Genomic DNA, 56,317 nt, shown 5'->3' with positions numbered 1-56,317 from the left:
TGTATATATATATATATATGTATATATATATATATATGTATATATATATATATATGTATATATATATATATATGTATATATATATATATATGTATATATATATATATATATGTATATATATATATATATGTATATATATATATATATATATATATATATATATATATATATATATATATATATATATATATATATATATATATATATATATATATATATATATATATATATATATATATATATATATATATATATATATATATATACGGGTGGAATCCAATAAGAAGGATGTTTAAAATAAAATAAAAAAATATTATACATTCTTAATTTCAATAAGATAAAAGAATCTAAGTCATAATTGAGTTAGAATTACTTAATTGTAAAAGTTACTATATATTCCTAAATACTGAAAAATATTTTTAATTTATATTATAGTATGTTTTGTACATATAGTGACCAAAATAAATCTTTTTTATCCTTCTTATTATATATATATATATATATATATATATATATATATATATATATATATATATATATATATATATATATATATATATATATATATATATATATATATATATATATATATATATATATATATCCCACGCTAGAATGACAATGCAATTCAAGTCAATTAAGACTTGAAAAACTACTATCCATTTCTTCAGAATGTGTGGGGATAGCTTGGCCTTTAATCATCTGAAATATCCCACGCTTTCTTCTTTCCATAAGTGTAATAAAGATATATCTTTACAATAATGCAATTAAAGTCATAAATAAATCATAAGAGAGAAACATTTATTTTTCCTCTTGAAATTACTTGCAGAAAAGGGTACCAAATATTTTACCTATTTTAGAGTGAATGTATAATATTTTACCTAGAAGCGAATCTAAAGATGTTAAGGTGCTCGATCGCACTTGACCCCCAGAAAATATAGCATCATATTCTAAATGGTCATTTCATAACGAAACTCTTGATATTCTTTTTATTTCTATAAACTCCCGCTTAAACATATTCGTTACTAGGTATTTTTTAGAAAAAATTACTTAGACTAATTTAAAATTTTCATGATTTTACTATAAATCATTCCATCTATGGATTAATCATAAATAATTTCAACTTTATGAGGTATTTGTTAATATTAAACTCTGGTAACCAGATTAACTGCTATAGTAGGTAATTTATCCAAAAAAATAAATTGAAAATTAATATAAAATAAGAGAATAATTTTGAAATTTACATAAAAAATTTCGAATGATAAAAAAATCAGAAAAAGTTTTTACATTTTTTTCGACATTTTTTTCGATATTTTATTTTATTTTATCTTTTTAAAAAAATAAAACTTGCTATAGCAAGTCATCTAATTTCAGGTTTACTCTAGGCAAATACCCCCTAAAGTTTGGATTATTCATGGTTGCAGGTGAGATTATTGTAGGAAAATCATAAAAAATTTGGATTATTCTCCTGCTCTGATAACAATTGAATGAAAGTTTTATGAGCGTATATCAATGAAAAACAAAATGAGAAATGCAAACAAAAACAACGAAACAATGGCACAATGACTTTATGAGGTATCTTGGATACGTCTACCTCAACAATAGTTTATTTATAATGATTTAACAATACAATATAAATAACCCTTCCTATATTGAGAACAATCTCTCAAGATCACAAACACCAAAACAAAAGTAAGAAACTATTTTGGTAAACACCCTAACTCTCACTTGTGTATTTAGCCCTTTCTACAGTATGTGCTGTTTGTGGTGATTTGATTTCATGAATGATGTATCCTTTTATAGACACTACAACATAATATACATTGTGTGGGATATATTTAGTGGCATTTAATTTATATGTCACTACTTTAACTTTCTAATGGTATACATATAGTGGATTTATTGAAATTTATTAAGACACTTTAGAAGCATAATAAAAAATCATACTAAAGCTTTTTCGCAACATACGATATAGTGACATTTCTCATATATGCCACTATATATAGGCTATAGTAACAATTACATATGTGACTACAAGCCAAATAAAGTGTCATTAAATCACTTTATAGTGTAATTTAATATATTAAACAACAATTATTACACTAAAAATATAAATCAACGATATTTTTTAATGTCACTAAATCTTATGTTGCGAAATTTTAATTTTATTGTAGTGGGAAGAGGAATACAACATTCTAGAACTTTCTCATAACTCACCACTCAATGCACATTAACAACATACAATTAATATAGCATTAAACAAGAATTAAGCAACTTTTCAATGCCATACACGAACAAGAATTAAGCACACTGCTCGGACGAGCCACAATACTGCTCAAACGAGCAACCTTCAATCTGAGCTTCTGCTTAATTCTTCACATACTACTCGAACGAGCACATCACTCGGGCAACCCTTTCCCATGTTGCCTTCCTTGAGCAACCACTACGCATGCCTTCCCTCGTTCAAGGCATGGTTCCACATCTTTTAGTGAAGCGTCAACACCCCACATCGATCACCTCACTAATCAGTTCCAAACACTGATTCACTACCACTCGACACATTCTCAAAGTCCTTCTCCAATGTACAAGTTAAGGCATGTTCGATTAAGTGATGAAATTCATTGTTATTGTTAAGAGTATTGGCACTTTTTAGAATAACATCCTTTAATTAATATTTGGTTATGTGAAATATATTTATATATATATATATATATATATATTATATATATATATATATATATATATATATATATATATATATATATATATATATTATATATATATATATATATATTAAAGACGAAACAATAATTCCAATCTCTTAGTGATTTGGTTATGTGAAATATATTTATTGGCAATTGAACCTCTTATGTAGCATTCTTTAATTACTAGGAGTATTTTGTTTGAGTACAATTATGACTTAAATAAGAATTAAATATTAATTGAAATGAAATATGGCATTATGCATTTCCATTTATTAATAATTGACATATAAAAGAACTTAATAAATCCTGCTAATAGTTATTATCTACTATAATTTAGAGTACAAATGGCAAATACACTGAATAAAAATGTGGAGAAAAAATCGTTTGTATATTGTCAATATATTCAAACCATATAAGTATTATAGAAAGACTAAAGCTAACGAACGATCTTTAGACATTTAGTAACAAGAGTAATAATATATTTAAAGGGTATTTTAGGAGATAAAATTAAATATAAAAATAGTACTCCTAAAATCAAAATATTTTGATCATTGATTTTGTGATAAATTTTAAACTTTATGATATACTTCCTTATTTTTTGAATGATGCTCATACACTTGAATAATAAAATACTATTCATCAAGTTGTCTTGTTTTACGATTTTTCGAAATGTATGAAAGACTTAACAAAGTTTAATCTTTTTTGATTTGTCATAATATATATTTTCGTTATGTCAACTAGTTATAATTTTATATTATACATTCTTAAAAATAATTAATGTTAAAATCATATATTAAATAGCGTGAAATTTGAAAGTGCAGTCATTAAAAAACATAAGAATTACCTGTATTAGCTATATCTATATAAGAATGTCATACTAATTGGGAGTATATTTAAATACTTTCTCTTTTTTTAATGACTATATTTTCAGTTTTTAGACTATTTAATGTGTTATTTTAATATTAAATATCTTTAAATATACATAATAAAAATTTTGAAAATTTGATGTAATAATGAAAATATATCTTAAGACAAATCAATTAAAATCTTAATTGATTATGTTTTTCTTTATTCATTTGAAAAAAAATGTAAAAGAAGATTTTTAGATTAATAGTGATTACTATTAAGTGTAGTTATTATTCAATTGTAATAAATAGTGTTACTATTTAATTGTAAAACAAAATTGATTGATTAGTAGTGTTAAAATTAAAGCAAGTGGTTAAGGTGGAAGTGTCATATCATGGATCACTAGATTGATTCTCGACATGGGTGATTTAACATACATTATTCAATTCATGTGGATAAGTATGAATAACAGTTAGATCACTGGAACAGCTTCATTTCTTTTCCATGGCTATTATGTTGGGACATAATTTTTAGGTGAGACTTTGTTATGAAGTAATAAGGAGTCATATACTATTAACTCATATTTAAATTGCGTCTTATAAAGAAATCGTTTTATTTAAAAATTTATGTATACTTACAATAGTATTTATATCAAAATATTTCACTCAATTTTCAATTATACTCTGGTTGTTCGTTATTTTGAATTTGCTTTTATAATTTATTCTTATTTTATATGAGAATGTTTTTTTAGGAAAAATTGTCCTAAATAATTCGCGACCTATTGCCCCTTTGCTGTGAATAATTTCAACTATTGATTATTTCCAAATAATCCAACCTTTATATATTTTTTGCTGACAGTACCATTTACCACATTTTAACCGACTATTGTAGGTTCTTATTGACTGTTACGCTCATTTTTTCTTCCTTCTTATGCTTTTTTGTTGGTCTACCCCAACTCCTCTTTGGTGGTAAGTAGCGATAGTAGTCGGTTAAAATGTGGAAAGGGGTGCTGTGAGAAAAAAAAATTCAAAGGTCGAATTATTTGAAAATAATCAATAGTAAGGATTATTTACAGAAAATTGACAATATGTCGAATTATTGAAGACAATTTTTTTTATTAAATTAGATAAACTTTACGTGAAAACTTGCTTCAATCATATTATTCAATGTGATTTCATTTTTTTTTTGTCTATTCATTAATATTCCATCAATGGAGTAGTACTTTCTATTATTTTGACCAAATGTCTTTTTTTTGTTTTTCATACTTAGAAAATATTTTTACAATTTTAAATATCTTTAATCATGATTGGATAAAATAATCAAAAGTTAATATTAATAAAATTTACATCAAAATTAATTAAAAAGAATTTCATTTAATATGATTTAATTTACATATTAAAAATTCTAGACACGTTTGAAATTATTAACAGCTCAAGACTCTCAAAGAATAAATAAAAGAGCTCTACTTACACTTATTTTAATTATTACTTTTTTAATGTCTTAAATTTTTTGAAATAAATATTTAAAATACTTCAATTTAATGATGGAAACATGACAGAAGAAAAAAGAATGCAGGAGTACCATTCAGGTGCCAGATGTGAAGCACCTTTGTCTATTGACATCAATTTGTATTACTTCCTCAATCTCACGAAAATTGCCTCATCAACAAAAATGCGTATAGTGATAGTCTATGAAAAGTGAGAAAATAAGTTAATCACATTAAAATGTAAGTTAAATATATAGATAAAAATTATAAAAAAAAGTGTAAATTATGATAAAATTAATACTTAAGCAAATTTAATATAATAAATTAAAAGAAAAAATGAGATAAATTTCATAGGACAGAATAAATTCATTTTCATTTTCCATTTTGTATAATATATATAAAAGGAACAACTTAAATTAAGAATTATTATAGCTTAAATTAAGGGTTAAATACTTTTTTCTCCTAACAACTATAATAGGATTTATTAATTCTCACCTTTCATCACTTACATACGAGGCCTAATTGCTCTCTCTTACCTATAGAGAAAATTTTCTTATTATGAAATAAAAAAAACTATTTACATTAAAATAATTCAAATATTTGATAGATATTTTATTTGATCTTATTTTTTTTAAATATATTATACTCCCTCCATCTCTCAAGCTACATTACCTTATATAGAATTAGTTCCTAATGTTTTATTTAAAACTCATTTATACATTTCTTCTCTTTTACTATCATTTAGAATTCAATTTTTAATAATCAACTAAACCTTAATCTTAGTTAAATTCCTCGGTAATAAACTCAAGAATTTTATCTATTCTTAAAGAATAGTCTCAAGTACAAATTAATCAAGGATAAAAAATCTGTCAAATTATAAAAAAAGTATTATAGGAAAATGAGAAAATTGTGTGGATGAGACGAAAAGATAAGTTAAATGTATAGATAAATTTTTTTCATTAGTTCACAACAACAAATTTAACTTTTTGAGTCCTAGAATTTAGTTGCCTTACAAAAATGCCACTGATTTAAATTTTTGGTGTAATAATTATTAGTTTTTATTTCAAGTTTCACTATAAAGTGATTTAGGGACACTTTATTTGGCCTTTAGTGCAATATCTAATTGTTTCTATAGTCTATAGTAACATTTATGAGAAATATCATTAGATTTTATATCCCAAAATACTTTAGTATGATTTTTTATAATGCTGCTAAAGGGTCTAATAATTGACTCTAAATCCACTATATATACTATTAGAAATTTAAAGTAGTGACATATAAATTAAATATTGCTAACATATATTCCACCAAAAGCAAATTATATTGTAGTAATCATAGATTATAACCAAAAATCAAAAATAAAAATTAAACAAATTTAATAAAATAGATTAAAATTGAGATAATTTCTTTGAGACAGAGAGAGTATTAAATTCAATTTAATACTTCGACGTAAGACAGGTGAGTTCAATCAATCCAAATCACAAAGAATATATACCAAAATAGGATGATAAATAAGGAAAATGAAAAGATATTGCAGGTAATAGAAACAAGGTGGATGGCAGGTGTTGGCACTGGCAGGGAGTATAGAAATTACCTACTCCTAATGACTGTCACTACCACAAATAACGGTATTGCACTTTCTTCTTTGCAGATTGGTCAAAGTCAAACCTAAGCTTTTTTATATTTCTTCTTACTTTTTTTATAATAACTTTTTTCTTAAATTTGATTGCTCTTTTGTTTCTCGAGATTATTGTTGATAGTAATATTTTATTTTACAAAAATGTTATTGTCAGAAGCAATCTAAACAACATAGTGAACATTTCAATTTATTATTTTTGCTTTATTTTATTATTTTTAATATTATTATTACTTTGTTGTTTTGCATTAGCATTAGAGAAAAACTGTGAAACTTACTTGGCTTGTTCATACATTAAACTTTTTTGGAAAAATGTTGTTCAATCCTAACTATTATTTGAGTCGAGTGGGTTAAGTCTGATCAATGACCAACAAAAATTTTCAACTCTAACTTTAAACTATATGTCAAGGAATGACAAAAACAAATGAATTTTATTTTTAGCTCAAAAGGTCATAATACAGATGTTGTAAAGCTAGACAGAGAAGAGATCTCTCCAAGTGAGATGTGATCAAAATACATAGACACAACTCGATAACAACAATTGCTCAAATCGATTTATTTTTACCTTATATGTACGAGAAAATTCAATTTAAATTAGGAGTTTCTACCAATTCATATATGAATATAAAAATATATAAATTCCAACAAATCCCATCCTTGTTGGCCTCTATAAGTTGGCACACAAGATGCATGATGAAGACTAATTATTATGAGATCAAATTATAGTGTCTCACATTTACAAATCACATAGCATCATCCTCAATGTACTATCTACTTATCTTTTCATGACATGATCACATCCTACTACAAAATTCTAAGAAATACCTTTATTATATCTAGGTCTTTGCATGATTATGATGAGACAAAGAAAACAATATTTGGGGGCATAATTAATTAGCTAAGCATAGCATTACTAGTTGTACTTGAGATTTTAGTTACCATTATGAGCGCCACAATATTTACTACAAGTACATATTTTGAAAATACTAAGTAAATAAGAAAAATACTTTAAGATATATGTTTATGGGAAAGTAAAAAAATAATATGTATGAGATAAAAAAATCAATTTAAACATCTGGATGAGAAATATAAAAAGAATGTGAATTATATAATTAAACATAAAAATATAACAAATTGTACGAGACCGAACAAAAAGAAAAATATAGCAAAATGTATTAGGCAAAGGGAGTACTAATAGATGTTTTATAAACCAACTCCTGACATTATGATTTATTTATGATAATTAATATATATATATATATATATATATATATATATATATATATATATATATATATATATATATATATATATATAGTCCTATGTAATATATGCTCTTCTTTTCATGATTTCTCTCTTTTTAAAATGCGCATGCATCCATAAAAAGGATATTGTTTGTGGGTATTGAAAGAGCATTAATGTAAATAATGTACTGAAAAGTAACACCAAAGATTCAATAATATACCAGGGATGTAATCATATACTTGTATCAGCTTAGGTATATACTCCTGTTTTTGAACTTATATACCTTTGATTTTTGAGTTTTTAGTTGAACAGAAAACGGTTAGTCAGTTAATTAAAGATAATTATAGTTATAGCAATCATTTCTCTTTCATTAAGACTAAGTGGGTGCATCAGTGAATGCATTATTTTTATCATGAAGTCTTATGTTGATCACATTCAAGTTTTCAGAGGCGAATCAGAAAATTATAATTAAGAGAGCTGAAAATATATCAAGCTGTATTATCAATATATAAATGAAAAATCTAGAGAGGTCAAACTAAAAAATAGTCCGTGAGATGAGAATAGATAGGTTTCTCCTTATAAGACAAACTCCCGTCAAGGTCTAAAGGTTCATGATCTAGTATATGAATCTATCGAAAACGTATCTCATTAATTTGCGAGTTTTGAAATACATAATGCATCTTACCCAACTTATTAGGCATTGCGAGTCTATAAGCAACTTTTCAAACCCTCAGTGACTTCATATGAGCATCTCATAACTCCTTTCATCGACAAAACCCTCAATAGTTCATATTGTGCCGCATCAAACTCATTCTATCATCTCTTTAGATCTACATAAGACTTTTGTCGATTATGGACTGCCTCAAGCTTTTAACGAATCATTTTCACATATTCGGTCATCTCCGATACAATAATCAGACCGTGATAAACTCGATAAAATCATTTCAAAACACATGGGGCTGCGACATCTACAACAATTTTTAACCTCTAAAATTGACATTTATATACTTGCTTCGTAACCGTTATTATAAGAGGTTTACAAATTACCAAAGAATCTAACATCGTGTAAGGTGTATGAATTAGACAACCAGGTTTTCCTTTGGTTATTACAAATTCATGTATTAATAAATAATTTACGGCTAATTTTATATGAGATCGTCTCGCCGTGAGATGGGTCCAAACAAATAGCCCAAAGTTACATTTACACAGCAATTGACTGAATAAAATATGTTTTTTATTCAAATTTTAATAAATTAAAAATTAGGCCAACCTATATTAAGTTATCGCACGGTGAGATGGTCTTCAGAAGAATTTATCTTAAATTTATGGTCAATCAAATAATAAAGTTTTTTGTAAAAATAAAAAGGGAAATAACTTTTCATAAAAAGGAATTTAGAATTAATATTGATTTTAATCACAAAGATTAGAGGATATATATTTTGAATTTTAGTTATGTTGCATGCTTTATTAGGGTTTTGGATGAATGTTTTGCGATAGTGACCGTGTCCAATCGTTCAATTGACTTTGACGATGTGATGCATACCAAGAATGATTCCAATTTCCAACTGATACAGGTCACAACTTTTGGAACCTTCCTCTTGTCCTGCCATGATATATATGACAATTTGTTTTCTTATGCTCCTAGGGGTATAATTTTAAATAATTACTAGTATAATTTAATAAAATTATTAGAAAAATTTTAATGTTTTACTCACAAAGCCCCTTCAATTAGAATAATTTCATTCGTTGATGTTGACTTACGTAATAAATGAAAATTACCAGGCTGTCATTTACTCATAGTCATCATCATCTTACCCGGTGTATTCCACTCATAGAAAACTATGGACAGAATCTGGGGAGGGAAGGATGGCGGCAATTCATACCCATAAAGAAGAGCACGGCCAAAAGAATCGCCCGACTTAAGAAAGATAAAGAGACGCAACTACAAGGGGAAAGATAAATTAAATGCTTATAAATAAAATAAATAAGTAGAACCAACTAAAAAAAAGAAACTACCATTTTAAAAAGGAAATGGTTTTAATTTATTTCATATCAAAAATCTACCATTTTTAAAAACTAAAAATTAAATATTTTAAAACAATCAATCAGCCAGAAATTTCAGTTACTTAGAATGATTTAAATAAGGTAAAAAAGAATTTGAGTTAATCACATTTATTAGAATTTACTAAACATAAGAATAGATTGGTTTATTATATAATTCAATAATTCTTAAATGAGACAGTTTCACGATGAGACCGTCTTTATTGGGCTGACCCAATATACACTTAATGTCTCAAAGTGATCACATATAACGTTAAAAGTGATTACTTACAAGTTACAATTATAATATAATCAGTTTTTATAGTCTTAGAGTGATTTCTTATATCGTTAACACGATCACTAACGGTCTTATAATAATCAATTAAAGAAATTTGCTAATTATATTGTTCTGTCTCATAGTGAGACGATCTCATACAAAAAAAGCTATAATTAATTTGAAATTTAAAATGGGCATTTATTAGTTAATTATTTTGATTTAAGGAGGTTACTAATTAGTTAAATATTTTTATTAGATTTTTTATGTTGTAAATTTAAATTATTTCACATAATGTTTTAATAACATAAATATTAAAAGCTAATCCTACCATTTTTCAAGGATAAACTGATCATGGTGACTACTCCAATTTCACCGTCAATTCTCTTTTTACAAGTAACATGTTTATATATATTATATGTTAATATTAAAAACATGGTATATTATACGAGTTTTGATATTAGTATAAATATAAGTATAAGTATCTAATTCATTTTGAGTGTTCAGGATCCAATACAAAATCTAAGGCAAAATAAAGAGGCTTAGTTACAACTTACAAGTAGTGATGTCAAGGAACCAACTCAACCAAAAGCTTAAGCTGATGGTTGAGGCCTCAGGATATGTTATATACTCTAACACGCCCCCTCACACGAGATCCCATTGGGCTAGAAGTGTGGATGCGCATAGGCGCTGAGTATTCCACTTTAAATAAGGGGTGGTTGAGATTCGAACCCGTGACCTCTCACGTTGGCTCTGATACCAAAAGCTTAAGCTGATGGTTGAGGCCCCAGGATATGTTATATACTCTAACAAGTGATAGTCTGCGATGCGATTTGGATGATTTCTGGTTTTGGCTCTACTAAAGAGTTGAAGTATTTTGAACTGATCCCATTCAGTGTCGATTCGTTCATCCTTAATGGAACCAATTGGGGTTATTAGTTCATATTTTTGTTCTTCTTCAATTTTCAACTTAAGTTGTACTTCCAATCAAACACATTTTTTACAAGAATGTAAACTTTTTTTGTTTGTTATTTAAAGATCTTGAAGAATAATTTGAGAAATTTAAAAAGAAATTAAGAGACTTATTTCGTTATTTTTTTGTTCTTCCCTTTTATTTTTTACGCAGTTTTTAAAAATTTCAAGTTTCAACATCTCTAAATATAAATCATTAAAAATATAGAAAATATATGATAATAAAATATACATTAAAACGAATCTAAAAAGATCTCATATGAATATATTATATCTATCAAAAATCGTAGTCAGACTTCTCTCTTCTTAAGGTTAAAAAATTCAAAATAAGAAAAACATTAGAGAACCGAGTTAGTAATTAATTATAGACCAATTATAGAGAGTTATAAGAGACTAACTGGTGAGAGAAGTTAAGGGAGTAAGAGATGAATGCTTTGGTGTGGGAATGGATGAACAAAGTTAGTTCAAAGGCAAGTTTTGAGATTCCAACGACTATTTTACATGATTCCAAAGTAATGTGTAGTTTGAATTACCCTATCTACGGGGTTACACTACAACATAATATACTTATAATGGGATATATTTAGTAACATTTAATTAAAATATTACTATTTTGAATTTCTAATGATATATATAGTAAATTTAGTAATATTTATTAGACATTTAGCAGTATAATAAAAAATCATATTTATACTTTTAGCGATATAGAATCTTGTGACATTTCTAATAAATGGTACTATAAATTACTGTAACAATTATATATATCACTAAAGGCCAAATAGAATGTCACGAAATTACTTTATAGTGGAGTTTAAAATAAAAATCAATAATTATTAGACTATAAATATAAATTAGTAACATTTTTTTAATATCGCAAAAGTTTATTTTGTTGTAGTGTTAATTTGGATGGTTTGATTTACTTAATTCGTTTGGTTTTGATCCGATTCTCTTGCCAATTCTACGGTTTAGGTGATCTCTTTCGAACCACATGTAACCCACGGTTCGAACTAATTTCAGACAATTTCTTGTATAAAATGAATTATGTACAAATGTATAAAATTATAGTTCATCAGGATTAAAGATAACGTTGGATGGGGCAAACCTTAATAAAAAATGACTTTACCTACTTGATTAAGACAATTAAAAGATCTGTAGAATAAAAAGATATTCGTGATATTTAATATATAACTTGCAATTTAAACAATTGAAATGAAATTCTTGTCCGATCCCCTTATTTACCAATCATTTATTGGTTCATGTTATCAAATATTTCTTAACAAATCGTTATGTAGTTAGTTAATTAGTGATACGATAATATCAACTATCAATAATCCTCCAATTGTCAAACAACATTATAAATTATAATACATTTTAAATATGTATAATTTAATTAATCTTTTAATTTTAACTTAAAAGAAATATATTTATTATGTGATTAAGTAAACCTTGAGTGAAATAAGAAATTTCATATCTCATGCAACTCAACGAATTTTATAAAATAAATAATTAACAATTTAAACTTATTTATAGTTGTTCTGATGTGAAATTATAAAATCAATATCTCTTACGATACAAATGGTCCTCAAAATCAAAACACACATACTCTAGATTATATATATATATATATATATATATATATATATATATATATATATATATATATATATATATATATATATATATATATATATATATATATATATATATATATATATATATATATATATATATATATATATATATATATATATATATATATATATATATATATATATATATATATATATATATATATATGCACAAGTTGCGAAGCTACATGCCGTAAAAATATAACAAAAATTACTAATATATGATATATAGTTTAAATAGTATGAAAAAATCAGCACCTCTTTTGAGAAACCGTCTTTATAAGAGACGACTCTCCAGGACCAGGCCCAACATTTGAAAAAAAGCCTAAAAACTGACGCGCGCGTTTGACCCTATTTGGAGTTGGTGTTATAATCTATTCAAATTGGTGTTATAACCTATTAAAGTTGGTATTTGGAGTTGGTGTTATAACCTATTAAAGTTGGTATTATAACCTATTTGGAGATACCAACTTTAATAGGTTATAATACCAATTTTAACAGGTTATAATACCAACTTCAATAAGTTATAACGCCAACTTTAAATAAGATTACACAACGCGCGTTTTTTTCTAGTTGTTTTTCTAAGTAATAATGGGCCGGCCCATTTGAGACGCGTCTCTTATAAAGACAGTCTCAAGTAAGAATTTATGTAAAAACACATCAAAATTACTGTAGCTTAATGGTTGGAGTGATACATTTGTAATCGAAGGTTAAAAGATCAAATCCTAATGTAAACAATTATATATTTAATAAACTAATAAATTTTTATCATAATGTCATTACTTTTTATCTTATATAATTTTACATTTATCCTTTTTAGTGTGTGAGTTTATATTTTTGTTATCTTATTTTCAATAGTATGTTTTTTGGAGATTTACAACGCAAATAATAGAGTTAAAAACACTTGAATTTTTTCAAAAGAGATAATTATACGCAAGCTTTAACTTATATAAGTTAAATATATTTTTTTTCTTATGATTCAAGTTTATTTTAACCTATAATTTACTAATATATCAATTATTTAACTCCTAATTCAAAATCTTAATTGGTCATGTATATATATTTTGATGTATACGAGATTAATAGGAAAAAGGGTAAATTTGGGATAATTGATAGAGTGAGAAGTAATGATCCACATGCGCGACTGGAAAGGGAGAGAAGAGAAGGAAAAAAAAAAAGAAAGAGAAAGCACGCCCCCACAATGACACAACTCAGAGGCAATCACAGACACAGGTGCGCCAGCAGGTTTGCACATGCACTTTGCCAGTTTCCCCAATCCCTTTTTTTACTACTCCATTTTTCTTCGCTTAATTACCTTTTCATTCTTTTATTAATTATTTTAATAACCTCATTTATTTCTTCTCTCTTTTGACCATTTTCAGTTTTGACCAATTCTTTGATCTGTAAATTGTAATTGCTTTGCTTTCCTTGATTTGGTTTGCAGTCGGAGTCTTAGGTGTTCAAAATAAATTCATTTGATATTTATCCCATATTATATAATTGAATTTTCTTTTAATCTAACATAAGAAATTGATTTGTAGTGATGTAAAAATTAATGTGTAACAAGACTCAATTGTAACCCTGTTTGAAATCGAGCTTTTGACAGGAATGAACATCTGTAGTTGCAACTTGGATGCAAGCATTTATGCTTTCTCTGTAGTATTTAATTTGCATATTTTAAAAGAGGTGTAAATATTAATTCGAATAATACAAAAAGTAAAGGAAAAAGTATCAAAAAGTACATAATAATTTTTTTTTCCAAAAAGTACCTAATAAAAACAGTTGTCAAAAAATACTTAATAAAATTTTTTCATTTCCAAAGAGTACCAATTAACGTTTTCTTTAGTTGACCGTTAAATATAACGGTTGACTGGTCAACATAAAAAATTCTTCTTCCTCATGTTCAATTTCTTTTCCAATTCAATTTCTTTACTATCTACTTTCGCTATTTTTTACTCAAAATCGAAATTAAATTGGAAAAGAAATTGAAATGAGGAAGAAGAATTTTTGATTTTCACCAGTCAACCGTTATATTTGACGGTCGATTGAAGGAAAATGTTAATTGGTACTCTTTGAAAAGGAAAAAATTTTATTAGGTATTTTTTAGCAAAACTTTTTTATTACGTATTTTTTAACAATTTTCCAAAAAGTAAATGTGGTGAAAAACTTAGATAATGAAATTAAAACAGAAAATAAGTTTGTATATAATATTATTAATATTATTAGATTATCAACAAAATAAAAAATTTTGCAAAACGAGTGAGTCTAGCTAACTCTGAATAAAATTAAATTGTGTGCAAATTAAGCAGGATGGAGGTTGAAGAAAGTATGCCTTGTACTTTTTTGTTTCTTTTATAGTTTTTGGGGTTAAATTATACTGACCCAAATAGAGTGTCGTTTGGAATGCACATGATATAAAAGCTGAATAAACGTCAAGCAGATTAAATACGTTTGAAGGTGGTAAGTTAAATTTGTTGATGCACAACCTGAACCGCGCAATAACATATCACAACATTTTATTACATGACTTATCCTAACATCATTAAATAGCTTTTATTTATATGGATTTGGGGTAGGATATAAGACCTCGACCATTAACTTAGGTTTTTTATCATGTTGATAATAGAGTATATAACATATCATCAGACTTCAATCACTAGTTTATATTTTTGGTCAAGTTGAGTTTTTGACATATTATTAAAAGCCATGTTAAAATATATTGATATTTCAACCATCAGTATAAATTTTTGGTTAAATTGATTTCTTAATAGAATGTGAGCTATCTTAGTCAGATAGTGACTTTGACAAAATATGGTGAGTCTTCCGATGCTTGATGGACTTGTTTTATGACCACAACATTTATAATTATAAGCAAATACTGCAAATGCTTTGCTTCGACAATACATTGTATTATTAATTTGCTTTTTATGTGTGTATGGGGAGGATATATCATATACGGACTATGGTGGGGTGGGAACTATATCACCTTTTTTTTTATCAACCTTGCATGGTCGTGTAACCATGTTCTGTCCACGCCAATCAGGGAGGTATGTCCCCCGTCATGCAATCAACTAATTTTGTACAACAAGTCTTGTTTTAGGCTATATTATTATGTGACTAGGGTTACAAGTGATCACTTTAAGGTTATAAATAATTACTCTAAGATTAGGATTGATCATGGGCGGGTTTGAAGCGGGTCCAACCAGACCTGGACTTAAACCCATTAGTTTTTAATGGATTTAGAACCAGATCCGGATCTAAGGGTCTGAAATTTTCAAACTCATACCCAGACGGCCAGACCTACCATATTTGATTGGTTTAGGGTTCGTAATGGGTCTAAAAAGGGTCTCTTGACATGTAAAATTTGACAATAAGTGATTACTTTAACTCAAATTCTTGTGAGAGACCATCTCTAATTGAGTTGGCCCAAAAAATAAAATATAGAGTAAATTTTTCGGTAAGCATTAAGAATATTGTAAGTATGCATTTAGAATATTGTACACACTTAAGTACTTACTCGGTGGTATATTGTAAGTAGGCATTTAAAATATTGTAAGCACTTAAGTACTTACTCATTATTCGCATTAAGTATATTGCAAGTAGATATTAAAGATATGGTAAGTAGGCATTTTGAGTACATTTTTGGTGGACATTAAGTATATTGTAAATAGGCATTAAGGATACACTAAGTGGACATTAAGGTTTAGACGGTCTCTCAGGAGATTGACTATTACTTTAAAAATATAAGTGATTACTTTAAGGTTATAAACAATTATTTTAAGACTGTAAGTGATTACTTCAAGATAAAAATGATCATTTTATTTAGGGCAACAAAAAAATATAAAAAATTCATACAATAGTAAACTTTGCAAAATAATTCCCAAGATAAGCAGTTTTTTTCCAAAGTTGTAGTTTAGGGTTGTTCGCTGTTAGTAACAGCAAACTGATGCGAGCTAAAAACAACAGATCTCCTATTTGACCAGGTTTTAGCTTTGTTCTCTGTTAGTAATAGCGAACAGACCCTTTGCTTTTTTTAACCCTCTGATTTTGTTCGCTGTTATTAAGTGCGAACAACCCCAAACCTCAAGTCTAGCAAAAAAACAACTTATCTTGGAAAATAATTTTAAAAGTTAGCTACAATGTGATTTTTTTATATATATATTTTTGCTTATTTATTTCAAATTTTCGGCATAATTAGGCCTTTTTATTTTGGGCTTTGTTTAAAGCCCATCCTCGCATTCGTCATCTTCAACAAATTAATTTTCCACTGTAAAACCCTAATCAATTCAAACCCAGAGATCCTATCTTCATTTTTCAGTTCTGCCCTCCATTTTCAGACCTTAAATTAATCTGTAAAAAATCATTAAAATGCGTTCAGTAATTTCATCAAAAATCCCATTAAAGTATTTTCAAAAATATTACCTTCCATTAATCTCCATATCCTCCAATTCCCAATATTTTTCAACATCAACAGAAACAAAAACCCAGAAATTAGATAGAATTGCAAATGAATTACTTTCCCTGAATCCAGTTGAACTTCACGATTATTCAATCTTGTTTAGATTAAAGATGGGCTTGAAGAATGCTGGGGCTGCTTCACTTTCATCTGGGCCAACCTCATCTGGGTCAGCCCAGCCCACTGCTGAAGCTGAGTCTAAAGAGAAGACTATGTTTGATGTGAAGCTGGAAAAGTTTGATGCATCTTCAAAGATAAAGATCATTAAGGAAGTGAGGACTTTTACTGATTTGGGTTTGAAAGAAGCAAAAGATTTAGTGGAAAAGACTCCATCTTTGATTAAGAAAGGTGTTACTAAAGAAGAAGGTGAAGCTATTATTGAGAAATTAAAGGCTCTCGGTGCAACTGTGGTATTGGAATGATTTTTCTTTATTAGTTTTTGTTTTTAATTTGTAGAATTGATTTGCTAGTTTTATGATAAGATCATGATGGAATTTGTCGTGTTGAATGGAAAGAATGAACATCAACTTAATTCACTTTATAGATAATCAGTTGAAGATTTGTGATTTTGTGTTGAATATCTGTTTTGGCTTGTAGAAAGGTGTTATTAAATAAATTGATTGTATTTTGAGTCTTGAGATTAGTGGAAAGAAAGAAACATTTGTTCATCTTAAATGATGGTGTGAGAATGTTACTTTTTGTAATGTGTAGATGGGCATGTGAAATTGTTGAGTTTTTGTTTGTTTGTTTGTTTAAATTTTGTGTTGGATCATGCTATGTATTGTTGTTAGGTTAGGTGAAAGTGTTTTGTGATGTACATTGTGAATTGAAGCTAGCTATTAGAAGAGATTGGGAATAATTATAGCGGCGTGTTATTATTTGTTGAGTTGATATAGACTTTCTGTCAGTGAGACAACCTCAAAATAAGAAGCCCATGTGCTAATAATTATGTTAGTTGAGTTATTCAGCCCATAGATAAGGAACGTCTCACGATGAGACCGTCTCACACAAGAATGTGTGTTATGTGTTTTGCTGCCTTTTATATGGTGTATAGGCAATAGCTTGAACTTAGGATTAGTGATATGAGATCAAGATTGGGTGTTGGAACTTATAATTAGTGAGACGAGGCTCATAGTCACTAATATGACTTAGGTTTGATGTCCTTTGTAGGTGCATAGACAATAGTTTAGTGGTGAATGTTGGTAAGGAATTGATGATTAATTTTAAGGTCGAAGATTAGATTCTGTTAGGATTTAGGGGTTGTAAAGAATTTGGAGTAAAATTATCAAAGGTTTTGTACAAAATTAGGGCATCACATTGCTCCCAGATATGGGGTTTTGGATGATATTTCTTAAGCTTGTGATTGGGATGCCCAAGCACTCTTAATCACATATATATACACCACATTTTACCTCGATCCAGCCTCTCTAAATGATTCCTTACAATTTGATTAGATAAATAACGAGATCGAACATCTACAAGGCCATTTCTCTTGCACTAGTTCAACAACAACATTGCCAAACCCAAAAGATTTGGGTCGGCTACATGAACCAATAGATCTTTTCTAGTGGTTGTCTACATGGATTCTTCTTCTCCATTCATTCGATTTTCTATTATCTCTACCTATAAGTCTCAATTCTTTATATCTCTTTCCACCAAGTTTTTACACCTAAAATTGTACTTCATTTATTATCTTGCGTTCTTACAAACCATCCATGTAAACATCTTGTATGTTTTTGCGTGGGGGAGAGGGTTAAAACAGGGTGATTTGGATTGTTGAGTGTGAAGCTATGTTTCTTGGTTTTGAATATGATGATCGACTGCGCAATTCATATCACAGAGTTCGGGTTACTCGATTTCAGATTTAATGCGTTCTAGTGCTATATGCATACGAACCGTTAAAGTTAGAGTCCTTACTAACGCCGGTTTAGCCATTAGGAACAAAGCATTCGAGTTGTTTGTATCTAACTAGTTTTACAATCTTTCCTCACTATCTTGTTGATCATCGGTTCCAATTGTTGTGCTTAAAGATTGTCAATTGAGGATCCCATTTCTGTTCGAATATGAAACAGATTCATTGCATATGATTGAGTTTGCCCTTTGCGATCGGGTTTTAAGGTTTTTTCAAATGCCACAGAATCTTAGCAAGTACCAACTGCTTTAGAAACTCGAGTCTTATTGGTTTGACAAAGATTCATAGCTTTTCTATCGAAATTTTTGTTAATGTAACAGCTTACAGTCAATACTTTGTTGAGATGATCTTTTGTGAAATTGGTGCTTGCGCTTCTCGAATCCAGACTTTAGGTAAATCTGTTGTTGTAGAGACATTCTCTATCAGAACTGCTATGTAGACCCATCACCCAAGGCAAGTTTGAGATGATCTGTTGTAGTACGATTGCGATATTCCTATATTTGTTAACTTCCTATAGCTTCATAACATTCTTTAAATCCGTCACTACCACCACCACCACCACCACCATCATCATACGGGGTATATCCCGCTCAACATGCTTTATAGCCGTAGAATACTTACTAAGTCGCAATCCGGAGAAAACTTGAAATATTCTATTACCTTTCCTGCTGATACTTTTGTCGTTTTAGAAGTTCGACATATCTTGTTAGGTTATAAGAGCTCTTTTATTGCTTATCAGATTTCGTGTAAATCGATGATGTTTGTTTAGTACCCTAGCTTCTCGTCTGTTGCTGGGTTCTTTCGCACACATTATGATATGAATGTGGACTAATGCATATATATGTAAGTCTTCCTCAGCCATCCATCCTTCAAATTCTTTTTTGATGTCCGACTAAAAACATTCTGAGTTTGGATTGATTTGTTGAGATTCTAATGGCAATGCTTTTGCCGGACAGCGTAGTCTTTTGGTCACTTTCATGACTGTTGAGTGTTGATTGTTGATTGTCTTACTATCAATCATTGACAATTTATAATGTAAAAGTATTTCCAAAGATGAACCTACTTTACTAATTACTACCCACCCTTTTTTCCTTGCCTTTCTTAATGATGTAGGAACTTTGGATTTTGGTTGCGACGTCTTGTCTAAGAAGAGTCTATAGAGTAGTATTGCTGCATGAGACAAGCTTTCACAGGGTAAAGATAGTAATGGGTCCAAGACCTTATTGGTCCAACCCTAAAATTAAGGGTTTGAGTCTAATGTTTTGAGTATATAGTCTTTTAGGAGACCGTCTCTTTGAGAGACGTATCTCAAGCCCAATTCATTAAAGATTAATACCTGCTTGCTGTATTTTTAATGCCTATTTACTTTATCCTTAATGCTTACTTACTGTATCCTTAATGTCTACTTTCAATATCTTAAATGTTTACTTACATCATTTTAAATACTTACAATATTTTAAAAGTTATATAATGGACCCAATTAAAGATGGTCTTTCACAAAAATTTGTGTTTTTTGAGACTTAACGAATCTGGATTTGGGTCCATAAAAAATAATGGGTTTAAATCTAGATTTAGGATCTTTAATTCTTTAGACTTAAACTCGATGATGATGATGAACGATTTCTATAGGCGGGATACACTGGTTACAATGGTAATAATGACCTCATTAGACCTAGACCCGACCCATACTTTATTTTTGCACCCATTTAAAACCAAAACTCAACCTACACAAATCAAAATCAATTTTAAATTCATTCTAAACCTATTTTTATATTTATTTAGACTTATTTTAGTTCTAAATATAACCCATAAAACCATTTTAATAGCAATAAAACCTTTAAAATGTAATGTTTAAGCACAAATTATTGTGAGAGATGGTCTTTCGAGAGACGCATTATATAAATATGGGCTAAATAGCGCAATTAATACAAATTAAAGAGAAAATAAGAATATAGACTTTTTGTTTTAAGGTCGTCTATTTGAGAGATGGTCTCTCACAATAACTAAATGTTTAAGAATGTATAATAAAATTAAGACTCACTTAGGGCCTATTTAGACCTTAGACCCACCAAACCTGATGGGTTTGACTCTAAAATTTTCATACCCTAAAAATTCGAATTTGAGGATGAGTTCATTAATTAAAAATTAATGAGTTTGAATTTGGGTCTAGTTGGATTCAACCCAAACCTCACCCAGGACCATTCACAAGTTGTGTGCAGTTTGCAGCTGATTGAAGTTATAGGCCAGGGCATGGCATGATTGAGCTGGTTAATTGGATCAACCAATACATGCAAACACTATATATCAACCTTCTTTCGACCCACCGCACCCATATACTTAGTCTAGGCATGATTTAGTATGAATCCTCTAACTTGAACCTCTAATTCAATCTAGTACTCCGTCAGTGCTTTTAAGATTGCTCGAGAAAGGGATGTGCCCGAAAAGTAGAGCAAGAATAGAAGGTTATAGGTTTGAGTTTCCTTGGGACTGTTGAAGTTTTTATGGTCTTTTTAACTTCAGGGCCTTGAGAGGTTGAGAGTAGTTGGTGCACGTAAGCTTGCCAAGATACTCAAGTTAAAATAAACAAAAAAGGCCTTTTGAATGCTAGAACACTTGGGCCCGAATCTACGCAAGGGCAAGAACGGCCTGTGCTCAAGGCCCACGAAAAAATTAGTCAAAAATTGCTTTCATATGCATCAAACTTAAGAACTTGTGTCATTAAATTGTGCACTTAACCACCAAACAAAGTGCTATTAATATAATTATTACTTGTTTACTTATTATTTCTTGAATTATTATTGCACAATTGTCAACAAAAAGCGGATAACATTGGGATTAATTATTAAACTTTAGTTATTAATTAATACTAGTATATTTCCAATTTTTTTGGTTGTTTTTAATTTTTCTATGCTTAATCCTCTAGATTTATTTTATTTTTTTTATTTTTCAACTTATCTTTAATTTAATGCATTACTTTTAATTTATTTGATCGATTGTATGTATATTTGATTTGAGCAAATAAAATTAGTGAGTGTTAAATTTTTTCCTTTATTTTTATATAATAATAAATAAAGTTTTTTTAAGGATTTTTATTTAGTCCTTTTGGAGTTGTAATGGCTCAATAAAAATATTTGATTGGTTGCTAGTTAATTTTTAGAACATTGTACTTCTATTATATACTCATTTCATTTTTCATTGATTGTCTACTTAACCTGTATTGGTATGTCGTGTGTAACATTTTTATGATATTATAAATTTTGTAATATTAATCTATATTTTATACATGATAGAGCCTATAATATAATTTTTGCTCAAGACCTCTAAAATCTCTAGAATCCCAAGTTATACTAAACCATCACCAGCATTGTTGGATGTGAGTATAGCTACAAGAACACTAGAATTCACATTGACACTTCACACGTATAGGAAAGATATGGGGGGTTTCATGATGATGGAGACTTTTGAACAAAATCTCTTTAACAAAATTCTTGGAAAATGCTCTTTAAATTGGTAGCATTTACTTTAAGAATGGGTTTAGTCAAACTTTGAGCCACTCTTAATATCACAACATCCATGCGCACAAAATCTAAGCCTTTTGACCGTAATCTTCTCCTTAGTATTCAAGATTTTTATCTCATTTAAAATAAGTATTACTTTTTCAGGTAAGAATCTTTTTACCTTTTTTCTTCCTTTGCCTACTTTGTAATTTAACTTTAATTTCATTGTCGACCTCTAAATTCTCTTTGTGCATAGTGGTTAGAAAAAAATCTTATTCTTTCTATATTATAATATAATGTTATAAAAAAAAAAAGATATTTTGAGAAATATTTATATTTTATTTCCTTCAATTTATATATACCAATTGTCCTATTTGAATTTTACACTCTATTAAATACACTAATTCAATCCTAATATATCTCTAATTGTGCATAATTTTATCCTCGTGTAATATCGAGACATTCTAGATCATTAAACCATAAATCCTTTACTACTCTTTTAACAATACTAGCAGTATATAATAAAAAAATCTACATGGACAATAAGTCATTAAGTTGTAAGAGTAAATCACAAGAGTAAAACGTAGAGATCGGGCCCTATCAGCTCCGACGTGACTTCATCACTAATTGTGTTCAAAGTATATAGCTATAAATATGATCCCAAAAGATATACTATTATTATATCACAATAATTAAAAAATATTATATTATTTTGTTCTTAATTATAGAATATAAGATACTAAAAGATATAGTACCTGTACTTTCTGGTTATGGAGAGATTAATTATATTTTCATAGTTTACAAATAAATGTATATAGCTTACAAATAAATTATATTTTCATACTAAAAGATACATACGAACAATATTATATTACAAAATATTTTATTTTACTAAAAAAATAAACCTCTCCCTTTCTATAAATCCACACGAGTGAAGTTTAATGGTTATCAATAGCCTAATTAACAAGAAGGAATGTGACTATAAACAGCTTCTTTGTCTCAATTGTATGAACGACATTAACCCATACTCCATTAATTATTGTACTACTTGAGTACTTTATTTTAATTTACTTAATAAATATTAGGGGACCAAATAGTTGGATCCCAAATCTTCCATTCCAATTTGTGGGTCCTAATACCAAACTTTTTTCCTACAAATTTCATATAAATAATTTCAAGCCACATATAATTTGGTATATATATATATTTTTTATTTTAGTCCGTCTTATAGTTATTTTTATAATTTTTTTATTTATAATTTTTTACTTTCTTTATTCCATAATTTTAACTAAAAATTAAATACTTATAACTCAATTGTATATAAAATTAAATATATAATAACAACAATATCTACAACTTTTTATATTCAAAAAAAAAAATATCTACAACTTTATATAATAAGTATATATAATTCCTTTCATAAAAAAAAAAGTGTATATAATTTAAAAATTATTTTTAGAACAGTCCATTATAATTTGTCGTGAATAATCCACATTAGTATGATATTAACCGCTGTGGATCATGACCATATGAATTTGTGTTTGGGCTTCTTCCTAAAAAATCCCATAGTACTAATTTGAAGTTGGTTCATTTATTTATTTATTTATTTATTTATTTATTTATTTATATATTTTAGGGATTAAAGTATTTCACTTATATGTTTTTCAATATTAATTTTCTTATTTTTAATGTGAGATCTGTATAAATTTAGAAATCATATCTCATTGATCCCATTGAAATAAGAGATAATTTGATTTGGAAATATATGATACAAAACTTATGACAATAAAATTTTCAACATTTTCTTTTTTATTAAAATATGAATTGTTTTTTCTTATACAAGAATAGCAACTGTTCGTCTTGTATGACCGTCTCTTTATGAGATGGCCATATAATTAGCTATTTTCTCTAATTAATCATTTTAAAATTGTAAATAATCACTTTAACACACTAATATACATAAATCAACCCAAAAAAATAGTCCTACCATAAAACTCTCTTAATAAAAATATTTGTGAAATAGTTATTATTATATGCATTCTTAATTTTGTTTTGCCAAAAGCAAAGGATTCTTGTGTCGGCTGCCTATACACACTATAAGTTATTCCTCAATTCATTTTGTGCAACTAGGCAATATTATACTCCTACACCATTACCATTCTCCTCTTTTAGTTCCTCATTCATTTTCTCCATTCACTCACATAATTTCTTTTTCTTATTTCTTTTATGCAATTTTAACCGTTAATTATGGGAAACTGTGTTTTTAAAGATTACTATAATAATACAACCGCGTCAAAATTAGATGATCATAATCATTCTGACCGCCGCCAACAATACATATTGGCGGCAGAACAAACGTCTATGATCAAAGTTGTAACAACAACGGGAGGTATTATGGAGCTTTATGCTCCAATCACGGTTGAGCAAATTACATCCGAATTTTCAAACCATGGGTTATTTCTTAACCCGAACCCGACCCACCCGGCACTTTCACACAACGAAATTTTAACCCCGGGTCATCTTTACTATCTCCTTCCTCTTTCTATCTCTTCCCCAACCGACACTACATTAATAGGGAAAGATAGTGTGTTGGCAACCGCCCCTTATAGGATGTCGGTAGATGTGGGTACCCGAATGGTGTACAAGAATCAACCCGACCCGGATGTTGTGCCCAAGTATAATGGTACGGGTGTATGGAAAGTGAGGCTGGTTATAAACCCGGAGCAATTGTCAGAGATTTTGTCGCAAGATAATAAAACTCAACAGTTGATTGAGAGTGTCAGAACTGTTGCTAAATGTGGTAGTGGGTCCACTAGTAATTGTTGTTCTTCTACTAGTGGTGCTAAACCGGGGTCGTTTTTGTCGTTATCGTCGTCATTGGCAAGTACTCCTCGATCCCGCTGACCGAAAAAAACGTGTAGATGAGATCATGAGAGTAATTGAAGCAAATCTAAAAAAATATTGGCAAACATCAAAGGAAATCTCATATTATAGCAATTTGAGTGGAACAATTATGATCATGTTCAGTATACTCTGCTCATAAAAGTTTGAGTAATCAATGTAATAGTGATATTTATTCGGTAGTAAGTGTTTCATCTGACTTAATTAATAGTGTTAATAATAAAGATATTATTGTCTTAAAATATGGTATTATTATGTCGTCCTGTATAAATGTAATAACGTGCTTAGGTGTGTTAGTTAGGAAAAGATTATATGTTATTGTATGTTATTTACTTTTTCCATTGTAGTTCGTTGGCTATACTTGGTGACTAATGTTTAAATAACTATTGTAATTTTCTTTCATAAGGTTTTGGTTTGTAGTGATGAAATTTGCAAAAATAATTAAGTATTCCAATGCAATTAATGCAATTTCTTTAGGAGGTACCAACTATTGGTTTTTCTCAATATTTTGTGAATGTGGATTTGTTTTTGCTACATGCAACATGTAGGCTCGCTTTATTTCACATAGTTGACTAATGTAATTTCAAGTGTTTGTCTCATACTAAGAGTTGCCATTGCAGGTTTGATAGTGATGAAACTATATGGTACAACTGTACAAGTCAAAGGTCCATCTATGAAAGTCAATACCATTATCCGTCTACCTTTATCTCATAACCAACTACAAATTCTGAATGTTTTATGTAAGTTTTCATTGTAAAAGTTAAACAAATTAACTTTTTATCGAAGATTATATCATCACCATCATCATCATATCCAGTCTATTCCACTTATAGAAAAATTGTGATCAGGGTCTATGTTATTGAAGATTGTATATGACAATATAATCCAAGTAATGGTATACAATGTGCCAAGTGTGTGGTTAGTCAAAGCAGTTTTTCTCTCGAACAACCTCTAAAAGATTCATCATTGTTTATTTAGTTGAACATGGATGAAATCGGTGTTCAATTAGGTCTTCTATCAGCTACACACCTATATGTTTGTAACGGTGGTTAAGAAGTTTGACATTAACTTTCAACATAGTCAGCCTTCTAAAAAGTTATATAGGATTATGTTGGAGCAAGTGCCAACTCTCATGATTTTGGTGATGGCTTTGATCACCTTATAGCTCATGCATAGTCTTGCACACTTGAGAGTTAAGATGTGAGTGGCATGGGATATGGTGAGATAAGGTTTGGATCACTTGATGAAGTGATCAAGGGGGAGCACTTGAGAAGCCTTGATGAAGGCAAGGAAATGCTCAAGAAAGGCTTTGACATGTGCCTTGAACGAGGCAAGGAACAAAGGAGGAAATGCTCAAGAAAGGCTTTGGCATGTGCCTTGAAACGAGGCAAGGAACAATGGAGAAAATGCTTAAGCGAGGCAAAAAGAGGAAGCAAGTAGCATTCTGAACCTACCGCTCATTTGAGCATATAATTAATGTGCTTGTCTGAGCGAGTTCCTAACAAGCTCAAAGACGCATTTCTGATTTGCGGTATTTTGTCTTGAGGAGCAAGGCGTGCAATTTGTCCTAGGGTTTCTAAATGTTGTATGCTGTATAAGGGGGTTTAAACATCATTAGAAAGCAAGAGGAAAGCCTAATACATAGATACAAATACGGTTTAGGCAAGAGAGTTCTTTCTATCTTGTAGTAGTGTATTTGAGAGAGATTGCCATCAAAGGTTGAATCTCTGATAGATCGTTCTCAAAGGTTGTGTGAGGTTAATCATTAATGTATTTTTGATATATTAATTGAAGTAAACCATTGTTGAAGGGGAGGTATCTAAGAAATCTTATATATCTTTGTGTTTGTTTTCTTTTATTATTGTTGCTTTGTTTTTGTGCTTTCTTTAACCCATTTGTTCTTCATCAAACCTCAAATCCCTCGCATTTCAAATTTGGTTGTTACTCTCCCAATATCTACTATGTTCACTAAGGGGCTAATGTAATTGAATTCATGCTCAGTTTCTGTTTCAGTAATGAAACTAGGAAGTGCAAAAAACACTCAAAAAACCTGGAAGTAAGGTGTAACCGGGAATAACTGTCAGTATGCTGTAAGTGCTTATGATCCTTCTATCGATTAGACCTCAAATCTTGCGACACAACGTTAGCCTTGCCTGGGGATGGTTTCTCGGAAAACCCCTCCGGCACTCAAGTCAGATTGGGAAATAAAAATCAATGAATTTACAGTAATTGAATGAATGCATGATTAACGGATTGTAAGATGAGTTCAGATCTGTTGAAGGAATATGAACCAATTTGGGATGGTTCAATGATGACTTACACAAGAAGCAAGGATGAAGAACCAAGCAATGAAGCATATTCCAACAATAGGACATATTCAACAATAGAAAAGGAATATGCAGAGCTCAAAGATACAGCACAGTAGAGTATGATCAATAATGGCGACCAGTTGACCTTGCACGTCCTTTCCAGAGCAAGCATAGACACCTTGGGAAGCATAGAAGGTACTAATGGAATCTCTACACATGGACCTTCCTACCATGGTCCAAGAGACCTTCTTTCAAACATTAGAAGACCCCAAGAAGCAGAGCTGAAGGTAGCCCACTCAACAACAACTACACATCAGGGTGGGGCTGAAACTGATGACCAGCTGACCTTGAGGACTTGTGCTAGAACGAGCCTAGACTTCTTGGGGGACTCTAAGGGTAGATTTAGAATCTTTGCACTTGGATCTACTTACCATGATTCAAGGTTACTATTAACAACCATTGGAAGATTCCTAGAAAAGTGGATGAAGGTCACCCACTCAACAGCTGGTTCAAACAGAACAACACTGATCTTATGACCAGCTGACCTTGTGAGCCTTGGCCTGAACATATGTAACACCCCGAGATATTCTGATGTCATTAATTAATATTTTAATAATTTTAGAAATTTTATAATTATGTTAAATTAATTTAGAAGTAGTTTTAATAAACTCCTTTCATATACCAATTTAAATATTAACATATATTTATATTAAAAGTACAATTACAATTTCTAAATAAAGAGGTTCGAATCAAAAGAATTATTTTATTGAAATATGTGAGCACACGTAGGTGAGTTTTTTTTAGTTGGGCCTCACAAGAAGATGAACCTAGGTAAATAAATAAATAAATAAGTGTATAAATTAAATAAGTAGGATGAGTTAGGATTTTAAGGGGTATTACTCCCTCCCTCACTTAATTCACGCCGTCACTCCCCCTTTCTTCTCTTCTCTCTTTCTCTTCTCCCTTTCCTCTTGCTGTGCCGCTAGTAGTTGGCCTCGATCAGCCGCTCACGACCAGCAGCCACCACCACCAGTTGCCGCCTACGTGACCACCAGCACAGCCGCCAACAGCAGGGGCTGCAATTTCTCCCCCAAACAGCAGCTGCTCAGCAGCCTTCCTTCCCTCCTCCACGGCAGCAACCAGCTGCACACCAGCAGCCCTCCACGAGCACAGCGCCACCATCTTTATGCTGCACACCACCTCAACAACCACCTAGCCTTCACCCCGTTTCTAAATTACCCCATTGTAAGCCATCTCTCACTTTTCAAATTGATTAATTTACCATTTCTAACTAGAATCTACCATGTTTATGAGTTGTATGTTGATTGTGTATTAGTCTCATGGAATTCTAGTATGGGTAATGGTTAAAAGAATTATCCTTGAACATGAAATGATTAGGGTTTGAAGTGTGATTTGAAATTATGGGTGATGTGTTGGTTTTGTATTAGTTTCTTTGAATCTTAGTATGAGTACTTATTAAATATGTTATCTTTGAACACGAAACGATTAGGGCTTGGATTTAGAGATGAAATTACTAATAATGTGTGTTTTATACTATATCTTGGTGATGATTGATTAAATAACGTTAAAAGTTGTTTTAAGATTTGGTCGATTGGTTATTATTATGAATAATTAGTAATGGTGATGATGTTAGTTGACTATGAAAGTGATTTTGAATGATTAAATTGAGAATAAAATAGCTACTAATTGTTGTGGTTTGATTGTTGTGAATTACAAATACCCTTATTAGGTTGTTATTGAAGTTATAGATACATGATACTAGTAAGCCTAGAGCATAATGTCAACTTATCGTCGATGGTTGCTAAAGTTAATTGTCGTGTTGTTTTGACTATAGTTCTTAATGGCTTTGGAGATTGTATCCAATGATATCTCGATACGTTAACTCTAAGATTTGCTTTATCGTTATATTAATGTTATATTAAAATTGTAAGATTTAGTTGTGATTAGTTATTTTTGGGTAACGCGAGCCGATATGCTCAAAATTAGTTAATTTAAAGAAACGATTCACACATACTTCTACTTTAAATTGATGGAAAGACTTATGTTGTGTTGAGTTAATGATTTTGACTTGTATTGAATGAGTTGTGTGCGTGCTAGGGTAATCGGAAACTCATATTGAATGGGTGATAGTGATTACTTTGGTATTTAGTTTGGTATGGCAAAGTAGTTAAGGGAACTTATTAGTTCTACTCATAACTTATATAGGTGTCCATTAGTCGGGTGATTTTGTGACTTTTGATCGTGCAGTGACGCTTACAGGTACGTACACGCAGTAACGAACCCTTATATGCAATTTTATTTAAGACATTATTGTTTATTGTAATAATATGCACTACATCAAAACTATGAGTACTAGTGAGTACACTTTATATGAAGAGCTATCGACTATGAAATCTTTGTGCTTAGAATAGTTTAGAGAATGAGAGTGTTAATAAAAAGTGAGAACAACCCCCTTATCTATTTAAGAATTGGATTATGCCTTACTTGGAGTTAGAATGACTCCTTTAGAGGTGAATTTCATATTTTGAAGAGTGGCTCAGTGGGTTTTGGCGTGTTGCTATCCCAGGGCGCTCATTATTAATCGAAAGTGGAAGTTATTCCCATTTGATAAAGTATTAGATTATGATTAGCTTGTGTGACTCAACTGGATTATGTCCGGTTGATTTATTAGTCCCCTAGGTGAGGTTCGACGGGACCACTGTAAGGGGGTATGAGCATGCTTGGGTCACCGGGCACCAGATGGCCGATACCGCCCCTTGACCGAGGTGTTACCATGCGAGCCTTGCAAACCCCAATATGGTGGCCTCTTCACTGGTTTAGAACCCCAGTGTGTTAGTTTTTCCCGAAGGTAGGACCCGAGATGGTCAGCTGGAGGGGGCATGAGCTCATACTATGCCATGGGCGCCGGATGGCCGATAACGCCCTTGGCCGTGTCACTATGCTAGGAAGTAGAGAAAGATCCACTGATAGAAATTTATTCAGTGATAGAAAGTTTATTTATTGATCGAAAGTTATTTAATGATAGGAGGTTCGTTCTTTGATAGAACGCTTACACATTGATAGAACGTTTACTCTTTGATTGAACATTTACTCATTGATAGAACATTTACTTATTTATAGAATAGTTTATGCTAGTGAGAAGTGTGCCTAAGTTAAGTTACCTCAAGGGTATTACAGACTATGATCACACTTACCTTAAGATAGACAAGCTCTATAAGGTCATGTGTTAGGTATTCTGTTAATGCCTTTGGTCGAGTTGATACTATATGTGTTTTGCAAGAGTTTATGTTTGAAAAGAGAAGCGTGAAGACCTGCATTCTACCCAAGAACACATGGTTCGGGTTGAAAAGCACGTAATGAAATTAAGAAGTATAAGTGGCCGATAAACGGTTACTATCTGTGCTTGCGTTTTATGAAATCATCTTATGTTGTTTTATGATATAATGCTATCTAGTAGTTGGTCTTATTATATTTGATGCTAGTTACTGACGTGTACGTGTTTGTGTTTATGTTTGATTGTTGATGACTTTCTATGATTGTCCTGCTATGACACATTGGCCTTTGGTCTAATGTCGAGCAGCAGGAGGATCATAGACAGGCGTAGCAGCTACTGGAGCTTCTTTTGCATTGCATTGCATTTGGGGAGAGTGATGAGGGCGAAGCATAACCTGTGTCATACTGCTATCTTTCGATTTTTGTAGCTCTTGTTATTTTTTTGTAAATTTTGGTTGTATATGTTTGTTATGAGGCCTTGTGTCCTCCCTCGTATATTTGTATTTCCGCTGTGTAGTTTATAACTCTGTATGGTTTTAAGGAGTTAAGTCTTTTTAAAACGCAAACATCGACACTGGAACCATGATCCATGCTTGGCATGTTGATTTTGAGAAGCCGGCGACGAATCATTCCGCCGTGACATAGTTTTGATAGGCCGTTGATACCTTTACTTTATTAGCTTCTAAATAACTTTTGTTTTTCTACAAAGGCACACAGTTTTAAGGCAGATGCTGCCGAAATTTCCATTCACCTTTTTTAAGTTAATATTTAACGTTTATCTAAATTCTCTTCCTTTTCTTTTATGTAACACCCGAATTTCCTCCCGTCCTTTACGGTTTTGGTTTCTTTAAAGGGTCGAAAATTCAGGGGTGTTACAATGTACCTTTTGATCTACGGGACCACCAAGGGTAGAAATGGAATCTCTACACTAGAATCTTGCTACCAAGACTCTTAGTGACCATTATCAACCTTTGGAAGGACACAAGAAAGTGTGTGGAAGGTCACCTGGTCAGCAACTTACCGTCAGAAATCAGAATGCTTAGTTTAGTTTTTTTTTCATTCTTTTAAATGAGCACATGTGGTGCACGTGTTCCTTTATGACCGTTATTATTAGTTAGACGTGTCATTAGCCTTCTCTTTGTATTTCCCTCGTCCCATACGTCTATATATAGATGGCCTTAGCCTTGTAAACATTCAAGTTTGAAATTTCAGAAAATCAATTCATTGGATTTTAATCCTTTGTTTCTCCTTGAGTGTGTATATTCAACGATCTTGAGTAGTGCAAGATCATCACCTTTTGCGACTGAGAGTAGTCCTTGGTTGTATTAAGGGAATTTTTGGCCTTGGAGGATCAAAACTCCTAGTCTTTCAATTCAAGAACTATTCGGTTACATTTATTCTGTTTGTGTGAAGATTAGTCTTTGTTTGATTGTGTTTGGGGATTGTTGGCCATTACATTGCGTGGATTTGAATGCTGGCTTACATCTTCACATCACATTGAAGATTTCCTCCCAAATTCAGTCCAGAATATTTGCTTGAGTATAGAACGTAAATAAGATGGTTGTATGTGATATGAAAGCTTCCCCTATGAATTATTGAAGGAAGTATTTATAATAGTCTCTTGTAGGGTCTTTAGAGGTTGGTTTCTTGATAATGGGATAATCATGAAGATAATGTTAGTAGATGTGGGAATAGTGAGGAGTTATTTTAGAAAGATAATGAACTAAAGTGAGTGGTTTAAGGTTTGACTAAATATTTTATGGGCCTCATTATTAGACCCCTAACAGTTTCAAAGGAGAATGCATTTTTTATACATGCTCTGATAGTAGAAGTCAAATTGAGACTTTTCAATAAATTGATTAGCAATTTTATGAGATCATCTCACCTTAAGACAAGACATATAATAAGTGATCACTCTAAAACAATAAAAAGTTATAGCTTTTAACCTATTAAAAACCAAAAAAATAAAGAAAATGAAAGCAAAACCTTTCTCTCTCGTTACCTCCTTCCCTTCCCCCACCAGATCACCACCACTCTCTTCTTTCCCGCACCCCACCATCCCACACCAGCCGCCACCTAGACGCCACCCCACCCCCCCCTTCCCAAACTAGTCGCCCCCTGTCTTTTGGTTATTAGTCTCTCCCTGCCGCTCCGATTGAAATAAAGAGAAAGAATTAAGTTTTGCAAATCCGTGTTCGCGCGATCATAAACACAGAACTACGAAAATTGAGACTTGAGAGCATATCAAAACTAGGGTTTATGGATTACCAATAATACTTGCTTCCTCTAAAACATTTAATTGAATCAAATGTAGGAAGAACTTCCAAGCTTTGAACTCTGAAGAGAGAATTATTATTATGGAGGTAGAAAATGTTGATGTCAATGGAAAGAATCATAAAACAACAAAAAGAAAAGAGGTAAACAACTATATTCCAAATTAACTTCTTTTAGTTTCAATTATTGAAAGGAAATTGAATTTTTTTTTTGTTTCTTGCAGATTATTTATGTGTTAATTTATTATTGATTGTAGATTTTACAGAAGAAGAAATTCATTGAGGAGTTGATCAAAGCAGCTTCTTCCCTTAAAGACCCACTTGCTAATTTTCCTGATTTTCTGCATTACAATAAAAAAGGTAACTGTTTTTCTCTTTTTCTTGTGTTTTCAATGTGATTGTTATTTTGTTAAGTTTGTGGCTGATAGATGAAAAGTCATGTTATGTCATATTTGAATTATATCTAGAGTGGGATGATATAGACATATAGTTTACATAATTTAGATGATACTAATGAGGGTTAATTTAAGGGAAAATAGTTAGAAACTACCTAAAAAAAGCTTATTTTTGTCAAAAACTACCTAGAAGGATAGAACATTTTTTTTTTTTGACAAAAACAACGTACAACATTTATTTTGTTTGTGAAAAACTACCTGTTAACGGTTACTGCTAAATATCCATTAGTAAATCTTGATTAAAGTAAGCTTTTTCTGGGTATTTTCTAGGTAGTTTCAAGTTATGGACAATGGGATCTTCACTCAGAATGTTGAATAGGCTAGTGGGGTCCCTGTTTGAGTTCTTGCTTAATAACTTCAACCAAATGATCTCAAGCTTGCTCCTGAATCATTAATTGTGGAGTGGTCTCTGCGCAATGTTGTTCCTAACTTTGTAGGAGTCAGAAAATAGGATATGAAGAGTGCCTTGTATAAAATTGTAGAGAACATGCATGCTATCCTAATTTAAGAATCTGCGCTAAGCTGCGAGTTGCATTAATCATATAAAAAGCAGGTTTGTTTACAAAGAAAGAGATTTTACAAGCATTTTGGGGCCCTTTATCTCCATGTATCCTCATTTGTTGTAATTCTGGCTGCTCCTCAAAAACGACCCTTCTTTTTTAAGGATGGATGAGAGATTGGTTGCGTCCAATGAAGAATTTCATAGACTAAATTTAGTGTTTGAAATTACTTGTGTATATCATTCTTAATACTTAATGTACAATGTGAGCCCTTATATATGACATAATAAGAAAATAAAAAAATTTTTAGATTAAGGAATCGAAAAAAGACTAATTCAAAATAACAACTAAGTCTCTCCTAAAACTACTATTCTTAGCTATACTCCTCCTCAAGTTGAGTGATAGGATCTTGAACACTCAACTTGCATATAGCTTCTTCAAAAGCTTTAGATTTACAAATTAGTAACTCAAATAATAGTGATAATATTATAGTAAGTGGATAAAATAATAATAGGTTACAACCTAATAAACACTTGTATGTTTTTTCTTTTTCTTTTTCTTTCTTTTTTTTTTTTTATATATTCAACTATCTTTTTCTTATCAAATTATATATATATATATATATATATATATATATATATATATATATATATATATATATATATATATATATATATATATATATATATATATATATATATATATATACTACATCCATATTCTAAATTTAATGAGGCTAATTCTTCTCCTAAATGATAGCCTTTGATTCATTGGTACATACAATATATATTTTAGCACATCCATTATTTAAGCATCCTTTATTAAAGCTTGATATATTTAACATGCCCTCTTAAGTTTAAATAAAGGATGCTTTTATAAAGGATATGCTAAAATATATTGTATATACGAATAAATCAAAGTTATCATTTAGGAGAACAATTAGCCTTATTTAATTTAGAATATGGATGTAGTATATGTATATATACTACATCCATATTCTAAATAAATGAGGCTAATTCTTCTCCTAAATGATAGCTTTGATTCATTGGTACATACAATATATATTTTAGCACATCCATTATTTAAGCATCCTTTATTAAAGCTTGATATATTTAACATGCCCTCTTAAGTTTAAATAGAGGATGGTTATATAAATGATATGCTAAAATATATTTTATGTACTAATGAATCAAAGTTATCATTTAGGAGAACAATTAGCCTTATTTAATTTAGAATATTTAATTTGAGCTACTAATTTGTAAATTGTAACACTTTCATTTGGTATAAGAGCAAAATGTCTTCCACTTTTATTTATAAGAAGATTATTGTCCTCCATGTGAACAATATATCCTTTAAGTAGTTGTCCAATGCTGAGGACATTACTTTTCATCTTTGGCGCATAAAAACCTTAGCGACAAATTCTTCATTACCATTCTTGGAAACAATTTGAATTTCTATTTTCCTTCAACTTGTGATTTGGATGGATTACCCAAGATTACATTACCTTGTATTTTATCATCAAGGTCAGTAAAAATTTCTTTTCTACCATTCATGTGGTTGCTTGCTACCGAATCAAAAAACCAAATGTCTTGCGATTTGGACGTTCTTTACTATTTCTTGATGATTCAGCTAAATTCAATTGATTTCCTTGGTCCTTTTGTGTACTCCAGCAGTCGGATGCATAATGCCCATATTTTTGGCAATTATAGCATTGTATACTTTTTGTCTTGAACTCTTTCGTCCTCTATTAGACCCTACTCCATGGGCTAAAAATTTCTCATTAGTTTGATTACGAGGTTGGTAGTTAATGACAACTTTAATTCCAGTGCATGATCTAACATAGTTGGTCCATCATTTTTCAGAATTCTATGTTCATGCACTTGGAGCAATCCAAGAAGCTCTTCTATTGATAGTTTCTCAATATCTTTGGATTCTTCTATTGCAGGTAATACATGATTGAATTTCTTATTGCATGATATACTTTTTCAATAATCTTTAAATCTTTTATCTTTTCTCCATATAATTTTTCTTGATTAACATTTGTGAACAAACGAGAGAAATTTTTCATCATTTTTATTTCTTCAAACTCTCCTCGTAATACTTGTATGCGATTTTTTCTAACTCTCTCAACTCCTTTAAATTTCATTGCAAGATTATCCTAAGCTTTTTTTTACTTGTTATTGCGTTTGAGATTTTAACAAATGTGTCTCGATCTAATCCTGCATACATTAAAAATAAAGCCCTTTGATCTTTTTTCTTATTCTCTATTCTTGTTTATATATATATATATATATATATATATATATATATATATATATATATATATATATATATATATATATATATATATATATATATATGGTCAAGTTCCAGTGAGAATAAAACTTAAATGAGAACCGTGAGAACCAATCTCTCCGATAAAAATGTGTTACTTTTTTACAGAATAGGTGTTACTTTTGCACAAAAAAATATTACTTTTGTTTTTAAACAAATCTGGTACTTTTTAGCAAAAAAATATAAATATAAAGTAACATTTTTTTTTGAAAAGTAATACCTTTTTATGTAAAAAGTAACACCTTTTTGTGAGTTTTTTTCAGAATTTTTTTGTTAAAGTAACACTTAATTGCCTAAATGTATCATCTGTTTTTTCAAAAAAAAGTAACACCTTTTTAGTACAAAAGTAACACTTTTTTGTCATTCAGATTGGTTCTCATATAAGGATGGTTCTCACTTCTTATATATATATATATATATATATATATATATATATATATATATATATAAAGATCTGCATATGGTGTTCATTGACTTGGAGAAAGCGTATGAGAGCATACCACGACGTGTCATCTGGGATAGCCTCAAGGCTAGAGGTATTTCTTCAGTGTACATTGAGGCTATACGGGATATGTATGACAGAGTTTCGACTAACATTTAAACACCGGTGGGGATAACAGAGCCTTTTCCGGTTAAAGTTGGACTACATCAGGGATCGGCTCTAAGCCCTTTCATTTTTACTGTCATTATGGAAGAGATTTCCGAATCTATTTGAGAGACGGTACCGTGGTGCATGCTATTTGCTGATGACATAGTGCTGGTAGCAGAAACCAGAGAGGAGGTTAGTAATAAATTGGATGAGTGGAGGGAAGCTTTAGAAGGTAAAGGGTTGCGTATTAGTCATACGAAGACCAAGTATTTGCGCTGTGACTTTAGTGGGACAACACTGGTAGGTGAACTAGAGGTCTCCATTGATGAAGCAGTTGTTAAAAGTATGAGCAAGTACAAGTATTTGGGATCGATTATTCAAAGGGATGGGGAGATTTACGGAGATGTAAATCATTGTATACAAGCGGGTTGGCTCAAGTGGCGAGCAGCCACCGCGGTGCTATGTGATGGGAAATTCCCAAGCAAGTTAAAAGGAAAGTTCTACCGGTCGGCAATCAGACCTGCTCTGCTATATGGGAGCGAATGTTGGCCTGTAAGGAAGATTTTTGAACATAAGATGGAAGTCATAGAAATGTGTATGCTGAGGTGGATGTTTGGGCACACATTGATGGATCGAATTAAAAACCAAGAGTTTAGGGGCAAACTAGGGGTAGCCCCTGATTCTGGAAAAATGCACGAAAATAGATTGATGTGATTTGGACATGTGCAGAGAAAGACTTTCGTCGCCCCTGTGAGGAGGGTATAAAGCATTATAGTAGAGGGTAAGAGGAGTCGAGGAAGACCCAGGAGAACTTGGGATGAGGAAATAAAAGTTGACTTACATGAGTTAAACCTCTCTGAGTGCCTGACTAGGGATAGGGGTAGTTGGAGGCGCCATATCCATGTTTTAGACTACTGATGTCCTCTTAGATTACCTTTTGGTGCTCTTGCCTTCTTGCTTCTCTCGTTTCTTTATTAGTTTTTTGTTTTCTTTCTTTGTAGATGGTTCTACTTATTTATTTTATCTATATGCATTCATTTTATCTTTCCCGTGTAGCTACGTCACCTTATCTCTCTCGAGCCGAGGGACTCTTTTGGCCACGCTTTCCTAGTTTCCTTTATGGGTATGAGTTGCCGCCGTCATTCCCTCCCCAGACACTGTCCATAGTTTTTCTATGAGCGTGATACACTGGATAGGATGATGGTGATGATGATACATATATATATATGTATATATATATATGTATATATATATATATATATATGTATATATATATATGTATATATATATATATATATATGTATATATATATATATATATATATATATATATATATATATATATATATTCCATATTCTAAATTAAATGAGACTAATACTTCTGTTAAATGATAGCCTTTGATTCATTAGTACATACAATATATATTTTAGCACATCCTTTATTTAAGCTTGATATATTTAACATGCCCCCTCAAGCTTAAATAAAGGATGTTATAAAGAATGTGTTAAAATATATATATTGTATGTACTAATGAATTAAAGGCTATCATTTAGGAGAAAAATTAGCCTCATTTAATTTAGAATATGAATATAGTATTTGATAAGAAAAAGATAGTAGAATATAAAAATAAGAATAGAGAATAAGAAAAACACAGAAGTGTAATATGAATATAGTATTTGATAAGAAAAAGATAGTAGAATATAAAAATAAGAATAGAGAATAAGAAAAACACAGAAGTGTTTATTAGGTTTTAACCTATTATTATTTAAGCTTGATATATTTAACGACAACAACCTTTGTGAGAATATTAGCTATTAGATCTTTCAATCTAACAAAAGATAGGCTAAGGATTTCCCTTTAAGATTTTCTTTTACAAAATGTCCATCTACTTCGACATATTTTGTACGGTCGTGTTGGACTAGTTTTCTCATTTTCAGAAATGCTGATTGTTGTCTTGTTATCACAGTAAAGTTGACATATTTGGAAAACCAAGTCATACATTAACTTCCTGAGCCATAAAACTTACGTAATCCCTTTAGCAATTCCTTTTAAACTCCGCTTTTTGCATCCGATAAGCCCTTAACTTTTTGTTTTTTGCTCTTCGATATCACTAAATTCCCTCCAACAAACGTGAAGGATCGTGAAGTTGGTTTCCTTCCATTCATGTCACCTGCGTACCCAATCTGCATCTGTATAAGCCAACAAATCTAGATCATTTTTTTTATTTGAATATAATAGCTCTGCCACTTGTTCTTTTAAGGTATCTTATTATTCTTATAGTTGCTTCCATATGATATATTTGTGAAAAATGCATAAATCTACTTACCACTCCCATAGAATATGCAATATCTGGCCTAATATGAGAAAAATAAATGAATTTCCCAGTATTCTCTGATATTTTTCTTTATCAGTTGGAGTTGCTCCTTCAATAATCCGAAGCCTATGATTTGATACAATTGGAGTTTTAGCTGACTTACAATATATCAAACGTATGCTAGCTAGAAGATATAGAACGTATATTTGGTTGATAAATATTTCTTCCTTTGATATTAGCATCTCAATACCAAAGAAATAATTGAGGTTTTCGATATCTTTCATTTCAAAGTCCTGAAATAACTTTCTCTTCAACGCTTATATCTCCTCTGCATTATTTCCTGTAATAATCAAATCAACTACATAGATTATCAAGTAAGAGATTTGATTATTACATTTCTTTAAAAAAATGAGTAATCAAAGTTACTTTTTCAGATCCAAATGTCTTCATAGCTTAAATCTTCCAAACTATGGTCTGGGAGATTGTTTCAGCCCATACGAAGATTTCTTAAACTTACAACCTTCCCCTTTTTGTGGTGCTTCCTTATTCACTTCTTCAATTTCTAAATAAAAGAAAACAATTTTAACATCAAATTGGTGAAGAAGTCAATCTTGATTCACAACAACTGAGAATAGAACTCGTGTTGTATCAATGTTTGCCACTGAGCAAAATCTCTGAATAATCCACCCTATAGGTCTAAGTATAACCCTTTGCTAAAAAACGTGCTTTGTATTTCTTAATACTCCCATCTGCAACAAGATAATTAACTGTGAATACTCACTTGCACCTTACTATTTTCTTTCTTCATGGAAGTGTACATTTGTCCCATAATTGTTTTCCATTGCCTTTTTCCATTTTTTACTTTTAAGAGCCACTTCAATGATTTTGCGAGTATTAACGGAACAAAGAGAAATGTTAAAAGCAATAACTGTTTTTGATAGTTTTTCATTAGCAATTCGATTAATAGGATACTTAGAGGAATTCCCTAGTGCGCCTAAGAGGTAAATACCTATCAGAATTTTCATTATTAGTTTGCTCTTGTATCTGTGATACATAATCATTAGTAGTTTTAATAACTTTTTTATTAGTATTTTTTGGAATTATTTAACCTCCTCTACCTTTGTATTCTCAATGTTGGGATGCTTATTAGATGGTATAGAAATTGGATGGCTAGGAGGAAAAACTACATCACATTAGAGACAATGGCGGAGGTGTCGCCTTCTTGCTCTAGGGATCCTGAACTAACTCTACAAAATATGTCAAATAACTTAGATCATCACTAGAATTTTCCCCCTGAGATCAAAGGTGGTTATAATAATAGAAATTTTCTAAGAAATCACAATCTATAGTAGTATACACTTTATTGTGGACTAGATACATCTATATCCTTTTTTATTCGTGTCATACCTAACAAAGGCATATTTGACTGCCCTAGGCTCTAATTTGTTCCAATATGTTTTGGAAGATGGATATACACTGTGCATCATAATAAGAAAACTGAAAAACCTAAGATTAAGGAACTTAAAAAAGACATTCAAAATAAATATCTTACTTTCTCCTGAAACTACTGTTCTTTCCTACAATTCATTGATATTGTACTACAAGCCTAAACGCTAATGTTTGTTTTGGGTGCATGTTGAAATTCAACGATTTACTTGAGTCTTTTGGGTTAGATTATCATTATAAATCTGAAATACTAACCTATGAGACTCTAATCTTGGAGGATACTTGTGTGGAGGGATTGATGGTCTTTCTTTCTTGGTCCCTTTTCCTTGGGATGGACAAAGCCTTATTTGGCTCCTTTATGGCGAAGCTTATCTGAAAATAAGAAAAGGTGGGAACTAGGGCTATTTTAGTTCAACATGCAACTAATATTAAGCCCTATGAATTTTTTTAATAATGTTTTGATGAGTTAATTTTTTAATTTTATATGTTCCCATCATAAGACAATTATACATATGAAAATATTTTAATGATTTTGCTGTTACTGTTCATTTCTATCCCCATCTCGTTCATTCAATGAATTTCCAATTGATTGCTCCTAACCCCCCCCCCCCCCCCCCACTGAATGTGTCTCGAGTTAATTAGTAGATCTGAAGTTAAGAATGCAAGGGCCAAGGTTAACGACTTGGGAAGGTATGATTGGCGATTCATTCAAATGCTTGGTACAAATAAATCACTTCCTGTCAGAATGGCTGATTATTCAATTGGTTTAAATATCTTTGCACGGTGAAGTAATTGATTTAGCACTACACATTGGTAGGCATTTTTACTACAAATTGTAAGAGAGACAATAGCAGTTGACACACAACACTCACAGGATCAAATTCTGTACTAGCAAGTAGCAACGCTCTTCTATCAAACCTTAATTTAGCACGACACATTTGTCGTTCTTGTTTTTGCTACCTTGTCTGTACATTTGGTTATCTTGATGAATAGTTTTGATAGAACATTTTAATCTTGGAGCGTCGCTAATTGCTAGTACAGATTCTAAAAATGAAGGATGTCTTCTCCATATTAGTACATTTAGATAGTCCATCTGAAAACTTCTTAGATATACTTTACATATTATTTTTTAGATTGGATTTGATAATCATGCTATTTATTGCCAACTTTTTTTTTAAAAAAAAAACACCTCTAGTTTGCTGATTTATTTGTCAACATTGCTGCACAAGGTCTCTGTTTGTGCTTAGAGGGAGGACATGGAACCAGGCTGTCACGTTCCTTGAAGCAGTATGTTCAGAAACTAGTTAAGGTGATGTCTATAAAATTAACCTTTTTGTTGTCGTGCATTTTTCGTGTAATATAGGATATTTTTCGATGTAGATTCCTTTGTTTCGCCTTTTTTTTTTTTGATTTCCCATCTTTTTGCTGTTAGTAAATTAAGTATTTCTGCTTGGTTTCAACCAATGCCTTACACTTGCACCCACATGGGCTAATTGAACGAGTTAAGCTCGTCTATTGAAGAGCAATAAAATTAGTAAAGCATATGGAATGTTTTCCCAAGTTTCAATCTCGAGGCTGCAATCTATATCATTGCATAACTTGTGTGAAGGTGTTTCATGAATATATTTGAACCTCTCTTTGAATAATAGAGTTGATTTTTTGCAGCTAAACATGGAACAACATTTTGGATCAGACTGGCCGACAGAAGAAAAGGTGAAACATAGGGATATGGTTGCTCCAGAGGCACGCTACATATTTGTATATGAAGTCCCAAATCTGGTTAGCACCAATGAGAAGATATCGAAGCCTTCAAATGAGTGTAATTGCAATGTTGTTGGATTTGTGCACTATCGTTTTATATTGGAGGAAGAGCTCCCAGTTCTCTATGTATATGAGTTGCAACTTGAACCGCACATACAAGGGAAAGGACTTGGGAAGTTCTTGATGCAACTTCTTGAGCTTATTGCTCGTAAGGTGTGTCTCCCCCCTCTTCAAGCACCGTATTTTATTCTGAGTTATAATGAAATTGCTAAAATTATGACTAATAAAAATTTAAAAAGTGAAAACCTGTCCTCCAAAATTAAGAATTGCAGCTCCATTTTATGAGTATGTACCACAGAACCATATGCACAAATTCTCTCGATCTTAAATCATCCTCTACTTATTTAACCTTTCATGTGTGAACTGAACTTAATGAACTTATTTGAATTCATAAGCACTGATAATGAGTACATCTAAGCATGGAACAAAAATGAGGCCGTTATGTTACATAACGACTACTTTATAATGGATTTTGAGCTTACCAAACTGATTTTTTAAGTTCATGGAGTAACCTAGATATATTAGATTCTAAAAGATCTATTATATTCTTTGATCAAAACTTGGATTACTATGATAAATTGATTTTTTCCAATTTAACAATTCACATTGCGATGTCAGCGAAACGAGGTGTAACACTGGAGATGTCGCGTCCGCAACATCACCGTTATCGCAAGAACTTATTAATGCTGAACATTTTTGAACTTATTAGTTCTGAACTGCACAATAAAAACTTCATTTGGTTCTGAACTGAGCTCAATTAAACCTTATTTTATGCATTAGTGCAGTTTACTATGACTATTGGGTTATGTTGGTTTGCTGAGATAGCCTTTTGCCTGTTCTTTCGTTTGTGCAGAATTCTATGGCTGCTATTATGCTTACAGTTCAAAGGCAAAACCGGTCAGCTATGTTTTTTTACACCAGTAAATTAGGGTAAGTTTTGTATGTTGATTTTATGATTTTCTTTTATTTGTCTTTCACGAATCATCTATTAAAAATGCAAAGTTATGTTCAATGATAAAAATCTTGTTAACGTACTCTTGACAACAGTAAATTTACAACGACCACATTTACAACATGTCATTACCCCAATGCCAAATGGCTTCTGCTTAGGAGTGGTTGGGGGTGGGGGTGGGGAGATGTGTACAACCTGACCGGCTGACTCTATTAATAACAATCATGTTTCCAATCGACCTATGATTGCAAACATTATCTGCAATTTCACGCAAATATATAAGCTCAAATAATTTTTGACCCGTTTCACCATGGTTCATTATAATTCAAAGCGAAGGAAGTATAAATTTTTGGCTCCATCGAGAATGGACATAGTTTTATTGAAATTTTAGTAACATATTTTTATTTGATTAATAATACTAAAGCTAACACTACCGCCATGTGTAATAGTTGAGACTTGAGATTGATCAAGCTACATTCACTAGTGACTAGACTTGGCAAAGGAATTTATATTGAAATAGAATCAATTCTTATAATGCTATTTTGAGTTACATAGCTACAAATTAAACAACCACTGATAGATTTATTGTTCCGAAAGCAAAATCTTGTTAGAAATATGTTTGATTACATTGAGTGGGCTGAATGAAAATCTGCTGGCATAATCTGATTTAAAGCTTTGCAATTAGGAGTGTTTTGAAAATATAATTTCAGGCGAGATGTATGCTGCTTGAAATTCTAATGTTTGTTATTTACGACTTGTCATTTGTTCGTTTCAGGTATTGTGTATCAAGCATTTCTCCTTCAAGAGTTGATCCGCTGGTATGTCTGCCATCTATTGTAGAAATTGTCAGTCATATCATCCCGTTATAGGTTTTGAGCTAGTAACTTCTTCCTATATTGTTTGCAGGTCGGATTAAGAAAGAATTATGAGATTCTTTGTAGAACTTTTGACCAGGAAGCCAAGAGCAAGCTGGAGGTATGTATTCCTTTCAAACCGTATCCCTTGTCAAAATGTCGTATAGCTACCACCTTCATACGCTAGTTCCTAAAACTCCCAACAACAGAATGTGAAAGGATGTAGTGATATTACGAAAAAGTTTTCTATCCTATGATAGCCTATCATCATCATCATCAACCCAATATCTTACATTCCTACTCTAAGACAGGGTCTGGGTGAGGGAAGGTGACAGAGAATCCATACCCGTACTCCCTTCACGGAGAGGACTAGAGGAATGTGGTCAATTTTACACTCAAAAAGTAAGAGCCCTTGATAAAGAGGATGTGATAGCCTGTGCGTGACTTTATTTGGACATCTTCTATAGTTATAATCTCTTTTTGTCGCATAACTTTTTTTTCCTCCATTCCACCGGCATTTTAATTCAAGCTACGACAAGGCGGGTAGTGCTATATCGGCTGTTCAGACTGTGTTGACTTTTGATGAAACTACAAGCGTATTTCTTGCCCCAAATGCAAGTAAAAAATCCGCAGTGTAGAAAATGATGCATAATAAAAGTTCCTTCTTCGACTTTATGCCCAGACGACACTTACTGTACGTTGCCTTTTAATCTCTCGTTATCAAGCAAACCTTATCAATCTTGTTTGATGCAATATCCAATTGTGTTAATATCTGTTACATTCTTGCTTGGTAGCTTAACTTTTAAGTGTATTGGCGTCAGTTCTCTCTTTTGCTTTCTTTTATTTGCCATTTGGTAGAATGTATACCCTTTTTTCTTGATTAAGTGGGCATCGAAATTATTATTATTATTGTTGTTGTTAATCTTCTAGAATTTGGCCACATTTGACTATACTAATTTCCAAAATCTGTTAGCTAAATGGCCTCCTTTAGTGTTTGGTGACACTTTATATGATCCTGCTGTAAATAATCCTCTACTGTATTGATTTATTTGCAATATTCATTCCGAATCTGAACTAATCAGCCTTAGAAAATTATCATGCTACGTTTGGAGAAAGATGAGACGAGTTTAGGTTTTTATTAAGGAAAAATTATCCAGAATAATCTCACCTATTGCCCATCTACTGTTGATTATTTCTAAATAATCTCACCTATTGTCCATCTGCTGTTGATTATTTCTAAATAATCTCACCTTTGTATATTATTTGCTAATAACACCTTTTTCCACATTTTAACTGGCTGTTGTAGGTACCTACTAGCCGTTACACTCACTTTTTTTCCCCCTTATGCTTCTTTCCCTGGTCTTACCCTACTCCTCTTTGTTGGTAAGTACCTATAATAGCCGGTTAAAATGTGAAAAGGGGTGCTTTCAGCAAATAATGTACAAAGGTTGGATTATTTAGAAATAATCAATAATATGAATTATTCACAGCAGATGGACAATAGATGGGATCATTTTGGACAATTTTTCCTTTCATTATCGGGTTTAGCCTTGCTAGAATCCCGCTATGAACTCACCATTGATTTTCTTCTTTCTGTTGCAGTAACAAGCTATCCAGAGTATGGCGGATCATGACACATTGGGCACACCCGGTTTCACACACTTAACATCGATCCTACATACCCACACACTTTCTTCAATGAAATCATGACGATGTTCCATCCCGTCTCCCCTAAAGTTTGACACGATAACAATAAAAAGCAAACTATTCACCATTATCAATGATTGTGGAGGTTGCGACTTGCGAGCAATTAAAAGACAACCGGAGATAAGACGAGACACAAAATGGGACGATTTCGATTGGATTAGTCTGTCTATAGTCGATGATATTGGTGTCAAATTATACTCGGTTTTGAATAGGCAGGAAAAGGACTAATGCACATTCTTGTAATACTTATGTTGTTTATTTAACAAAGCTGGGACATTGTTCATGTTTTTTGTAGTTTACTTACAATCACTTTTATTATAATTTGTCGTTATACAAGTCTCTGTCGTGATGTTATTGGTCCATTTCATACTTTTTTACCGTGTTTGAAGATACGCGGCATTACCTATTTTTTCTTTTTTACAATTACTTTTTGTGGTTTGAGATATTTTTTACAAGAAATTTTACTACAATTTTTATGTAATTTAATGCATGCTGAACTCATGATACTAGAATATTTTTCTTTTATTATAATGGATTTATTTTGTTGTCATTTTTCTATATATGCCATCTGTTTTATGGAATTTATTTTTTTTTCTTTTTAGTTTGTTTTATGGAGTTTATCCAATTTTTATTTTTATCTATGACTTACACTTTTTTTAAATTTTCATTCGCATTTGACTACATTTTCTTTATATATATATATATATATATATATATATATATATATATATATATATTTCTACTTTCACATAATGTACTACTCTATCGTAATGCTTTTGCTATATTTTCCTTTTTAGTTTCTCTAAAAGATTTTTCTCTTTTTTCTTTGATGTGACTCACTCTTTCTTTAAATTTATATATACACTTCAATTTGTCTTTTTATCTTATCAACATATTTTTCTCACTTCCTCATAAAAATATCTATTTTTGCTTTCTTGACTTGGATTGCATACAAATTGCACATATAGCAAAAATCATGAGATAGAGAGTATGATTTTTTTACCGCTTTTTCTTCCTTTCTATAATTTACACAATGTATTGAGATTAATTTCATTGGACAATAATACATAATAGAAATTTTTATTAAATGAGTAGGGCTATAATTCATTCAAGTCAAGTATTTGATGGTAATATTTTAACTTTTACAATAGTGTCAATGTTCATATATACAAGTAATTCTAATAATAAATAATGTTTCGTATTTTTACTTTTTTACCATGAAAAATAAAAAAGTGATCTATTTCTACTATAAGACGTTAATTTTTATTGTATTTTGTTGCTAAAGTTCATATACTTATGAGGAAAAATTATACTTAGGTTTTTTAATTTCACAATAGAAAAACACTATGAATTAAAATTTATCAATTAGTATTAAAGAGTTTAATTTCACAAATAAATATTAATAAAAGTTAAGAAGTCAATCATATTCTCGAAAAGCCAAAAATAAAATGGTGAATGAAGTCCAATGACAAAAGGAGTGACTTAAATACTAGTACACGATAGATTTAATGAAGATTAAAATTTTCTTGAGAAATCTACACTATTTTTTTTAATTATTATTTGCATATTTAACTCAATTTTTCATCGCATTCAAACATTTTTCTCACTTTCTAATATATCAACTTTTCATCACATTTAATTATTTTCCATCACACACTATTTTTCTAATGTTTTACTTTCCATCAAATTTAATATTTTTCTCGCTTTCTAATATACGAAAGAGTTTAGACCTTATATGATTGTATTCTTTTCTTTTGTTTTTTGCTACGTTTTTACATTTAGCTTATGATCTAGCAGTGTTTTTCAAATTATTATCAACATATTTAACTTATCACATTTAAATATCTCTTACACTTTCTAATTAATCACAATTATTTATTTAATTTTCTCCCTTTTCTTAATTTTTACAAGAATTGTACTTAAGACAGAAACAAGATTAAAGGAGTAACATAAATAATAATTCTTAATCAATAACCGTGATTTGTTAATTACCACAAAAATACAAAAAAAATAATAAAATAAACAAAACCAAAAAAAATAAATTAAAATTACAAAATTTTCACCATTTTAATTCGTACATAAAAATAATTTATTAACTTTACAAATGTCTTTTATTATTTATTTACTTAACCTCTTCCTAACATAAAATGACGATTGCTTCACTGTTTGACATTTAATTCAGCCAATGACTTGCACACGGTTAAAATCATGACATTCATCTCCTCACCTATTTGTGATGTGACTATTAAAGGGGAATTTTCTACTACAATTTTTTTGGTATTAATTGGATAATTTTTCAAATTTGAGAATTAAACGATCTTGGACAGGATCATGTGATTATCACCTGTAAAGTTAATAGTATATCATTTAATTAATTAATAATTAATTATTAATTATATTAAAACATGATACTGCCTACATCATATTTTACATATTTTCAAGAAAAATGTTCCCTCCAAAATCTGATGATAATGTTATATTTAATATTTTTTGACTCTGCTAAAGTATTATTAGTCCATTACTACATTTGATTGTTGGATCGAATTCTGAAAGCAATTTTCGTTTTAAGTTGAAATTACAATTTTAACAACCTTAGTAATAATTTATTTTGTGTAAGTTACTGAATTATATTTTATATGGGAAAAGTTTATATTTTTGTTTAAATTTTTATAAAAATAATTTTAGATATTATTTTATTTTTATATATTTTAAAGGTGTGTTATCAATAGTTGAAACATTTGATACAAAATAGTTTAACATTTGTTTTTATTAGCAACAAGTGGCACGTCCTTTTTACTACTCTCTCCAATTTACTATTAATGTCCCATTTGCTTTTTGAACACTATTTATCTCTTACTCTTAATTTGTATTTTGTTTTTAATCTATATAGCCAAGTAGAATCTTGTTTGATTCATCTCAATGCAATGATTATTTATATCAACTTTCCGTAATTTTTAATTATGCACAATTAGAGATATTAAAGATTGAGTAAGTTCATTGGATAGAGTGCATAAAGCAAATGAGACATTAGTAGTGTTCCGGCTGTGAAGAGAACAATCAACACCCTGAGCGAAGTTGAAGAGAATGTCTTTTAGGGTACACAATGATTATGAACTATTGGGGAGGTCTGAGTTGCTTTTTCGGTCGTTTCACTGCGTATTCCTATACAAGGTAACAAACGAGGGCCGGAGAGGGGTCCTCCTCTGATGATTAAGTCAGTAGGGGTTATGAAAGAATTACTGATAAAGCTTTTTGGGATTTAGAGCTATCTTTTTCCGAGAGAAGAATGCTTGGTATTCAGTGTAACGATTTGCCTTGTCTTTGGTGATGCATGGCATTGTATATTTATAGTGGTGGGCCTTAGAAGAGGTCTCCCAAAATTTCTTGGGACCAATAGAAAGGGAAATAGAATATTCCGCAAGTCTACGTGGTATTTGGTGGTTTGCTGATTCTTACACCATGGTCCCCCCTCCTTGTCTTTTAGTACACCTATATACAAGCATCGGCAACTTTTCTACGCATAACTGCAGTTGTCTCTTGACACGTCATCGTTTCCGTTGCAACCATCTTGCAGGATCAACCATCTTGCAGATATTTAGGTTCTTCATTCTCTATTAGGGTCCTTTTGATATGACCATATTACTTCTGTGAGTCCTGTCGTCCTGAAACTTAGCTGAGGAATAAGTTTGGTCCTCTAGGGAGCTAAGTTATCTTTCCCAGGGAGGTGAGACCTCTGAAGATGTCTTGGTCGTTTCATCCTGTCTTTCGTTTGTGATGGTGATTAGAATTTCTCCTTTTTCAGAGTTTTAGGACTAAAAATCATATCCACCACATACAAGTAGTGAATTAGAGGGAGTAAAAAAATACTCATAATCGAGTATTCTATAAGTACTAATCGTTTTCCTTTATTAAAAAATAGAAAGTATGATTCATATTAATCTGTAATCAAATTTTTAGTCATTATGTATTAAGTTTTCGACATAAAATTAATTGTTATATAGAAAATATAATAGTACAATGTATATAACTTATATATAACTACACTACATAATTTATTTCTTTTTTTATTTAAAATATGTCAAGCAGATAAACAAAACAGTGCATTGTATTGGACCAGGTAATATTTTCTAGTTTATAAATAAAAACAATATTTGTGATATTTGTTTGATAACTGATACTATTCTTAAAGGGATTTATCAAAAAAGGTTTCTTCAACTGTTTACTTTTAATAAGCTAAAGATTCGTTCTATTCTCTTCCCATATTATTTTTATTAGACTTAAACTTAATCCGCCAAATATTTTCTTTAAAGACGAAGAAATTTGACCTAAAAGCTCGAGTAGTATTTTTTATTGTAAGATATATTTTTAAGTCCGTTTGGTTGTTCGTCTCAATTGATAATAATAATTAATGAGAATAATTTGTAGTGCGAACGCAAATTTAAACGTAAAAAAAAATTCTTTACTATTTTTCATTATTTAAAATCAACTCTTCAAATGGTAATGTATTAAAATAAAATTTTGTAAAAAAATGAGATAATCAAAGTAAGACAAGTATGACAATTAAATTTAACAATAGATTTTCTTACCAAAAAATCAATAATTTTTATTACTATTCCCGATCTTTAATATCGACAACCAAATAAATTGCTATATCTTCAATTTTATTTGGTATAACTTTATAATACGTGCAAAAAAAATAAAATAAAGTGATCAAATAAAAAGAAACTGAAGTAATTTTAACGAAATTAAGAAATAATACACCCTAAAGCTACCGACTACCGTCATGGAGGACGTAGCGCTTTAATCTTGTAGTTTACGTTCAATCATGATTAAACCCAAGAACAAAAAGAGATTTTGTAAATTAATTGTTGATGTTAATTTTGTACTTTATGATTTGGCCAAAGGATTAATAATTAGGTACAAAATAATTTCTGAAAATAAATTTAGGAATACAAAACTTAAGTGGTTAATCAATCGATTATCACTCTAATCTAAACAACAAATTAAATTTCTTTTATAAAATGCCCATTTCATTATTAATATGGTGACCACAAAAAGTTCTTGATTGATTAGTTGTGTATATATGTCTAATTCTGTTTTATTATTCAGAAAAAGTGTCATTAATATCATCAATTACCATATTTACTATTTAAAAAGATACTTAAAAGCTTCATAGCTTTTAAATTAGAGTTCAACTACTATTTAATTGATTTCTCTCTCCTCAATATCTCTTTAGGGCTTCAAGTTTGATCTTAAAATTGTGTGTGAAGGAGTATATTAAGTGATATCTTATTTTTTATATTTTATTTTTATATCAAAAAATGATATATAATTCTTTGATATAAAAAATAATATATCATTTAATATAAGTGATATATTATCTTTTTCTCCTTTTATTTTTTAATGTTCTTTCCATTTAGAATATTCTATTTTGGAGAGAGAAATTTGATCAAGATTTTTATGACATATATAGATGATAAAATATATCCATATAAGATCTCGTCAGATTCGTCTTAATGTATAATTTTTTATTATATATTTAAATAATTTCTTATGATGTGTATTTAGAGATATTGAAACTTAAAATTTACTTTATAAATTGTGTAAACAGTAAACGAAAATAGAAAAAAGAACCGAGGGTTTTAGACATTTTAAAATTTACTTTGATATATTATCCTTTGAATTTGTGAAATATATTCTCTCATGTATTTTAGTTACAATTTCGTTCTAGTTTATTCTATTCAAAATTTTGAAGACATCGAATTCTCTCATGACGCTGCGTAATTGTTTTTTTATTTACTTCTTATAGTTGTCTTCATTACGTTAAAATAAAATATCCTTTAAAAAAGAGAGTTTTAGACAAACATAAAGTATGAAACTTTTTAATCAAAACACTTTAAGTTGGAAGTTTTAAATTAATTTTTCCTAAATTATCCGAACTTTGTGGCTATAATTTATATTCTAGTATATCATTACTTGTATTTATATTAAATTGTTAACAGGAAAATTTTATTTCTTTTAAAATCCACGACCACTTAGCAACCACCAAACAACTAACCTTTCAGTCGCAAAAAAATTAAGTTAAATTCCTTAATATCATGTTTGGGAACGATGATTTCACTTAAAAATTTGGAATTGACTTAAATTTTTTATTTGGTAAATCAAAAATTTTTAAATTTGAATTTTGATCAAATTTCATCATTGTTTTTATAGTATTTAAAGTTGAAAATTTGAGAATGACTATCCAAATTATGTCATTATCAAATTCTTCATTTATGATTTCATAATTAAAATTCATAATTTAAAATAAAATATTTATTTCCAAACACTATATAAGCTTATTAAAATAGAAAGAAAAAAAAAAATTGTTGTTGCGAATTGGTAGCTGAGTGATTGCATTTTGCGACCGCCCTTGGTTTAATTACAAAGTGGTCGCAATTTACGTCCATCTGTATCTGGTTGCTCATCTGAGCGCAGATTGGTGATCAAATCCAGGTGGTCGTAGCTTTTTGGTGGCAAATTCAACATTTTATCTAGCGAACATGTACTAACAAGCACATTATAATGTTCATCATGCTAACTTTTGAATGACACCTTTCATATTTTATTTTCAAATAGTCGAACAAAAAATGACAGCTATTTAAAATTCGTTCCGCAAATATAAAAACTAAAAATTGTAGGATCGTTAGAATTGGTTGAATCGCAATCCCATATACCGACTCAAACTTTATCTAACAATCCTATGACTGATTCTACTATAGAAAGATCCGAACACCGATTCAATTTGGTTGGCTTAATTTGATCATGCAATCGTACCATTTTTTCGATTCAGATTGCGACTGTAATAATATTATAATTCACTAATTTTGATTTTGGACACTATACGTTGTAGTATTTTGAAAATAGTTATCTACAACACAAACACTACTTAAACGGCTACTTATTGAAAAGTAACATTTTTGCAAAGTAGTGTTTTAGTCTCATTAAACCAATAACAACTATTAAAATTGCTATGCTAAACACAATGTTTTTAAATATTATTTTGTAAATTGTAACTATGTCATGAAATTTCATGTTTTCAATTGCCTATTGTTATTATTTTTAGTTCTAAAAAACAACACTACATATAGTACCTATTAAAGTAAAAACTCAAAACATATAAAAGACGTATTTGCATATCTTTTCAATTTCATTTAAGAAATAGTGTTATATTTTTATGACATTTTGAATTAGCATTTGATAATAAATAAAGAAAGAAATTGAATTATATAAATATCATTATCGTAGAGTTACAATGTATAAATGAAATTAAAAGAAAATAATAAGTTTAATTTCAAATAAAAATAATTTTAAATAAATAAAATAATTAAAAATAAAAAATAAAAAATAATGCAAGTTGAGAGACAAGAGAGTACAAGATTAGTAATAAATTAGCTCTATTTCAACTAATATTAATATTGTGAAACAGACTTATTATAGGAATGCATTCTTTCAACCTCTTGTAATTTATTTATTTATTTATTTGTTTTCAATTTGGTGAGCAAGTAGATAGTCTAATTTTTTGAAGGGGGCCGTAAATAGAAACCCCACGTTGCACATGATAAATTTATTTTTGACCCCCACTAACATGTCACTTGTCAATCACAACACTTATTATATTTTAAAAGAAAAATAATCTTGTGCCTACATTATTGTTTGAGTTTCAACTTCAAATCATTCTATACTACTTTTTCTAATTTTTTATTATTATTATTTCATTTTTGCACATTTGTTAATGGGCTTATTGAATTATAAATATCTCAAATTTTATTTAGTAAAAAATTATAAATTATTGATTTTAATAAAATTTATATTGAGAAGAATTAAGCAAAATTTTACTTAACTATAATTTAATTTATAGATTAAAAATAAAATACAAATTAAAAATTGAACAATAATAATGAATAAGAGAGAACATTTTATTTCTTTTTGAATTTATAGGAAAATAATAAAAATAATTAAATTAGTTCTACAAACAAATTCAAATATGACCGATATTTATTTTTGTACTTTACAATTTGACTTTTATTGTCGAATTGATGATATATTAGATGAAGATGGCTAGGGAGTTATTGGTAATTTTGTATGGATAAGGAGCTAATTGTATTTTTGTATCTTCATATAAATACTCCCCTTTCTTTCATTTGTATTATATAAGAATATTTCACAATAATAAGAAAAGGAATTCTGCTCTCTCTCTTTCCTTCATCTGCTTCTTCCTCGTTCTGTTTTCCCTCTTCCAAAACCAACTCCATTATCATTCTTCTCATGGTATCAGAGCAGAAGTTCAAAGATCCTCAAATTTTTCGATCATTACAGTGATATTCGTTCTTATTATTCCAAATTTCTGAAAATTTCTACAAGAAATCTTTCCTTTCTCTTTTCTTGAACATGACGACAAATTTGTCAATTGCAGTTACTTCAGATCCAAATTCGCCTTATTTTATCAATCCATCTGAGAATACGGCCTTGCCTATTGTTTCTGAGAAGTTTTCTGGTGAAGCTTATGGAGAATGGAAGAGAAGTATGGTCATTGCGCTCGCGACAAAAAATAAATTAGGGTTTGTTGATGGAAGCTTACCAAAACCAACTGAAGATGATCCAAATTGTGCTGCATGGAAAAGATGTGATGCTATAATCATTTCTTACATCTTGAGATCCTTGGAAAGTTCGATTGCTAGGAGTGTTTTGTTCTTAACTTCTTCTCAAGAAATTTGGAAGGATCTTGAGGAAAGGTTTTCTCAGACTTCTGGACCCCAGTTATACACATTGCAGCAATCTTTAACAGATTTGAAACAAGGTCAAGAAACTTCAATTACTGAGTTCTTCACTCAGATAAAAGCTATTTGGGATCAAATCAATCAGATAAACCCATTGCCCTCTTATACAAGTGCTGGATGTACCTGTAATCAAACCTTCATCAAACAACAACAAGAAGAAAGGCTTGTACAATTACTCATGAAGTTGGATAATAAGTTTGCTGCTGTAAGAACTAACATCTTGATGATGCAGCCCTTGCCAACTATTTCAATGGCATACAAACTTCTCATACAAGAAGAAAGACAAAGGCAAACAAGCTTGATTGATGATGAATCAAGCAATAGAGCTATGGTATTTGCTGCAGATTATAAAAGAAACTACAAGAATCGTTCTCAAGGCTCTAGAATGACTTTTCAGTCATCTAATGGAAATAGAATGGTGATAGCAGGGAAGAGACCTTACTGTGAACATTGTAGAATCCCTGGACATACAATTGAAAAATGTTTTAAGATCCATGGGTACCCTTCAACTTTAGCTAAAGGAAGAGTCAAGATGACAACAGCAGTAGCTCAAATGGAAGAAAGAAATGAGGAAACCACAGAACATGTTACTCATATCTCTTCAAATCAATTCAACAATATTCTTAAGGCTTTACAGACTCAGGAATCAGACAACTCTCAAGCATATGTGGCAGGTACATGTCTATTAACTTGTTCAAATCAAAATTGGATTGTTGACAGTGGTGCTACAGACCATATTTGTTCGAGTTTAGATTTGTTTAAGAATTATAAAGTGTTCGATAAAAGTCCAAACACAATTACTATTGCTGATGGTAAGCAAGTGACAGTTGAACTTGTTGGAGATGTGCTTTTTGACAATGGAATAGAATTGCAGAATGTCTTACATGTGCCTGGGTTGAAGTTCAATTTGATTTCTACTAATAGATTATGCAGAGATTTAAAATGTGAGATAGTCTTTACTCATGACAAATGCATAATTCAGGGGCCAACTTTGAGACAGTCAGTGGTGCTTGGTAAATTGGTATATGGGTTATATGCTGTTGATGATGGAA

At 30.3% G+C, this 56,317-nt stretch overlaps 3 protein-coding genes across 4 annotated transcripts; all 3 read left to right on the top strand.

The window, feature by feature from the left end:
* The first annotated feature begins 17,052 nt into the window (after nt 1-17,052).
* Nucleotides 17,053-17,963, top strand: LOC130811168 (uncharacterized). Its single transcript, XM_057677355.1, has one exon. It carries the CDS (start codon nt 17,201-17,203, stop codon nt 17,708-17,710), a length of 510 nt encoding a protein of 169 aa, XP_057533338.1. The 5' UTR covers nt 17,053-17,200; the 3' UTR covers nt 17,711-17,963.
* A 6,868-nt stretch (nt 17,964-24,831) lies between these two features.
* Nucleotides 24,832-26,073, top strand: LOC130810477 (uncharacterized). The gene has a single exon (XM_057676552.1). The coding sequence runs from the start codon at nt 24,945-24,947 to the stop codon at nt 25,599-25,601; it is 657 nt and encodes a 218-aa protein (XP_057532535.1). The 5' UTR covers nt 24,832-24,944; the 3' UTR covers nt 25,602-26,073.
* Nucleotides 26,074-33,179: 7,106 nt separating this feature from the next.
* On the top strand, nt 33,180-47,020 carry LOC130810344 (uncharacterized). Of its 2 annotated transcripts, XR_009041031.1 has the most exons (9): nt 33,180-33,618; nt 33,732-33,834; nt 42,342-42,421; nt 42,778-43,086; nt 43,787-43,863; nt 44,661-44,703; nt 44,792-44,860; nt 45,051-45,433; nt 46,342-47,020. XR_009041031.1 is itself a non-coding variant. In XM_057676363.1 (8 exons), exons 1-8 carry the CDS (start codon nt 33,559-33,561, stop codon nt 46,342-46,344), a joined length of 744 nt encoding a protein of 247 aa, XP_057532346.1. In that variant the 5' UTR covers nt 33,183-33,558; the 3' UTR covers nt 46,345-47,006. The 2 variants fall into 2 exon arrangements, 1 of the variants encoding a protein (XP_057532346.1); XM_057676363.1 differs by lacking the exon at nt 45,051-45,433 and having other exon boundaries at nt 33,183-33,618; nt 46,342-47,006.
* Nucleotides 47,021-56,317: the final 9,297 nt, after the last annotated feature.

This window comes from Amaranthus tricolor, chromosome 4 (assembly GCF_026212465.1).
Source record: "Amaranthus tricolor cultivar Red isolate AtriRed21 chromosome 4, ASM2621246v1, whole genome shotgun sequence".
Classification (NCBI taxonomy): Eukaryota; Viridiplantae; Streptophyta; class Magnoliopsida; order Caryophyllales; family Amaranthaceae; genus Amaranthus; species Amaranthus tricolor.
Note: the sequence above shows the minus strand (reverse complement) of the source record. Positions and strands in the feature narration are given on the sequence as shown.

Excerpts from the sequence above, each read along its gene's own strand:
- LOC130811168 (XM_057677355.1), top strand. The coding sequence starts at position 17,201 with ATGCGTTCAGTAATTTCATCAAAAATCCCATTAAAGTATTTTCAAAAA.
- LOC130810477 (XM_057676552.1), top strand. The coding sequence starts at position 24,945 with ATGGGAAACTGTGTTTTTAAAGATTACTATAATAATACAACCGCGTCA.
- LOC130810344 (XM_057676363.1), top strand. The coding sequence starts at position 33,559 with ATGGAGGTAGAAAATGTTGATGTCAATGGAAAGAATCATAAAACAACA. Across the intron at positions 43,087-43,786 it reads TTGAGCTTATTGCTCGTAAG|AATTCTATGGCTGCTATTAT; the intron begins GTGTGTCTCCCC and ends TCGTTTGTGCAG. Across the intron at positions 43,864-44,660 it reads TTTTACACCAGTAAATTAGG|GTATTGTGTATCAAGCATTT; the intron begins GTAAGTTTTGTA and ends TGTTCGTTTCAG.